This window comes from Carassius auratus, chromosome 28 (assembly GCF_003368295.1).
Source record: "Carassius auratus strain Wakin chromosome 28, ASM336829v1, whole genome shotgun sequence".
In the NCBI taxonomy this organism is placed as follows: domain Eukaryota; kingdom Metazoa; phylum Chordata; class Actinopteri; order Cypriniformes; family Cyprinidae; genus Carassius; species Carassius auratus.
Window position 1 is genome coordinate 2,089,889 of NC_039270.1, and position 65,477 is coordinate 2,155,365.

The 65,477-nt window shown below is 37.3% G+C and overlaps 2 protein-coding genes and 2 long non-coding RNA genes across 7 annotated transcripts in view; 2 read left to right on the forward strand and 2 right to left on the reverse strand.

The window, feature by feature from the left end:
* LOC113047430 (ubiquitin carboxyl-terminal hydrolase 15-like) overlaps window positions 1-16,415 on the reverse strand; it is a 23,525-nt gene extending 7,110 nt beyond the window's left edge. For 2 of the 3 annotated variants that reach the window (XM_026208788.1, XM_026208789.1), the window contains exons 1-6: window positions 16,255-16,415; window positions 15,386-15,513; window positions 11,640-11,770; window positions 8,847-8,973; window positions 4,058-4,203; window positions 2,186-2,247 (exon numbers count right to left, since the gene is read on the reverse strand). In XM_026208788.1, coding sequence (XP_026064573.1) covers window positions 2,186-2,247; window positions 4,058-4,203; window positions 8,847-8,973; window positions 11,640-11,770; window positions 15,386-15,513; window positions 16,255-16,343 — 683 coding nt within the window. In that variant the 5' untranslated portion in view covers window positions 16,344-16,415. Of the gene's footprint in view, window positions 1-2,185; window positions 2,248-4,057; window positions 4,204-8,846; window positions 8,974-8,999; window positions 9,305-11,639; window positions 11,771-15,385; window positions 15,514-16,254 lie in introns of those variants that run through there. The other variant, XM_026208791.1, reaches the window with a different exon arrangement.
* Window positions 16,416-43,323: 26,908 nt separating this feature from the next.
* Window positions 43,324-58,851, forward strand: LOC113047465 (serine/threonine-protein kinase pim-2-like). 2 transcript variants are annotated; one of them, XM_026208851.1, is made up of 8 exons: window positions 43,324-43,782; window positions 44,089-44,301; window positions 44,563-44,657; window positions 57,445-57,495; window positions 57,576-57,957; window positions 58,035-58,214; window positions 58,345-58,518; window positions 58,642-58,851. In XM_026208851.1, the coding sequence occupies exons 1-7, from the start codon at window positions 43,575-43,577 to the stop codon at window positions 58,443-58,445; spliced, it is 1,230 nt and encodes a 409-aa protein (XP_026064636.1). In that variant the 5' UTR covers window positions 43,324-43,574; the 3' UTR covers window positions 58,446-58,518; window positions 58,642-58,851. The 2 variants fall into 2 exon arrangements, with proteins under 2 accessions (XP_026064636.1, XP_026064635.1); XM_026208850.1 differs by lacking the exons at window positions 43,324-43,782; window positions 44,089-44,301; window positions 44,563-44,657 and adding exons at window positions 55,804-56,470; window positions 56,751-56,963; window positions 57,211-57,305.
* Window positions 45,353-46,539, forward strand: LOC113047517 (uncharacterized). The gene is made up of 3 exons (XR_003276273.1): window positions 45,353-45,560; window positions 45,690-45,864; window positions 45,988-46,539. It is a non-coding gene; the product is annotated as an uncharacterized LOC113047517 (long non-coding RNA).
* Window positions 47,606-48,593, reverse strand: LOC113047528 (uncharacterized). The gene is made up of 3 exons (XR_003276287.1): window positions 48,250-48,593; window positions 48,079-48,123; window positions 47,606-47,953 (listed from the first exon to the last, which is right to left on the reverse strand). It is a non-coding gene; the product is annotated as an uncharacterized LOC113047528 (long non-coding RNA).
* Window positions 58,852-65,477: the final 6,626 nt, after the last annotated feature.

Sequence of the window (65,477 nt, forward strand, 5' to 3'; positions counted from 1 at the left end):
AGCTACCTATGTTTGGACTGTAATCTGGAATTATGAAAATCATTAAAGACATTGTTCTAATTGTAAACTGTAGACTATGCAAATAACCCTTACACCACTGGCACTGCACAGCATCTTGTTGTCTTCGGAGCCATCAATATTGTGGTGAAAGATTATGTGTATCTTTAGTCAGATGCATTTAAATGTGACTGTGGCTTATATGCTAGCAACTCAAACTGTATACAAAAGTGTGGCCCAAATGGCCCATGTAATTAGCACATTAGGTCAGCATTAGGTCAATGCATCATGGGCTCTCAATGGGAGGTCCTATCAGGTCATCACAATGTTACACTATCATTGGCTCTCCATGGGGTGTTATTGTATTTTTTGTACCACATTTGTTACCAGGTGTAAAGGTCTGGTCTTACAGACAGTACTTTGGGTGATGATTGTTTGAAGGATGACATGTTAACATCACTGCTGAAGAACTGCTACACTGCTACCTTCAATAAATTCTTCTCCCCACAAGAACTTTGGTCAAGCTTACTTATTTTATGTATTAGAGAGATCTAGTACATTGGCAAGCCACCCGAACTACTGTTCAGCCAAATACGGCAAATTCTAACAATTTGGCGAGCCAGCCAGGAGACACTGACAAGAGTACTCACCAACTGCAATAAGTGAAAAGTTTTGGAGATTCTACAGTTTTTGTGTTGAAGATCAACAGACCACATCTGTGGACATAAGTGATTTGAATCAACTTGATCCTGTCCTAATTTCCTAAGATCCTAATTTTGTGTTTAAAACTATCAGCTTTCTAAAAGAACTTAAAGAACACTTTTTCATAAGCAGATAATTTGATGCATGTTGTGTAACCATAATAACCAGTGTAGCACTGTTTAAGAAATGTTTGGCTTAGGCCTTTCTCTTGAGTTTGTAAGAACCATTTAAGAAAGAGGTTTAGTCCATTCTCATGAGACTGTAGGAGCCATAGATGTGTAATTATAGGCTTAGTCCTGTTCTCTGGAGTTTGTAGGAATTGTTTAAGAAACAATTTAGTCCGTTCATAAAGCAATTGTAGAAGCAGAGGCTTGGTCAGTTCTCTTTTTGTTTGTAGGAATTGTGTAAAAAAATATTTTAGTCCATTTGTCCAGGGACTGTAGGAGCCATAGATAGAATTGTTAATGACGTTGCTGCAAGAAATGTGAATTCTTAACTGGGTGTTAATTCAGTAGACACTTATGTAGATTGAAATAAATTTTCTAACTTAGAAGATGATCGCATAAAGCCATGAATCTATAACTTTGTTTGCTTCTGTGAAACATGCGGAAAGGTATCATGTAAATTGTCTAAGAAACAAATTTGAAAGAAGTAATGCAGCCTTCTGAGCTTGAACTCAATTCAGACATTAAACAAGGAAAAATAGGCTGAATGTAAATGTTTTGTTATAAATGTAAGATTGAAAACTAAGCTGAGCTTTTAAATGAATGATTTGTTTGTGTTTCATGTATTTGCCATGGCTGAGTCTACACAAAACAAATGGCAAAAGTCATGCATTGAGGCCAACAACAGAAACACATGGGACAGAACCTCCAAATGTTGCCATTCACAGGTGTTGGAGAATCTGAATTCATATCGGGACAAAGGCTGGGACTGAGGAAGTGCCATGATGACATCTGCCAGAAGTACAGCATCAAGTACTCAGAGAGTGGACTATGGGCTTTGCCGGACTTGAAAAGGGCTTATGAAAAGATGCAGCGCTTAAGGACAAACACCAACAGAGGTGGCTTGTCTGTAATTTTGCTCAAACAAATTCGACTGCATCTACAGAGATGTGAAACTGACAAATTACAACATGAGAACAAAGCAGAAAAAGCAAAGGTTTAAGCACTGGCTGAACAATTACAGACTGTGAAGAAGGACAAAGAAAGACTGTTACATGACAATGTCAAATTCCTAACTTTGCTCTCCAAACGACTGGAATCAGAATCTTCAAACGGGTCATTTTTATTTTCTTTTTCAGAAAGACTCTGTCTAGTTTAATAATGTGGAACAGCATTTTTAAGTAGGCTTTCCATTTACCTATATAATACCTGGCAATCTATTTAATAAACCTTTCTGAGATTGATACCAGTTATCTAAAAAAGGAAGAAATAAAAATACTTTATAAAAAATAAAAAAAAAAAAACTTAATGTGTTTACTAACTTTGCTTTTGAAGAGTCACGAGGCCACATGTTGTCTTCGTTCTTCGGTTCAATGGCTAACACCTACAAACAGAGAAAAATGTAACCTGAGTGGAGTAGTCCAATGTTGACAGGTTACAGTGTTCACAATGCATGCATGAGCAGGACTGTCCCAGTGTCAAAGTGCAGCTGAAAGTTTCAATGCTACGCCTAATTTTGCCATGTGGCTCCCACTGAACTCATGCTGCTGCAATGTAATAGTAATACAGGCAAATTTCACAAGTTGTGATTTGAAAATCAATGCGTCTTCAAACATCTTGCAGGACAAATTGTGTGACAGATTCTCCTAATTACAGGTATTCTTTCTTTTCCTCCTTTACCAAACTAACAGTGTTTTGGTGACCAATCACACACATACCTGTTGAAGCCATATACATCACATTCATGTAGGCTGTTTATATTACACATCACACAATTTTCTGTTAAATAAAAGGTCTGCCACCTTTAAGCATCATTAAAAAGTGTAAATAAGCTAGTCATTAAAGCTGCAGATTGTGCAGTCCCTCCAGAAAAACGCGATTATGCGATCGCGTGATTTAATGCATAATCAGCCAAGGGCCGCATATTTATGCGGAGGTCGCATTTTTTTAAATACGCCGCACTTTCACGCATAAAATCCCGATTTCAGGAAGCAAAATATGCGGAGGTAGCATGATTTCATAATCATAATAATGTTTGTTGCAAAAAAGTCACATATATCTTAGCAGAAAGTTGAAAAATGTTGCGTTTACTTCACACAAGTAAATCGCCATTATTTCCCAATAGGAACCTTATGAAGTGACGTAATTGGGCGACGTGAACATCATCTGTGAAGTCCGCGGTGAAACCAGGACGAAGGAAGCAAACCATTCTCATCTGCCAACAAAAATAAGCGCAAAAGACCACGCGAAGCAGTTACCCGGTGTGTTACATGACAGTGGGGGCAAATTATTTTGACAGAGGGATGAGGATGGCGAATGATAGGCCAGTGTTAAAGGCTACGCAGTTATTTTTCATTTTCACAGTGGACTGTTGTAGTTTCATTCAGAAGTTGATGCACCTCTACAGTTTTAAGATTGTACTTTTTTGTTACAGAATAGTACCAAAACCTTACAGTTGTAAGTATATTAGTAGTATGTAAAATAATTTACGTTGCAATAAGAGATTGCACTTTGCAATTCCTGTAAAACAGCATTTGTATATTTGTGTGTATATTTTATTTGTATTCATTTTTACAGAAGTAGTTGAATATTCCTTTTGTAAAGCTAGAGAACTTGTTTGACTCAATGTTTTGTAAGTTTGAGCCATGTGTTAATTAAGGTCTGAAATAAAACAGAATGAGAACTTAAATATTATGTGATTTAGTATGCTTGCTTATCATAGGAAGTCATAAGAAATTACTCTTTACAGTAAGGTAGTAGCCTAGTGATAACAGGGTGTTGGGGGGGGGGGGGTCACCTTTTTTTCTCTTTTTCATCAAACCGCAGTTTTTGCAAGTTCCCGCAATTTCATCGCATAAGATTGCAAAAATATCCCGCATATTCCATCGCATTTTTTAAGAAAACCTGCCGCATAATCAAGGATTTTTGCCCGCAACAATCACAAAAAAAATCCACGTTTTTCTGGAGGGACTGATTGTGTTCCAACTTTGCAGCATAATGACTTCTGTTACTAAATTGATACAGCATCAATAAAAGTAAAAAAAAGGAGATGGATGCCCCTGAAAATCAATCCAAGGGGCAAATATTGGCACTTAATGGAAAAGCTTATTTCTGACCTGATCCATTTCTGATTATTCTCAGGTTTATCAAATTAGCATATGGTTCCTGGTTGCAGTAAACACAAACGCTCTTACCTGTCCCTGATAGAGTCCAGCGTCTTGAATGGTGCTGTTCAAATTTTTCAATGGCTCCCAGGTATTGTTCATGTATTTGCCCCACAACCTTGTTTCCTTCTCATCTGGTACACTGAACAATTTCCTCATTTCGCGTTCAATAAGGCCTGCCAGGATAGATGTTTTTTAAAAGGTTATAAAAACACGATTTTAGTGGGAAATTTTTAAACCTGTGTCCTGCAGTTTTCTGGCAAAATAAAAGCTTGAGGGGTTAACTCTTGTAAGTGAGGAAAATAAGACAGTTTTGTAATTTTACTGCCGTGAAGACCATAACTATTCTGCAGTCTAGAATTACAACATGAATATATTTCTGTTATACAGCATCATTTGGCAGCTAGCCAAATTTAGTTTGGAACAAAACACCTAAGTCTCTCTTGTGCAGAGATTATACACGTTTTAATTTTGGTTAGTTTTGAACAAAAACTTGCTTATTAGAACTAAATAAACACTATTAACGTGTTTTTTTATAATTGGAGTAGATGGGAAGCTATGAAAATATCTATAACAAAACTGATCACTGTCGTAACCATAACACTTTATTTGTAGATTTACAGTATTGTTCAAAATAATAGCAGTACAATGTGACTAACCAGAATAATCAAGGTTTTTCGTATATTTTTTTATTGTTACGTGGCAAACAAGTTACCAGTAGGTTCAGTAGAATCTCAGAAAACAAATGAGACCCAGCATTCATGATATGCACGCTCTTAAGGCTGTGCAATTGGGCAATTAGTTGAATTAGTTGAAAGGGGTGTGTTCAAAAAAATAGCAGTGTGGCATTCAATCACTGAGGTCATCAATTTTGTGAAGAAACAGGTGTGAATCAGGTGGCCCCTATTTAAGGATGAAGCCAACACTTGTTGAACATGCATTTGAAAGCTGAGGAAAATGGGTCGTTCAAGACATTGTTCAGAAGAACAGCGTACTTTGATTAAAAAGTTGATTAGAGAGGGGGAAACCTATAAAGAGGTGCAAAAAATGATAGGCTGTTCAGCTAAAATGATCTCCAATGCCTTAAAATGGAGAGCAAAACCAGAGAGACGTGGAAGAAAACGGAAGACAACCATCAAAATGGATAGAAGAATAACCAGAATGGCAAAGGCTCAGCCAATGATCACCTCCAGGATGATCAAAGACAGTCTGGAGTTACCTGTAAGTACTGTGACAGTTAGAAGACGTCTGTGTGAAGCTAATCTATTTTCAAGAATCCCCCGCAAAGTCCCTCTGTTAAAAAAAAGGCAAGTGCAGAAGAGGTTACAATTTGCCAAAGAACACATCAACTGGCCTAAAGAGAAATAGAGGAACATTTTGTGGACTGATGAGAGTAAAATTGTTCTTTTTGGGTCCAAGGGCCACAGGCAGTTTGTGAGACGACCCCCAAACTCTGAATTCAAGCCACAGTACACAGTGAAGACAGTGAAGCATGGAGGTGCAAGCATCATGATATGGGCATGTTTCTCCTACTATGGTGTTGGGCCTATTTATCGCATACCAGGGATCATGGATCAGTTTGCATATGTTAAAATACTTGAAGAGGTCATGTTGCCCTATGCTGAAGAGGACATGCCCTTGAAATGGTTGTTTCAACAAGACAATGACCCAAAACACACTAGTAAACGGGCAAAGTCTTGGTTCCAAACCAACAAAATTAATGTTATGGAGTGGCCAGCCCAATTTCCAGACCTTAATCCAATTGAGAACTTGTGGGGTGATATCAAAAATGCTGTTTCTGAAGCAAAACCAAGAAATGTGAATGAATTGTGGAATGTTGTTAAAGAATCATGGAGTGGAATAACAGCTGAGAGGTGCCACAAGTTGGTTGACTCCATGCCACACAGATGTCAAGCAGTTTTAAAAAACTGTGGTCATACAACTAAATATTAGTTTAGTGATTCACAGGATTGCTAAATCCCAGAAAAAAAAAAATTTGTACAAAATAGTTTTGAGTTTGTACAGTCAAAGGTAGACACTGCTATTTTTTTGAACACACCCCTTTCAACTAATTGCCCAATTGCACAGCCTTAAGAGCGTGCATATCATGAATGCTGGGTCTTGTTTGTTTTCTGACAATCTACTGAACCTACTGGTAACTTGTTTGCCACGTAGCAATAAAAAATATACTAAAAACCTTGATTATTCTGGTTAGTCACATTGTACTGCTATTATTTTGAACAATACTGTAGCATTTGAAGATGGTCAAAAGCAAAAGAGATGTAAAAAATCTTTCAGAGCTCTTTGTACTTAAATCTGAAAAATATATTAGACATTAATATTATACTTTATATATATATATACATACACACACACACACACACACACACACACAGATTGTTAGTAAATAGATTGTTGTAAAATCTATTTGTGGCGGTTAGTTTATTTAGTCGCTACAAATAACTCAATGTATGGGAAACACTGGACACAGCTATAAGTTAAAAGGCCATAGTGATAAAAATAATAAATAAAAGAGTTAACTCATATTACACAGCAAGCTGCTCAAAACTGCATAAGAGTGCACTGGCCACGAGCGATGACATCGTGAAGGATATTGTCGGACACACTTCATGAGGAGAGTTAATGTGCATGTTATAGCAAAGACTATACAATACCCAAGTTATGTCACTTGAATAGTTTCAAATGGGAAAAAATGCAGCACTCAATATGGCTGCTCTATCACAGAAAGCCCCGCCTTCTGGGTCAAAAACCAATCACTAATCTGTAACGTCAGCACATCACTGCAACTGCAATCCCAGTTACTATAGAAGCAGACAGCGTTCTTAGACTGTGCTTGAGACTGTGTCTGCGCACTGGTTGATCTAGCATTAGAAACATGTTTATAATGGTATTTGAGGAAAATAAACATCATATGACAGTTGTTGTCACAACCGGGATACAAGAAAACACGGAGAGAGAACCAATTGCGAGGAAGTCTTCATTTAAGGGGTAATCCAAAAAGCATAAAAAGTCCAGGCAGGGGTCGATACCAAAACATCCATCCAACACATAAACACACATGAACACAGGGCAAGGGCAAGACTGATTGACGGACATGAATTCACAAGGACTCCGTCGCATACTAAGACAGACCGGGTTAAATACACAAGGAGAGGCAAACGCTAATGGGAAACTGACAGAGTGTGATGATTGGTAATTAGTGACAGCTGGGTGCAATAATTAAGCAGGGACGTGAGGAATGTAATTAATGAAGTGACAGACACCGTGGGAAAAGAGGACATCTAGTGGACACCCACGGATCACAACCCAGACACTGTGACAGTTGTTGTCAGATTCCATGGGTGATTTCAAATATGACATTTAATCGTAAGCTTGGTGAACAGTTTTGGAGAATTTGGTGTTCCTTAATCAAAAAGATAGGAGCTGCACTTGCATGCTCGAGAGGTGTTTCAAAGATGGCTGCCGAGTGACAGGATTCATCTTAAAAGAAGAGTCCACTATTTACTATTTACCCCCTAGAGTTAAACAGTTGAGTTTTACCAATTTCTAAATTCAGCTGATTTCTGGGGGTAACACTTTTAGCTAAGCTTAGCATAGATCATTGAATCTGATTAGAACGTTAGCATCTCGCTCAAAAGTGACCAAAGAGTTTTTATATTTTTCCTATTTACCGTATTTTCGGCACACTTAAAAGCCTTTAATTTTCTCAAAAAAAGACAGTGCGTTTTATAATCCGGAGCGCCTTGTATATGGATCAAGGTGCTCTGTCAAAATGTTGACATTCCCTTTAGCACAGCTCCATCTAGTGGATGCATAACACAATCACAGTCAAACGTTTGACTGCAGTATCTTCTATTCTATGCGCCTTATAATCTGGTGCGCCCTATATATGAAAACAGTTCTTAAATAGGCCATTCATTGAAGGTGTACCTTATAATCCGGTGTGCCTTATAGTGTGGAAAATATAGTAAAACTTGACCCTTCTGTAGTTACATCGTGTACTAAGACCAACAGAAAATGAAAAGTTGCGAATTTCTTGACCGATATGGCTAGGAACTTTACTCTCATTCCAGTGTAATAATCAAATAATTTTGCTGCCATACCATGGGTGCCGCAGGAACACTGATATTACGCAGCGGCAATTTTCAGGCTGCAACTCTGCGAATTGTTGCTGGTCATGTTACCTAGCTGTGGACTATTTTCAGGCCCTGGGTAATATCATACCTGTTCATTCTAATGCCTAATCTGTGATCAATGATTTCTGACATGTAATGACGATTCTTGTAGAACCAGGTGTTCTTAGTCTCAAAATAATTGGTGTTCATGTGTTCAATCAAGCCAGGGACTAAATGTTCAACTTCACATTGTTCCTCTTAATCTGTTATTTAACTTTTGATTAAATTCCCTATAGAAAGCGATTAAAGAACCCTACCTTTATAATTGCTGGAGCTGTCAATCACACAGTGCAAGTTTCTAATCAATTACGCTGTCTACAGTGCACAATTAATCTTTTATTTACAACATGTTTTCAACTAGATATGATGAAAGCATTCAAGAGAGTGCTGAAAATTTAGATATCTCTGCATTAATGCACTCAATCTGTCATCCTTCAATGCTTCTTGTTTATATACATTTGCCATGTGAAATCCCACAATATCCAAGTGAGCCATTTTGTCCAAAAACTTTTTCAGTAGTCTACAAGTACAGCATGCCACCCTGGAAGACGGGACATTTCTGCTCAACTATCAACTATTGATAACCCTTAGCTAAAGGGAAAAAAATTAATAAAAACTCGTACCTATGGTGTCTGCTTTGCTGAACCTCCTGGGGACAATGTTGTCCATGTTGTTGTCTTCACATAGCATGAGTTTAGTGAGATATACTTCCACCTTATAGTGTTTCACAAACATGCCCACTTCTACCACCTGAAGACAAACAATAAAGAAGAACAGTGAAACAACAGTGAAAGACCCCACGTTTGACACTCTGCAGTTAATCACAACTGGACTATCAAAGAAAAAAAAAATGAAATTGTGAAATGAAATGTGGGTTGAAGTCAAACAAAAGAAGTCATGTATTATCAGATCACTTCTGATGGCTCTGCTTCTCATTTCTGACATTCTCGTCTTGGAACAAATCCAACTGACCCACTGAGGACAATGTAAATGGGAATGCAAATAAAAATGATTTGTAGTACTCCGTCATTCACTGCTCCAGAAGTTTACCCAACTACGATGACTTCTGCTGTTGAGAAACCTGGAAATTAGAAAAAGGTCTATCACACAAAATCAACAAACATTGTGATTTTGTAGAAAAGTAAACAAACAGGGTGCACTTTCTGTCATTAATTTCTCCATACACTACTTTCTGAGACATGTCACAAAAATTAACTAAAACTAAAACATGAAAAATGTCTATAGAAAGCTTGAAATGCCTACTTTTAAATTAAGTTAGTCATGTCAAAATATTCTCTGAAAGTAATCCACATGTAACCAATAAGAGGTACATTTTTCCCTGTCTAAACTCATCGTTTCTAAATGTGATCCCGTCCATGAGTTGACATCAGCTCTATGAATAAAAATTAAAAGTTCATCTAGGCTATTTTTTGTTTTTTGAAGACGACGCACAGAGAGGAATAACCCGGACTTTATCTCAGAAGAACACAATGTGACGTGTGGCTTGATCCAGTGGAAAACAGGTTTAAATTTTTTTTAGGACTAGGATAGTGGACGGTGTACGCTGTGATTGAGATGCTGCATGTTAATCAATAATTTATGGCTCATAAAAAGCCTCAGCTTCATTGTCATCAGTGGGTCAGTTGCATTTGTTCCAAGATGAGAATATATCCGTTGAAGACAAAATTAATAGCCCCTTATGAAATTTCAATTATTTTTCAAATAACTATTTTTTCAACAAAGCAAGGGAATTTTAACACCGTATTTCTTTTTTTTTTTTTTTTCATCAGGAGAACATTTTATTTCAATTTGCCTGGAATAGAATAGTTAAACTATAGTTAATAGTTAAAAAAAAAACGTCTGACGTCAATATTATTATTTTAATTTAACAATTGGATGTTCAATTGTCAGTTTTTTATTTATTTTTTTTATTCTTAAGCAACTATTAAGAATTTTGCTTTTAATTACTTGAGTAATTATTTCCAGAAGTACTTGTACTTTAACTTGGAGTACAGTTTTTGGATATTCTACCCACCTCTATCAAAAATCAGCCAATAAATATTGGCAGCTGATATATCGGTGCATCTTTAGTTTAAAATGTAGATGTCTGTCAGTGTTGAAAAATACATCAGACAAGAGCAGTGTGATGTATTATGTAACAATAGTAGGAATGTAATGACTCACTCAACTCACAATTCGATTTACGGTTTTGGTTTCACGATTCGATTCACGATTTTATTTTTTAAACAAAATTTATTATTGCTGTGACAAAATGCTGCACATTTCTTTGTGTAATTGAAATACAGCTATATCAATTGATGCAAAAACAGAATGGTTTGACTATACATAAAAATATCTACATGAAACAGCAGACGAGCAGAATGAGATGCAGATCCACTCTCTTCCAACAGGTGGCGCTTAAAGCCTTTCCTTGGTTTTCACTGTAAACAAAACAGCACTGCCCTTGTTGGGGATTTTTTATTTTATTTTTACGACGCTGCACATATGCATTTAATATGCATTATACAAAGACTAGATGAAAAGAAAAGATACAATCTAACGAGAGTTCTCCTCGTTCATGCATTCATATAAACTCTTACTACTAAATGAATAAAGATTTGTTTAGCATCTCAACCGATTTGAATCATCACAAATTTGAATACATTTTCAACCGGCTGGCAGTTAATGGTTACATCTATAAGCAATAGCTATATTTCCATTCTCCTATTTTTATATACATTTTAGATTATTGCATAAAAAAAAAGAAAAACACTGGATGGAAACGCCAAGATGCGCATAAAGTTTTAAAAATGCACATACAAACTTATGCGCACAACTGAGTAGGATACACTTTTTATAAGAAAAAATGAGCATAAACTAAGATTGAAACACTTAGCAAATAAATTCCACAATGCACATTGAAAAAGTCATGTGACTTTGCACATGAGACAGAGAAAGGATGAATTGGCTAATCAGCTGACCGATCTCGTTCATAGCATCTATATGTTGTTTTGGTCATTCTGAAATGCCTGAGGAAAGTCTGTCATAAGTATTTCTATATAATTACTGTCTTACATGACTGCGTTCCACCTCTAAAAGCAATGACATCATTAGGCTATGTCTGCTCTCTTTGAAGTGCAAGTAATTTGTAACATATGAAAATTATTTTATTCAGTGGCTTTTCCTAGTTTTCTTGGAGATATTAAGTGCCAGTTGAACAGGAAGTTATGTTTTTTTTTGTTCTCTTTGACTCGTTGGATAGTAATGGTGCTTTATTCGCAAATGTTTTATGCCATATTCCAGTTTTGCACACAAGATAAAATTCACATGTTTGGATGGAATCATAGCTCATCAGTCAGTAATGATGTCTACAGTGGATATGGACAGCTCAGCTTCCCTTCCACAGACAGCTTTACCTTTCGAGCTATAGGCTCCTGTCCATCTTTCAGGCCGTACCAGCTCACAAGCTTCTTCCAGCCCTCTTTGGGAACCAGGTAATAGTCCAGCTCATCAATGAGGTGTTCCTTAATGTCCAACATGTGCCAATCTACAAACGGGACACACATACATCACTGATGTGCAGCAGAAGAGAAATACTTTAAACTTGTGTCATTTTAATTGGAGCAAACACGTCAATCTCATTTCCAGACATCATTAATAAAGATGACTTAATACTTTCCCTCTTGGGTAGCGTAAGGTTAGCATAAAAACAGACACACAATGTGCATAAATAGTGCTGAGAGAGCCGAAACAATTAGTTAACATTATCAACAATGTTGACAACATTTTTTCACTTTTTGCATCTTTAACATTGTCAGAACGCACAAATATAGAAATAAAGTGCAGAATTTACAAGGTTTCTTTGATTCGATTGAAAAGTAGAGCTGTCTCTGGAACAATGCATAGACATAATATGTGACTTTAAAATATTAATTTAAAATTGCAGTATGTATATTGTCAATTCCCTATAACGTATAATGATCTGGAAGTCTCACCCATTGACCAAATCACTTAGAAATGGTCTGGTCTACATATAAATATAATACAAAACTCTATAAAAATATAATTTCTTCTACTTATGAAGCTAAAAATGTTGCCTTTAACCATCTTTGACTCGTTTAAATTATTAAGAGTTACATTTCTATTATCTATCCAGTCAAGGTAAGTATTTACATGGTAAAGTACTTTAATTACAACATTGATGATGTCATTAATAATCAGCAATTATTTACTTTTTTGAAGTAACTTACCTAACACTAATTACCTGTTTGTTTTACCAGTTACAAGAAATAAATCTGATAAATATCTCAAAATACAAGTAGCTATAAAATTGTATTTCAAAATTATATATACAATTATAAAATAAAACACAAACTATAAGGGCACATTGCAAATAACATAGACCTGTAAACAGGGAAGCACATAAGACCAAAATAAAAATGCGCTATTAGAAGTTGTAGAAGTATATTGCCAACTTTTAATAAACAATTACAATTTTAGATCAACAAACTGTGCTATATAAGATTTCTTTCAAACTGAAAGCATAAATCTAAGCTATCTGTTTTCAAAGCACAATGCAAAACTGTGACATTCATCCTCAGACGCTCTTTAATCAGCATCAGGGCTAAATCAGGAATTGCGTATACTTACTTGCTGACAACCAACCAAAATATAAGTCTGCTGATTTTAAGTTTGAAAAAGATGAAAATGCTGCTTTATTTATTTTTAGACACTTATCTAAAGTTAATTACAATTGCATAATACATTAAGCGATTCTTCTTATAGAGGCAAACAAATAAAGTAGTAGTAAATATTAGCATTTTATTTAAGTTTACTATAAAATACTTGTAATTCTATTTAATACTAGACCTACATTTTATTTTTTATAATATTATAACACATTATCATTTAGTTTATTATTTTATTTTTAAAAACTAAAATAAAGTGCAATAATATTGTAACTATAATTATTATTAGTTATATTTATTGGGTTTATATATAGAGTTATATTTATACGCAGTTTGAGGACCAAACCAAATCTCCAGGTTCTCTAATGAGAACGAGGCTGAAAAATTATGTGCACCCCTGCCTATTAACATCTAACAATGCTATAAATTATATGCTGGGTATGCGTAAGAGGCTCCAGTGTGATCATTTTCCTTACCACAGTGGGAAAACTAGAATATTCTCTCATTTTTGGCCATAAAGACAGGAGTAAGACACAATAAGAAAAACTATGCATTTGTGTTATCTTTCTTGGAGAGGTGAGGTGTCCAAGTCTCAACATCTAACTACTGGGGTGCCTCAGGGATCAGTTCTTGGACCACTTCTCCTCTGTCTATAAGGCATCATTAGGTTCTGTCATTCAGAAACATGGCTTTTCATACCACTGCTATGCTGATGACACTCAACTCTACCTCTCATTCCATCCTGATGATCCGACGGTAGCTATTCGCATCTCAGCTTGTCTAACAGACATTTCTTCCTGGATGATGGACCATCACCTTCAACTCAACCTGGCCAAGACAGAACTGCTTGTGATTCCAGCAAACCCATCGTTCCATCACAATTTCACCATCAAGTTAGGCACATCAACCATAACTCCTTCAAAAACAGCTAGAAGACTTGGAGTTATGATTGATGATCAGATGACTTTCTCAGACCACATTGCTAAAACTGTCCGATCCTGCAGATTTGCTTTATTCAACATCAAGAAGATCAAGCCCTTTCTTTCGGAACCTGCTGCACAACTCCTTGTTCAAGATCTTGTTCTGTCCAGGCTGGACTATTGCAATGCCCTTTTGGCAGGTCTTCCAGGCAATTCTATCAAACCTTCACAATTAATCCAGAAAGCGGCAGCAAGATTAATTTTTAATTAGCCAAAAATAATACACATAACAGCTCTGTTTATCAATTTGCACTGGCTACCAATAGCTGCTCACATAAAATTCAAGTTATTGATGTTTGCCTACAAAACTACCACTGGCTCTGCACCCCTTTACCTAAATTTGTTACTTCAGACTTATGTGCCCTCTAGAAGCTTGCGTTCTGCAAGTGAACGTCGCTTGATTGTGCCATCCCAAAGAAGCACAAAGTCACTTTTACGGACTTTTAAATTAAATGTTTCCTTCTGGTGGAATGAACTCCCCAACTCAATCCGAGCAGCTGAGTCCTTAGCCATCTTCAAGAATCGCCTTAAAACACATCTCTTCCATCTTTATTTGACCCTCTAACTCTAGCACTCTCTTTTCTAATTATATTCTTTAAAAAACAAAAATCTAACTAGCTTTCTAATCTTTTTGTATTCTACCGGTTTTCTTTTGATTTATTATACAATGAAAAAAGCAAGAAAAAAAGATCTCTAACACTAGCTTGTGCTATTCTTTTTCTATTCTATTTATTTTATTATATTATTTAAAAGCCCTTGCTTACATGTACTGCGTTAAGCAAACAGACACTAAGTCACTTTGGATAAAAGCTTCTGCTAAATGACTAAATGTAAATGTGTAATAAAGAAAACAAACAGGATGCACTTTCAGTCATCTCTTTCCTTGAAGTGCAGCCATAAGAATGCAACAAAACAGACTTATATTATTTATTTAAAAGAAACATTTTGTTAAGGCCCAATTATTATATTCCTATCATATGTAATTTTATTCTGTTTCTCTGAGTTTTCTTTCTCCTGATGTTTATGCACATGAAAAACTAAACCACTGAAAAGAAAGACATTTATTTTTAACGGGTCACGTACACTGATCTACTGATTCTAATGCATTCTAGTTATTTGGTGTGTGGTTGTCTTGAAGTCGAACACAACTCATATAGTATTAGGAGGCCGTGATAAGTGGCTCCAGTGCATCATAGAGACATGTTTTCAAAATCCTGAACACAAAAATGGTCTCATCTTTCTATAAAATGCTTTCTGTTGACATAACATAAAAATATCTCCGTTTTGAAAACATGAAATATAGTTGGATTAAAGTGTAAATGTACTATAGGTCACACCTCATATATGCTGGATAAGGATGGTGATTTTCTTCACATCTCTATTAATGCACATTAATGAAGTAAAATGCAGACCTAAGTGCACAACTTGGTTTTGTTCTTTTAAAAAAAACATACTTTTTCACGTTAAGGTTAACATTTGCATGGGATTTCTCACCTCTGAACAGACCCGAGTTGTCCACTGGTCCAGGAAACACAATTTGGCTGCCCTTCACATTCATGTCCCAGCTGTCAAAACCCACATATTTCTTCCACTTCTTGAACCAGCTACTGTCCACCAAATACCTGCAGAAAACAACTCTAGATTAGGGCTGTCATGAAAGACTTCTCACTACACTATTATAGTGTTATAGTGGATCACTTCTTTTGTGGGGGTTTGGTTTTTGATAGGTTTCTCTCATTCTGAAAGCTCTTCATTTCAATGACACTAACGTTACAGGCTATTCAGTGTATTCATAAGTTGCAAGTGCTATCCAAATTAATGTAAATATTAGTTTTCTAATCAGGAATTGGACATGAACAGCCTCTCAAGTCGTATTTACAACTGGGAAACTACATTTAATTGTAAATTCTCATCCCTGAGATTACTTGCACTCAATCTTGTGCATTCAGCCAATATATTATTATTAACTAAACAATTTGTTTCGGGAAAACACAACTTTGCTACTCTGATATGCCTCCTCAGATTTGATGGTGCACTTCAGAAGCCAGACATTTACCTGATGAAAGTCATAAATGAAGTACAAATGTGTGTGTGCCTTGATGCCTGAAAACAATGAAAACAAACCCAACACCTCAACCGCATCCTGCCCCCCACTGTCCTCTGTCGAAAGCTAAAACGCGGTCACACTACGTAATTAATCTTCCTTAGTGGGAAATATAATGTATCACGTGAAGTCAGCATTGGGAGAACGCGGAAGTAGGTGCAATCCTCTTTTTCCCACGCAAGGATCACGTGTCCTCCTAGAGTTGTTATATTATGAGTGTGTGTGTGTGTGTGTGTGTGTGTTATCTATTTTGTCTCACCAGGTCTCTGCTTTGCGCAGCGGCGTTTTCAAGAGCGCCTCCATCTCTGTTTTCTGCGTCTCCACATCTGTCTTGCCGCCTTCTGCCATCTTCACTCACTCGCACAGACTCACTCCAACACTACCAAAGCCGCTTGAAGAGCAATGAGACAACCACTGATACTCTGAGCAATGGCGTCATCACGCACGCCGCCGCGTGGCGTCACTTTGTAGGCGGGTCGACTGTTAAGCGTCACACTGTTTCACTTGACAAAATCCTTTTTATTTATTTTTTATTTATTATACATAGGTCATGACCACTGATCTATAATATAGAACTGGATTGCTCATGACGTCATTAAAGTGAAGCCGCTGCGCCACCATATTGATAATCCCTAGTGTGCGAAAACATTCCATTGAATTAATAGGAATTTGTATGATTTTAATGAGAAAACATCACCTAACAAGACAGTGTTTATAAATATGAAGTATCACTGTACAGTATTACAATGCGAACACCCTAGGCATGTAAACGCTTATTTTTTAAATGTCGGGAATTTCCCCTACTTATTAAAAAGCTACGTTCATTACAGTAGTGAGCATCATGAACATGATAAACATCAGACGGACACGACCTCAACATATATAACAAACTACAAAGTGTTCGTTCTGAAATCTGAATTTATTCAGAGAAATATCTGACTATATACAGTACGGATTTAAGAAATAAATACAAAGCTTTATTTCCCAGATAGTAAATTTAAACATTTTATTTCATTGTAGAGAAATATTAACAACATAATTGTATAATTAATTATAATATATTAAAATCCATTTCTGATACTAATACGTTCGTTTAATAATTCCTGAATAATTTTGTTCATAAAGAAATAAGCCATGTGTTTGATCAGTTACCTGTGTCGTCAGCGCGCAGCAGACACACCCACCAACACGATTTAAATATATCGCTTATCCTGTCCCAAAAGACTGTAAACACTGCAGATAACATCTGAAGTAAACATTACTTCATTACACATAACATAAAACGAGTCCCGTTTGACTGATCAGCTTCAAATCGAGTTATTTTAGGACAGCGGTTTGAATGTAACTCAATGGTGCTCTCTGCTGGTAGGGATTAGTAAAATGGCGGATCGAACACTTCCGGTGGCTTCACTGCCTGTTGGCAGTTTAGAACATAAGCTGTGTCTCATTTAGAAGGTTGCGCCCTCCGAAGGTCGCATTCGAAGGCTGCATACGTCATCGTGGTTGTCTCATTTCAGAAAAGCAAGTAGCACACTCCGAATGAGACCTTCGAATGCGACCTTTTTTCACAGGAATTCGAAGCATACATGAGGTGTATCCTTCGCTGCTACAAATAACCCACAATCCCTTGCGTCGCCATAAATAACCGTTGTTTATTTGAAAAAATGGCGGCGGCAGATCTACACACAAGCGATGTGGTGTTTAAATGTAAGTACTTTAAAGTTCTTCATTTTTTAAAAGTTGAATTACAAGTGTGGTAAACATGATTACAAGTGTTTAGTGATTTTTTTTTTTTTTTTTTTTTTTACAGTTTAACAGTACTTTGCTAGCAGGGCGAGAAATAATTATTATTTAACCCTTGTATTACATTTCGAGGCCACTTTTATATTGTTCACTGTAGAAACTGACTGGAAACAATTCCATAAATTCATTTCTGCTTTTAGTTTTATGAAATTAATGTTCAATATTTTAGTTCACTGACATTTTGTTTCTTTAAATAGACAACATTCAAATTAATTATTCACCTTTTTCTATATCAAGTATACAAAGTAACATTATAATTTTATTATAAAACTATTTTAAAATGGGTAGGTTTGGGGGAATAGAATATGTTTGTATAGTGTAAAAATATTATGCCTATGGAATGTGCTCATAATGATAGGAATAAGTGTGTGTGTATTCATCTAGTATAAGACTTTTTTTTGTAAAATAAGCCAAGGAGAAAAAAAAGGAAAAAAAATCTATCTAAAATGACCAAACACTACAAGAGGGTAAAATCAACAATAAAATACATGTAGAAATAAGTCCTGTTATTTTTTTTAATAGGGAGCAAGGAAAATACAAAGACGTTTATAAGATTAAGGCAGGAACATTCTGATCTCTTCACTGGAGCTAAAAATACAGCCTTATATGGTTGGAGGTAAGATCTTAAGTGTTAAAAAGTAAGCTGTCAGTCTTTCTTCTTTTTGAGCAGAATTAATCTCATTCTTACCTGAAAGGCCTGAAAGGAAAAATGTAAGTTCTGTCAAGGAGAACATATTAGACCAGGGCTAGACCAGTCCTGCAGAGTTTCGCTCCAACCCTTATTCAAACTCACCTGCCTGCTGCTTTCCAGTAACCGTTGGAACCATGATTAGCTTGTTCAGGTGTTTGATTTAGATTGGTGCTAAACTCTCCAGGTCCATCGTGTGCAACCCCTATGTTAGGCAGAAGGGCAGTCTTATTTCTAAGGATGTGTAAGGAGTTTTCACTCTGAATTATGATGTTATGCTATGTTATTTTTATGATTATAGATTTATTCTGGAGAAAATGGACCTTTCCAGTAAAATAACACCAGTGCAAGCTAAGAAAAAGTGGGACAATTTAAAAAAAAAGTATAAGGTAAGCTAAGATGTATACATTGTACAGTCCCATGTTCAAGTTGACTCAACTCTATAAAAATGAACTTTCTAAGTTTCAGTTCATATAGAATACATTGTTGATAATTGGCACAGTAAAATGATTCAGAAGCACCTTCTAATCAATAAAAAAAAAAATTCTGATAAAAAATCAGCCTTTCCAGTACAAGGTGATATTTGACTCCTTAAAATGATTTACAGGGGTATTTTTCTAATTTTATTAAAAGTATGTATGTGTATATATATATATATATAAAGCTTTTTACTCTAATTAAACAATAGAATAAGTTACCAATAATATAAAATCAATATTAGCTAAATTAATTTTTAATACACAAAAGTGTATTCTTCTGCTTATAGGTATATTTTCAGACATTTAATGAGGCTCAGAGGTAACATGAGTGAGTATTTATGCCACCACCATTACCATTTTTTTTTTGTCTTAGGAATGCAAACATCCAGGGTCAGGTGAGGGCATGAACAACGGAAAGCCAACTGCTGAAACCTGGCCGTGGTTTGTCCTGATGGATGAGATGTTGGGTCAGAGGCCTTCCATTTCTTCCATTTGTTCTCATTTCTTCACTGCCTGATGACGAACCACAGCCAGGTTGCAGTTTTGTTGAGCCTACCCAGGATGCAGAACAGCAGGAGAGGGCAGGGATAGAGCAGTCACAAACGAAAAAGAGAAAAAATAAATCATATCCTCTTCTTGAGCTCCTGAAGGAAGACATGGCACGGCAGAAGGAGTGGGAAGAAAGGAGAGATGCAGAAGACAGGGCGAGGAGTGATAGGCTCTTTAATTTACTTGAAAAGTTCATTGATAAAATGTAATAAAACTATTTACAATATTTACTTACTATTGTTAATTACAATTATTAAAAAGGTAATTCTGTAGACAACATTTCACTAAATCTTTAAAGTAATACATTCTAAATGGCTTAAAAAATCTTTAATGAATAAACTGTATTTGGTTACAATTTAACAAAAATAAAAGATATATTATGAAAAAGATGTCATGTGTTGTGTGAGCTCTCATGCTGACTTCTTGGTAAGCCTAAGAACAAAAGAAGAAGAAAATATGCTGGCTTAAGGATTTTAAAATTCCATGATAAGGTAATCAGTTATGCATTAATAATTCTGTATAAACTATATTAAACTAAAGTATAGGTAATTATACATTTTAATTTTAAAATCAGTATTTGTAGCCAAATTAAATGAAATTGTATTAATTAAGATTAATTCCTTAATTGTATTAAGTGTGTACAACTTACATTTTTAATTAGGATGAATTATGTAGTCGTGGTCCTGGTTGACATCCTGTAAGGCAGACACTTGGTTGCACAATCTCAAACGCCATGCTGCTCCAGATACTGCCTCTACTTGATTGCATGCCTCCACATCATCTTCCTCTTCTTCTTGGCTGTCGTCTGGTTGTATAATGTCGCCAACACCAAGGCAGATGTTGTGCAGCATGGTGCATGATGCTATTACCTGTATATACACAAATATGAAAACAAATTGTTACACTAAATTGTAAATTGTTTTATCTTACATTAAAGTTGTGTGTTAAGTAAAGGTCAAATATAGAGAAAAATAATGCAATCTTTGGGGCAAATGTTGGATGCACTTCAAGTGCTTGAAGGAAGATGGCTCTAAATCGCGTCTTCATCATTCCAAAAGCATGCTCAATAATTGAGCGGCCTTTGGAAAGACGTGCATTGAAGCGCTGAGTAGATGGTGAGGCTGGATTCTTAAACGGTGTCATGATTGCGATTGGCTTCTCTGTGCAGGGGTACCCACCATCGCCGAGGAGGAAAAAGCCCTGAGGTGGATACTTTGCCTGGTTGTAAATGGGGCTGTTCTTAAGCACCCGTGAGTCATGGACACTCCCAGGGTACCCTACAAAAATGTCTAAAAATGCTCCTTGATGGTCGCATATACCTTGAAGCAGGATAGAGGCAAACAGCTTTCTGTTTTTATAGCACTGTCCATCAGGGCCAGCTGGTGGTTTTATTCTCACATGGCATCCATCAATTGCTCCAACAGCTCTACCAAATGCCTGGTGATTGGTGAGAGAAGCAAAGCCTGCACCAACCTGGATCAGGTGTTCTTCTGTCTTTGGTAGGGCCACAACCTTTGGCAAAATTGCTATGACTTCATCAGCCACTCGATGTATAATTCTGTGAATGGTTGGCCGTGGCATCCCAAAAGCCTGCGACACAACCCTGTAAGATGCACCACAGGCCAACCAATACAAAAACACCAGTGTCTGGAGTGTTGTACCCCAGCCATGTCTCCGTTGCTGATGAAGTAGCTCCAAAAGTTTATTGAGGCTCTCTCTCGTCAGACGAAAGTCTGCTTTTGTATCCCCTCCATCAAAAAACTTCTCAAGAACAGGGACATGGAGATTGAGCCTGCAATACTTGATGTCTGCCTATATAATACAAAATAATAACAATAATATATATAAATACATATTCGTGTGTATAATCATGTATATATAATAAAGTTTTTCAGTTCATTCTTGATGTTCAGTATTGTGTTTAATCATGTAACAGATCTACAGCATTACATTAAGTATTGTTTAATCATGTATTTGTAATCTAATTATACAGCATTAAATTTCATTCGTGTATATTTAATATGTAGTTTAATAGACACAGATTTAGTTATTTTTGTTTGTTTTTTGCATTTTGCTTTATTTACTAAAATTAACGTTACCTTAAAATTGCGAACACTGGGTTAAATTATGTAATTCGTAGCACTTTTAAAGACAGTGGGATCACAATAATAATAAAATTGTATATAATGTATATAGTAAAATGGGTAGTAAGATAAATGCAGTTATATAATTATTGCATCAATGCCCTACAACCAAAGGCTTTTTATATATGGACTTATATTAAATATAATTATATTAAAGGAACTATGCTACAACTTACCTCAAACCTCCGCCGGTAAAAACGGATAAACTTTGTTCTTAACATCCTCCTCTTTTTTCTCTCTAACAGATGTCTGTTGTGCGTACGCTGTAGCTCCTCAAACATTGAATAAAATAAAACAAATAAAAACATTTTCTTTTCAAATTACTTTCCAGATTTAGAAATAATTTCCTTAAAAATTTTTCTTAAACAAGTGTGAGAGCGCAACGACGTTATGTGTTGGCATAGCAACGTGATACTTCCTGTTTCGTTTTCCGTCTGTCCTAGGAAGGCCGTCTCGTTTAATCCCAGGGTGAAGGACACTCCGTATACGCATCCTAGAGAGGATTCGACCTCCAGAGGATGCGACCTCCGGAGGACGTGGCCTTCTAAATGAGACACAGCTATAGACATATAAATAACTAGACGCCTCATTGGCCGCTCGACCGCACGTCAACGTCGCCGCCATATTGGAGCGGGCAACTCTCATAACTCTCACATCAGGACAGAAGAAAACATACCAGACTCATCGACAGATTGGACACCTACAAACCGTCACACGATAATAAAAACATAATTCGGGGTGTTATCTTTCAGAGGTAAGACTCAGCTGTTCTTTCTCGATGTTTTTTTGGTCATTTTTAACATTATGTTAACATCTTAATTAATCCCCAATGTCAGACGATTAATAATATCGCTAGCGTAGTTAGCAGTGAAAGCTGAGACTTTATAAGAATTCAAAGTTTAAATTAATTCTTATTACGTTTTAACTTATATTGCCATTTATATAATAAACTAAATGGTGTTATGAGCACAATATACAGAGTGAGCCCGTTGACTTGTCTAGATTAATGATGGAGCTAAAGCTTCTCTCTTTAATTTCACTAACGTTACCGTTATTTGTTTACAAAGATTAAGTGATTACACTTTAGAATACTAGTCCTTTAGTTAATGTTAGTTAATTCATTAACGAACATGAACAAACAATAAACAATACATTTATTACTGTATTTATTCATCTTTGTTCATGTTAGTTAATTAAATTACAGTTTTTAATTGTTAGTTCATGCTAATTCAGTGTGCATTAACTAATGTTAACAAGCACAGCTTTTGATTTAAATCATGCATTAAGTAAATGTTGAAATGAACATCAACTAACATTAATAAATGCTGTAGAAGGATTATTCTTGCTTAGATCATGTTAACTAAAGTAGTTAACTAATATTAACTAATGGACAGTTATTCAAAAGTGTTACCGATTAAGTTTATCATCACTTGATTTAAGGATTTCATGGCTTTTCATAAAACTGTGAACTTATTCTATGTATTCTTTTTTCTTCCCTTTTAGCCATTTGCAAACAGGACAAGGACAGCCTTAAGGAAAGCTGAGGAAAGCTGTTCTCTTCATTTCCAAGAGACAAGACTAGACTAGTGTTGTGTTTGTACTAAACCCAGAGCAGCCCTGAATGAATCGACGGAATGACCAGCTCATATTCTGATACTATAGACTGCATTTAAAAAGCTTTGCACAGGCTGTTTAATGCTGATAATGTACTGCGTGTGTCTTTACACAAAAACTACATGATGTTAATAGCCTAGAAATGAAAAACACAGGAACTCCTAGTGAGTCCAGCTGCAATATCATGATAAACTCAATGTGATGTTGTTATAATGATTATTAATTTTGATTAATATCAAGTTTTTTGAGGGGCGCATCTCATATTCTGGTCTGTGATAAAAATAAGTATATTTTGAGATTTTGTTGTGCAAGGTAAACCTCACACACTCACACCCAAACATTCATATGTGTTAACACTCATGGAAAAATAAATCACTCTTTCAAAATGTGTGTGTTTTCTGCATGAGTGTGTGTAATGTGCATTATAGAACATTATATGAACATTATATATATATATATATATATATATATATGTGTGTGTGTGTGTGTGTGTGTGTGTGTGTGTGTGTGTGTGTGTGTGCGTGTGTGTACATGTATATATTATACTTAAGGAGCTCATCAATTAAACACCATTTGGAACTTATGTCCACAATTTTTTTGTATTGTGTCTTAATTTGATTAATAATTATTACACAAATAGTATTTTAAAATTACATTTCAAAATTTTTTATTTTACTCTTTAATTTACTATTAATTCTTCATTTTTGTCTATTCTGTATTATTCCACCCTTGATATTACATATTATTCTTGCTATTGTTAACCTATTGTTGTTCAGTTATGTATTATGGTATTATTCATATTATACATATAATTTTATGCTATTATAAATCTATTATATCACATATGTTATTGTACCGTTGTACTTGCTTTTCATATTATTCACTTTAAGTTGTACTACATATACATTTTAATATAACATATCACTTTTACTATATTTCTACTGTGCACTGTATCAGTGCATATTTTCATTTTTACTGGATCCATATCCTCTTCAGTTACATGTTATTTGTTGTGGAGTTCATCCGTAGGCTATAGTGTGTCACTTTTTGATTTGTATTTACTTGTTTTATTAAATTTTCTCAACAATAGTAAATTATTAGAGTTTAAAGATGTATTACTTAGATTTTATCACAGAATTTCAAAGGGAGTGAGCTGTGTTCTGACCTGAGACACGAAAGAGAGAAAAAAAGAAAGAAAAATGTTGGGATTGAACACAGAGAAAGCAATAAAACAACTACATGTCATTTATTGTATATTCAAATTACTTTACATGCATATGTCACAGTTATACTAAATTGACATTAGAATTGTAAACCGAAAATAATCAACAAGTGAGACAAATGTGAGCTTGCACAATTCCTTACGAAAATTTATAATTTTCCAAACCTAACTAAATAACTGAAAAAAAACGAAAAAACATTTTTTTAAACATTTTATTTAAAGTTTATCCCTTGTATCCTGACACATATGCTGATGTTGTGTCTCTATCTCACTTTTTTTTGTCTCTGTCTCTCAGTTTTCTTTTCTTCTCCAATCAGGCCTGACTGGCTACACTCGTCCTGGTAGAACAGGGATAAGAAGCAAACATTAAGCAGTGCACTGACATACTCTTACTCTACAAAGATATAATATCTCCATAAGTTTCAGTTGTTTTGTAGCTCTTCCAGCATGTCATGGAAGCCTTATGAAGGCTACTTTGTTCATGCTCTCTGAATGATTCTAAAGCCCTTTTCCAGTTGGAGAAACCTGCACTTGTTAATGTGTCTTTGCTGTTTCGGATATGATGCTTGCCAAAGAGACGACAAGAAAAGCAGAATGCAGAATTTCTGGATACGGAATACTCAAGCCACTGAAATGCATCTAGCCAGTTCTTATTAAAAGCTCTCTGCTGTGTTCCAGATTGGGTAAAGGGATACTGCTGAAGCTTCACGTGTTTTGGGCTGTCTGGAGTGTTCCTAGATCATCCCTTTCACCTTCTAAAGCCTCTTCTTTCCTTGCTGACTCATCTAAGACATGGTAAAATAGCAAGCTCAACTCTATTATCGTTTTAATAGTCTTAACTTAACAGCGTGATTTTTGTGAGAATAGATAAAAAAAAGGTGAATAAAGAATCTATAACAATAAAAAAATAACTTCACCCATTCTTCCTTCACATATTACATTTTATAGTTTACCTTATTCTTACTTTATACAGACACTCACATAAAACACACGCAAACACTTAAAGCCAAGTATAATTATAAATGCAGGGCTCTATACACTTATATTTTTGAAGGACAAATATGCAATTTGTAAGTTTTATGCAACTTACAAATTGAATAAATAATCTTATGAGGCTAATGTATCAAATATAAAATTTGGAATACAGAAATATGAAATGATGAAAAAAATGTGAATGGTACTTTGCCACTAGGTGGCGGTATGCCACTGCCTTAATGAGTGAGTCAGTCAGTCAGTCATTTAATAAATGGAATCGTTCGAAACAGATAATTCATTCAGAAAAAAAGAAAGCAACTGTTTTTATGAATGGGTCAGTGAATCATTTACTCAAGAAAATTTAATCAGTAAACATCGCTGTGTGTTGCTGCAGAGCACAACAACATGCTTTGTTTGGAACCATTTCCTTTGCAAAATATGTCTTGTTTTATTACTTATCTTATTTATTGAATTGTTGCCCTGACACGAAAAGTCAATGCCAATGCTGAATGAAGTCGTCTTTTTTTGGACCAAAATGTATTTTCGATGCTTCAAAATATTTTAACTGACCCTCTGATGTCACATGGACTACTTTGATTATGTTTTTCTTACCTTTCTGGACATGGACAGTAGACCGTACACACAGCTTCAATGGAGGGACTGAGAGCTCTCGGACTACATCTAAAATATCTTAAACTGTGGTAGATAAAAAAGATAGAAGGAGGTCTTACATGTTTGGAACAGCATAAGGATAGTCCAGATTTGATAGTCCAGATTTGACAGTAAGTTGTGACACATACAAACGTGTCATTATTAAAAACTACTGGACAGCTGTCCAAAATGTGTATGTAATTTATTGAAAGTGTATTGAATAATTGTGTACAAAATTACTACAATACCAAACAAATACAATATATAATGATTTTAATTTAAATGGACGGTTTAAAGCCTGTGTACTCCCCATCTTCATCCAGGTACTCCTGATGAATACGGAGCACAACACAAGAGGGTATGACAACCTGTTGTGCTTTCCCAAGTATCCCCAGCACCAGGAAACAAAACACATGTAAGCCAGGCAGTAAGCACGACTGTATAAAATAAAATAAACAAATCACAAAAAAGCCTTAGTCTTATTTATCCTCTAGTTTTTGTTCAGGTCTAACAGAATGGGACCCCAGAAGGGGACAGTTTGATTTATCAACTTGCAGTCTGCATCAAGTCATTTGTGTTTACATTAAAGGTCCTATGGCATGAAAATTTCACTTTCTGGTGTTTTTAACATTAATATGAGTTTTCCCCTAGCCTGTAGTTTCTAGAAATTTTAATTGGTGTAAATCAAGATTTTGCTATCCTGCTCTGCCTTTGAGAAAATGGAAGCTCATCTGGGCTGATCTTTAATCTCCTCCTTGTGACGTTGTAAGGAGAATTGTTACCTCGCCTTTCTCTGCTTTGCCCACCCAAATATTTACATATAATTCAGTCGCAATGTCAGCACAGGCGTTACAAACAGACTTTTATGATATGGATTCGACAGCACCGCCACAAACAGTGAGTAACAATGTTCATTAATGCCTGATCTGTGATCATTGATTTCTGATGGGTAGCTAATCATTCAAGTTCACACAGACTTTCTTTCTAAATCGTTTAATACTGTTTATGCATCAGTGAATCAAGCCAGTGACTAAACGATCAACTTCACGTTGTTTCTCTTAGTAGCATGAAACAAATCTGTTATTTAAATTGTGATTTAACTACAGAGAGCGAACAAAGAACTCTCCCTTTATTTTTTCGGAGCTGTTACACATCGCGAGTATATCTGCACACTTGCCCAAACTGCCGTTACAATGAATGACGCTGTTATGCTGCACAACATATATATATATATATATATATATATATATATATATATATATATATATATATATATATTTGAGAGGGGTTCCACATGTAATACATTTCGAATGGAAAGATGTCAGCCAATCACAACAGTTGTCATTTACTCGGAGTCTCCCAGCAGACACGCCCCTTCAAACAGAGCATTCAAGCCAGAGGGCTAATGTCAGGATATAAAAATGCTTTTTATTTCTAAATTTTAAATGTAAAAATCATACTAACAATATGAGCACACCTAAGGAAACATTAAAAAGCATTTAAAGAAAAGGAAATAATCCATGTCATGGGACTTGATTTGATTGCATAAACAGTGTGACTTGGTTCTTGTGTCCTAAACCATACCATTCTTTTAAAGACAGGCATGCAATTTAATCATGTGATTTCTAAAAATTCTAAATTAATACAAATCATTTTATTGTCTATCTTACACAGCTCTTTCCTTTACCTGCAGTGGTCCATGGTCTGCTGGGTAGCTGTTAAGGGCGTTCTGCAGGGTGTAGGGGTTCAGGCAGACAGGCTCAATTCATGCACCGTGGCTCTTCAGGAAGTTCTCCACATCTATTCTGAACCTGTTGGAGTATGTTATAAGGTGCTTTAGTGCCAGAAATCTAATAATCTACTAGCTGTGTATTCATCGAGTGCAGCGTTAGTTCAGTCAGGCCACGTAGGCAAGGCTGTGAACAGCTGATGCTCAAATCACTACCACACTATATACGTATATAAGCCCCCCCAAAAAATTCCCTGCTAAGTTAAACTACATTCTAAGACTGAATGCATACAATTTAATGTAGGGTTCCCCAGCATCAGGGTAGGTATTATTAGCATTACACACGGTGTTGAATGCTACAGTCATGTCAAATCATGCGTCACTGGACTGGACGCTCTCAAACATCGTCATCACAAACAGTGGAACGACGTAAACAAGAATTAATTTATGGCGTAGTCCGCGAGATGCAGTTGAATCGTCAGTCATCAATCAGGGATATTATTCCAAGTTTTGTAAATTAAATCCCGAATGGATTAACCATCTGTTATGCTGCTAGAATTACCTATTGAAGGATCTATGAACATGATGTGTCTTTCCCCCACAAACATTAATTGTTATTGTGACAAAATCTAAGGACATCACATATTGTAAGGACATTCATATATAAGGACATTTCTAGAGTAGTCTACAGCATGAGCTACAGCTAATATAGAAGCGTTGGTTAAAACCAGTGGATATTTCATGCTACAAACTTTTAATAATAAATAAAATAAGACACTGACCGCAAGGGAAGGAGGAGATTGAACAGGAGGATTAGAAGAAGGAAATGGAGAAGGAGATGGAGGATGAGAAGAAGGAGATGGAGAATGAGCAGGAGGATGAGAAGGAAATGGAGAAGGAGATGGAGGATGAGAAGAATGAGGAGGAGGATGAGAAGAAGGAAATGGAGAAGGAGATGGAGGATGAGAAAAATGAGGAGGAGGATGAGAAGGAAATGGAGAAGGAGATGGAGGATGAGAAGAAGGAGATGGAGAATGATAAGAATGAGCAGGAGGATGAGAAGAAGGAGATGGAGAATGAGAAGAATGATGAGGAGGATGAAAAAAGGAAAGGGACTGCTGTTTTCTCCAGTTGGAGAGATACCGTCTGTTAAGCTCACGTAGTAAATCCAATCCTACAGATCCTCTTTTCATCACAGACAAAGGAGAAGCCATTTCCAAGCCTTGGTTTGACTCACGTCTCCGAACCCGCATGCCTACATTGTCCAGGTCTGACAGACACAGCGGCTCGTTATCATCACGGATCCGGCCTGACAGACACAGCGGCTCAGTATCTTCACAGTCCAGGTCTGACAGATACAGCGGCTCAGTATCTTCACAGTCCAGGTCTGACAGACACAGCGGCTCGTTATCATCACGGATCCGGCCTGACAGACACAGCGGCTCAGTATCTTCACAGTCCAGGTCTGACAGACACAGCGGCTCAGACCAGGTCTGACAGACACAGCGGCTCAGTATCATCACGGATCCGGCCTGACAGACACAGCGGCTCAATATCTTCACGGATCCGGCCTGACCTACACAGCGGCTCAGTATCTTCACAGTCCAGGTCTGACAGACACAGCGGCTCAGACCAGGTCTGACAGACACAGCGGCTCAGTATCTTCACAGTCCAGGTCTGACAGACACAGCGGCTCAGTATCTTCACAGACCAGGTCTGACAGACACAGCGGCTCAGTATCTTCACAGTCCATGTCTGACAGACACAGCGGCTCGTTATCATCACGGATCCGGCCTGACAGACACAGCGGCTCGTTACCATCACGGATCCGGCCTGACAGACACAGCGGCTCAGTATCTTCACAGACCAGGTCTGACAGAAACAGCGGCTCAGTATCTTCACAGTCCAGGTCTGACAGACACAGTGGCTCGTTATCATCACGGATCCGGCCTGACAGACACAGCGGCTCAGTATCTTCACAGACCAGGTCTGACAGACACAGCGGCTCAGTATCTTCACAGACCATGTCTGACAGACACAGTGGCTCAGTATCTTCACAGTCCAGGTCTGACAGACACAGTGGCTCAGTATCTTCACAGTCCAGGTCTGACAGACACAGTGGCTCAGACCAGGTCTGACAGACACAGCGGCTCAGTATCTTCACAGTCCAGGTCTGACAGACACAGCGGCTCAGTATCTTCACAGACCAGGCCTGACAGACACAGCAGCTCAGTATCTTCACATTCCAGGTCTGACAGACACAGCGGCTCGTTACCATCACGGATCCGGCCTGACAGACACAGCGGCTCGTTATCATCACGGATCCGGCCTGACAGACACAGCGGCTCAGTATCTTTACAGTCCAGGTCTGACAGACACAGCGGCTCAGTATCTTCACAGACCAGGTCTGACAGACACAGCGGCTCAGTATCTTCACAGTCCAGGTCTGACAGACACAGCGGCTCAGTATCTTCACAGTCCAGGTCTGACAGACACAGCGGCTCAGTATCTTCACAGTCCAGGTCTGACAGACACAGCGGCTCAGTATCTTCACAGTCCAGGTCTGACAGACACAGCGGCTCAGACCAGGTCTGACAGACACAGCGGCTCAGTATCTTCACAGTCCAGGTCTGACAGACACAGCGGCTCAGTATCTTCACAGATCAGGTCTGACAGACACAGCGGCTCAGTATCTTCACAGTCCAGGTCTGCCAGACACAGCGGCTCAGTATCTTCAGAGACCTCACATCAGAGGTTTAGCCATTTACCCAAATCTAGGGCCTTGTAGAATCTCAATAGACATGCAGTACAAACTTTGGTTCAGTTATACTAAGAACATGTTTGTCTTCCATCCTGCAAAGTTCGGTGAGGCTATGAATAACACTTTAAGATATTAATGCCCAAACATGGTTCTCTGATAGTGTTTTTGATGCTATAAAAATGACAATCTCAAGGACTGACAAAAAATATGAATATTTTTACAGGCCTTGGTTTTGGGACCCAAATATAATATAGAAAAACTCTTCATCTGAGATGTTGCTGCAACCACTTTCCTGGATTCTGACTGATTTGACATGGAATAAAGCCTCTATATTCTATTAGACACTAGCAGGAGAAGACCAGGGTTGATTTGGAGGTCTAGACACACCCTTGCCATGAAAAACATACCGTTGATATGGACGCGGAACGGACTATTTTCTTTAGCGGAAGCAATACAATAAATACATTTTGTCAAATTATTTATTTATTTTGTAGGTAGCAATGTAATAAGTGGGATCATGTATAGCGAGGCGGTTGTTATAGCGAATAACAACCCCTTCATGCTGATTTTTCACCAGCAATGACTGGAAACTCACATGTTGGGCACTCATCGTGTTCAAAATCAAAACGTCCCTCACGCTAGCGTTTCTTCTTCTCTCCTGTTTCCATGTCGGTGGCGGCGCCAAGCAAGTCGCTAACAGCGCCACCCGCTGTTGTGGAGTGCGAATTACATGACAGTTTACTAGCATGTGTGTGGATCTGAAGGCATTTGCGTGGAAAGTGAAAGTGAAGTGACATTCAGCCAAGTATGGTGACCCATACTCATAATTTGTGCTCTGCATTTAACCCATCCGAAATGCACACACACAGAGCAGTGAACACACACACACACACACTGTGAGCACACACCCGGAGCAGTGGGCAGCCATTTATGCGGAGCAGTTGGGGGTTCGATGCCTTGCTCAAGGGCACCTAAGTCATGGTATTGAAGGTGGAGAGAGAACTGTACATGCACTCCCCCCACCCACAATTCCGTCTGGCCCGAGACTAGAACCCACAACCCTTCGATTGGGAGTCCAACCCTCTAACCATTAGGCCACGACTTCCCCCCCAAAAATCAGCAAGGCGGAAAATTTGTGCCCAAAGTCACGTGACAGTTTTTCGTACTTGTAGAATTTTGTTTTGTACTTGAAGGATTTTGTTTTGTACTTGAAAGATTTTAGTTTGTACTTGGAAGATATTTTTGTCATTGAAGACATACATTTCTTTGTATATGTAAAACGTACTGTATTTGTTTGATAGATACGTTTTTTATTTGCAGAACAAAATGCATTAGTTTGTGAGTGATGTTTTGTATTTGCAAAAAGTTTGTTTGTGAATTGTTGGGTGTGAGTAAAACACATTTTGTGTGTGTGTGTGTGAGGTTTTGGCATGATTCTCACTCCATATTAAATTGGTTAGTCAGTTAAACAGCAACCAGGGAATTAGGGCTGTGAAGTCACATACCATGTGAATGATTGAACAAAATAATATATGTTGTTTCCTTTTGACTGGTGCGCTTTGGCATAATTCATAATTCAAATTCGAGTTCAGCCATGGATCTCATTGGAAAACCAAATGTTACATCGCCGATCTGGGAATATTTTGGATTTGTGCTGAACGAAAAAGGGGCACCAAACAATTTAGATAATGCCATTTGTAGATTTTGTGAGAAAAAAAGTGTTAAAAGGGCAAATACTTTGAATCTCCAGAGCCATCTCCGGTCATGTCACCCAGCCGCATATACCCAATTTATGTCTTCTGAACCCAAACACCCGGCTAGTCAGCTGGGTATCGCAGAGGCCTCCTCAAACACGGCCAGATACAAAAGAGAAAGCGATAAATGGAAGACATTAATGAGAATTAGAGATGAACATTTTTGGTAGCCACTCCGGACTGTAGAGAAACCTGCTTTAAAAAATGCTTCAGTTGTTTGATAAACAATAAAAACTTCCGAGCAAAAAATACTTTTTAAATACTGTCATTCCTCAAATATTCAACAAAACTAAGGAGAAAATAATTTCGAAACTAGACAACCTTGATTTATTTTCCGTCTAGACCTAAATATGGTCCAGCGTTAATATGACTCCATTTATGAGTCTGACTGTAGCCTACATTTCATCAACAAAAATTGGGAGCTGAGGAGCAGGTGCTTGCAGACTGCATTCACACCAGAGATTAAATGAAAAAAAATTGCATGCATCATAACAGATAAAAGGGCCAAAATCGTGGCTGCTGTTAGAAATACGGAAATAAGATCATGAATACAAGTGTTTGAGCTTGTATTAAATTTTTATGATCGAAGCAGTTAGACCTATCTCCTTTTTTATTTTATTGGACTGTTCATACAGTATCTGTGACTGGACAAACGACCCAATGGAATGGCCAGAGGTGTCGTTTCCCAGCATTTCAACCTAATTGAGCAATAGACTGCTTATTACAAGCCTATACGAGAACCAGATAGCTTTTGAAAGTTAACATTTGTCAGTTTGTTTTGCTTCTGTAATGTCTGTTTTTTCTTGTTCATTGTTTTCATGTCTTTTATTTTGTAGTTTGATTTATGCTGTTTGTGTCACGCTTCCCTTGCCCTCATGTATCTCTGCCTTGTGTATGTGTGATGTTCTGATTGATTTATTGTCTTGTCATTTATCAGTTCTGTTTACTAATTGGTTGTCTTAGTCATGTGCCTTGTTCCCCATTGGTTTATGCATGTTATGTGTCCATCTTTGTCTGTTATAAGTAGTAAGGTTTTTGCCTTTTGAGGACTCTGTTACTATGTGGATTTTAATGATGTGGCCCTTAAGAACATATTTCAGCTGGGTCTTAATGAGCCCATTTGCTCTCTGCTTCTGGGGGGAAAAGTTCACTGGTCCCTTGCTGAATATATAGAGCATGCTCTTTTGCTGGCGGGTTTACTACTTACTGTGGGGGTTGCTGAGGAGGAACACCGCTATCCTACATTACCCACCACATCAGAAAATTTCCATGTCCCAACCGTCATGTCAGGAGTTGTTCACGTCACACCATCCAAGCCAAGGTCAACTCACATCATGACTGCCAAGCCAGCACCTGTTCAAGTCATCCCTGCTATGCCAGAGCCTACTCACATCATGCCAGTCTCTCAAGAGAATCTCCACAACATGGCCGCTATTGAAGAGCTCCATTGCAAAATGGCTGCCACTCGAGTCTTTTCAGAAACTGGCTGTCCGAGTCTTCCAGAGTCTCGTCACGTCGCGGCTGAACTTCCAGAGTCTCGTCACGACATGGCCGCCACTCCAGAGTCTCGTCACGACATGGCAACCACTACTGAGCTTTGTCACGACATGACTACCACTCCATAGCTTCGTCACGACATGGCTCTGATTTCTGAGTTTAAATACGTCATGCCTACCATGCCAGAGTCCCCGGCCGAGATGGCCACTACGCCAGAGTCCCCGGCCAAGATGGCCGCCACGTCAGAGTCCCCGGCCAAGATGGCTGCCACGCCAGAGTCTCCGGCCAAGATGGCCGCCACACCAGAGTCCTCAGCCAAGATGGCTGCCACGTCTGAGCCCCCGGCCAAGCCTAAGTCTCGCCATGTCATGGCTGTCACAGAGACTGTTCCATTGACCTCAGTACTTCCGGTAGTGGCAGTCCCCATGTTGAGCATGAGGGCTGCACACTGTGCTCCAGGGACCTCTCCTTTCCACAAGTCTGCTCCTGAGGCTTCTCCTGACTGTGAATCCACTGCAGTGCCTCCAGAGGTGTTGGCTTCTGCTGCAGAACCTCCTGAGGTGGTGGCACCCACCTTTGAACTCTCTGCTTGTCCTGTCACAGCCACTGAGGCCGCTCAAAAACTCACTGTCTGTCCTGTCATGACCAAGTGGTCTGTCCATGGTTCTGCTCCACCATGGCTTCCTGCTCTGCGAGCACCTCCTGGCCACCCCGCTAGGCCCGCACCACCATGGCTCCCCGATAGGACTGCTCTACGGCCCAGGTTTCCCTCTGCTTCAATCTCTGTCTCTGCTTCACGGCCCTGGTCCCCCTCTGTTTCTTTATGTGTCACTGCTCCATGGCTCAGGTCCCTCTCTGTTCCATTGTCTATCTCTGCTCCATGGTCTGTTCCTCCTCCACTCCACCATCCTCCTGGGCTTTTTGGGTTTTGTTTGAGTGTCTGGAGCCGCTCTTAGGAGGGGGGGGGGGGGGGTATGTAATGTCTGTTTTTGGGTTTTGAGTATTCTGTTCATGCCACGTCAAGTCTGTTTCTGTCAAGTCTATTCAAGTCAAGTCTCTGTTTGGATTTCACTTCTGTAAATAAACTGCACTTGGGTTCATCTACACTCACCTTCAGTGGACTAATTGTTGCAGCTTGATTTTAATAAAGTGATAAAGACTGGAGTAAAAGCCTGTCATACTTTCTGTACTGTATAGAAAATACCAAAAACATTTTTTATCATTTACTATAGTTAAACCATGGTAAAAAAAAAAAAAAAAGACATGTTTTGCTACACTTACCATGGTATTTGTAGTCAAACTGCAGGCTACAATTAGTAATAAGAATGGCAAAAAAACAGCCATGGTTAGCTTACTATACTATTACTACCTACTTTTTTTTTACTATAGTAATACCATTGAAGCTAATTTCAAAAGGGACTGTGTAAAATATTATGAAATAAAATGTTTTTATTGAATATGACATCACAAAATATCAGGGAGTGAGATTTCCTTGATTGTGATTAAGGTTACTGTAAACTGTGCAAGGGGACGGGACTAACGACAGATCATCATTGCAGAGTAGTGTAGCCTGTCTGTGCTACCTCTGGTAGTCCATCTGTTTATCAGTCATATACATCTTTGGATCAGGTTTTTTTTTTTTTTTACTTATTAGAGGTACAGGACGCCACACAGCAACTTTTCGGCACTGCACTAAGCAAAAATCAAAGAAATCATCACAAAAAGTGATATTAACACACACTTAACATGGTCTCTGTGCATTAATTTGAATATTTATTTATTTATTTATTTAAAGTTTATTTAACAGGGACCATACAAGCAAACATAGTTACAATACAAAGCCTGTAACTGATGTGCAGCATATAGAGATTATAGCTAGTGCTAATTTTCAACTCCTGTCCCTGGTTGGGCATTTCTAAGAACATTATAAAACAAATACATACATAAAAACAAGAAATACTACAAAACTATGTATATATAGATATACACATATACACATACACATACACACATACATACATACCTAATCATACACAATTATAACAACAATTAAAAATGTATACAATTTTGATTTGTCTTTAGCCAGAGCTTAATCCTGGAAGTGAACTTTTTGAAGTCAGATATGGCCTTAATATCAGATGGTAATGCATTCCATAGCCTACAGCTCTTAACAGAAAAGGCAGTCTGTGCAAAGCTTGTCCTACAGTATGGTATTGTACAGTTATGATTTGTACTAGTTCTAGTAACTCTTTGGTTGTTCTGTATTTCAATAAATTTACTAAGAGGCTCAGGTGCTAAATTATTAATACACTTGAAGATTAACTTTAGGAAACATAAATTACTAAAGCTTTCAAAGCTTAATATTTTATATTTCTCCAGTATGTAACAGTGATGATAGCGGATTGGCTTTTTATCCATAATTTTTATTGCTCGATTGTAAAGTGAACCAATGTGTTTTGTTGCAGACGGAGCTGCTTGCCCCCAAACTGTCATGCAGTATGAAATATGTGAAAACACCATAGCATGCATGTACAGTAGGGCAGCCTGATTTGGTACATAGTGTCTGATTAATTTAAAACAGTTGAGATTTCTTTGTATTGTTTTAGAGATTTTCTTGATATGTTTAGTAAAATTAAGTTGAGGATCTATAACCAATCCAAGGTATGTGAATTCTGTTACAGATTGAATTTTTTCATTTTGCAAGTTAATTTTAAATCTTTTATTTAGATCAAGTTTCTTAATAGAAAAACACATAGAGACTGTCTTTGTAAAATTTAGCACCAACTGATTTTGATTGAGCCACTGTCCGACATCAGCCATACATGCAGAGAGAACATCAGCAGCCAACTCTGGTGACTTAGCGGGTGCATAAAGAACTGCATCATCTGCATAGAGCTGGAAGCTGGCGCCTGAACAGTGTAATGGTAGGTCATTAATAAAAAGACTGAACAACAAAGGACCAAGTACGGAGCCCTGTGGTATGCCCCTTTTGATGTTCAAGAGTGAGGATTTTTCCTGGTCAACTTTAACACACTGTACTCTAGCCTGAAGATAAGATGCAAACCACTGTACTGCCTTAGTAGAAAAATTAAAAGATGACATTTTAGTTAAAAGTAAACTATGGTTGATTGTATCAAATGCCTTTTTAAGGTCAAGGAAAACAGCTCCCACCACATCACCCCTATCCAGTGATTTCTTTACATTTTCAATAAAACAGCAGTTTGCAATTTCAGTGGAATAACCTGATCTAAAACCAAACTGCTGTGGGTGGAGGAACTGATTGGCTTCTAAGTGATCAACCATTTGTGCTGCTACAACTTTCTCAATAACTTTAGATAAAATAGGTAAAATAGATATGGGACGATAGTTACACATAGAGTCCTGACTTCCTGATTTAAATACTGGCACAATTACTGCTTTTTTCCATCCTAAAGGAAATGTACAGGTTCTTATAGAAAGATTTACAAGATATGTAAGAGGTTTAACTAACACTGTTACATATTTTTTTAAAAACCAACTATTCATCATATATAAATCATTTGTTTTGGAATTAGACAATTTATTAATAATTTCTAAGATGTTTGTCTCCGGAACCTCTGTAATATGAAATGAATCTACAGAAGTCACTCCAGTTGTATAATTGAGGTCTTTAGATTCAAAATCTTTTATTAGTTCTTCTACTGATTGCACAAAATATGAATTTAATTCATTAGCCATAACGGCGTTATTATTTATGTTCTTTCCATTTATGTTAAGTTCCTTGATCCCCTGTTTATTTGGTTTATTAGTCAGATTGTTTAAGTGTCTCCAGATGGAATTATTATTGCCTTTAGAATTACCTATAAGTTGAGTATAATATGAAACTTTTGCTTTACGTAGTTCTAACACCACTTTATTTCTTAGACTTTTGTAGGTTAACAAATCAGTATTCATTTTTGAGCATAATGATTTTTTCAGAGCCAGATCTCTCTTCTTCATAAGCTTTCTGATTTCATTACTTATCCATGGTACAGTGTCTTTCTTTCTACATCTTTTTTTTATTAGAAATTTGTCTATTAATCCTGAAATAGCTGTAGTCATAGAATTACAGCACTCATCTACATCATCCACAGCCATGATCTGCTCCCAATTTAAGTTATTAAGTTCTCTTTCGAACTGCACAGTTTTAGCTTCAGGAATGATAAATGATAATTTATCACAACCAGATTTGCCAAAATACTGTAGCCGCTTTCTGGTCAGTTTTCTAACTGTCAGAATCATGTTGTGGTCTGAGAGACCTGTTATCAGATTGTACGTCCTCGTTATATGTTCTGGTTTATTGGTAAACGCCATATCAATCAGGGTCTTGGTCTGCCTTGTTATCCTAGTGGGCCCTTTAATCATTTGTAGATAATTAAATTTTGTCATAATTGTTTTTAATTTTTGTTTACCACTTTTTCCCAACCAATTAATATTAAAATCACCATACCATACAGTTTCTCTATAAGAATCAAATTGCTTAGCAACAAGACTTAATTCATCATAAAAACCAGTGTTATATGAAGGTGGGTTATAAATAACAACAATATTAAAATTCATTGTAGGTGATAAAATAACATTCAAAGCTAGACATTCCAGAGTTGTTTTCAATTCAACTAAGTGACATTTAAATTTATCTTTTATGTATATCAAAACTCCTCCCCCCTTGCCTGTATTTCTGTCCTTTCTGAAACATTGATATCCAGCAATGTCTATCATATTATTTGGTATATTACTGTGAAGCCAGGATTCTGTTAAACAAAGATAATCCAAATTTGAGTCCAAGAGGAGTACAGAGATCTGATCCCTTTTGGAAATTAGGCTGCGAATGTTTAAATGTCCGCCTAATATTCCTTTCGGTTTACACTTAACGTCCCAGAGTACTCTAGCGTGATTCACAGTTTGGAAAAATAGATATTGTTTTTGTTTTTGTACAGCACTAAAGCCAGAGCCATTCAAGTGCATTCCCGGTTCAATCCCCGAACATGGATCCATCAGACGGGGTGACTCACCGGACTTGTTGCGGTCGGTTGTACACAGGCAGCTAAGACTAGGTGAACTCCATTTTTCGGCTTGCCGCTGATCCAGTGGTTCCTGGCTCTGAGCCAACAGCTATTTGAGCAAATGGGAATGCAAAAAAACATATTTGCAGTACTCTCCCATTCACTGCTCTTCAAATTGAAACCAATTATGACGACTTTAGCTGCTGAGAAACACGGAAATGTGGAAAAAGGTCCATTATAGGAAGCGCACACACACAAAACACGTAATTTACCCCATTTGTTAGTTTTCCTGTGTTATAACTGCAGATTTTTGACTACACACATAAACCCACCATTCATATCTACATTAACAATTAAATTATGAAGAAAGATTTATTCTTTGTATACCTTAATTTGCCTTGTACTGTTCATTGTTTATATAATTTTGTTATAGTTATTTTATTCATAATTCAGAATTCAATAAGTGCAAATGTTTCAACAATGATTTTGTTTACAGCATTCATAGCTAACAGGTTCATGTTTATTAATCCATGAATAATTATGTTCATAAAGACATAGTCTATATTTTGTGTTGGATCAGTTACCGTGCGCAGCAGACACACCCACCTTAATGGTTTGAATATATCTCTTATCCTGCCCCAAAATACCATAAACATTACCGATAACATCTGAAGTAAAAATGAATTTACATCCCATTTGACTGATTAGCTTAAAATCGGGTGATTTTTGGTCAGCAGTTTGCCTGTGACTCAATGGTGCCCTCTGTTGGTAGGGATTAGTAAGATGGTGGATCGAACACTTCCGGTGACTTCACTGCCTGTTGGCAGTCTAGAACCAATGAGCGATACAGTCATATATAGATCAGTGGCAACAACCAAGAAAAAGTCGTGAAAACACTATAATGGAGTTTTCCTTTTGCTATTCGAGCAAATGGGAATGCAAAAAATATATTTACAGTACTCTCCCATTCACTGCTCTTCAAACTGAAACCAATTATGATGACTTTAGCTGCTGAGAAACACGGAAATGTGGAAAAGGTCCATTATAGGAGACACACACACACAAAACACATAATTTACCCCGTTTGTTCGTTTTCCTGTGTTATTACTGCAGATCTTACAATTGACTACAGACCCTTTTATCCAAAGCAACTTACAGGGCATACAGGCTAACAGTTTTTACCTAACATGTGTTCTCTGGGAATCAAACCCACAACCTTGCTCTGCTAATGCAATACTCTACCACTTGAGTCACAGGAACACTACTTATATATGAGAATGTCTTACATACATAGCATGTGGGTATCGGGTGATAAATACCTGTGATAAAACTTAAAAACAAACAAAAACAATTAAAATAAAAAAATCTTAACTGTTTTAGCACAACAGGTCATTCATATGTAAGCTTGTTTGTATGTATTTTGAACATGCTTCATTACGCTCTCAGGTGATTTATTCAAAGAGAAATAAAATAGTATTTTTAGCTTCCACATTCTTATTTTTGTAAATGCAGTTGCAATAAGCAGGTATTGTTTTCCTCCCATATTTAGTATGTACTTACGAGTGTAGAGTTGTTAAAGTGTGTGTAAGGTCAATGTTTCCAAAAAACTATTTTAAATATTTTTTTATGATGAGTAAGTTCAAGTAAAATGTCTGCATTTATAATTTCGCCATATTATTTTCTGAAGTAACTGTGGGGAATATTTACTGAAGAGACCTGATCACCAGCAAGCTTCGGATCTACTGAATGTGTATTTTTCAATTATTTTATTGTGGGGTTAACCGTTATTTATCTGAATAGCGATGACTGGGGAAAAGTGTTTTGGGTGAACTCTTTAATTTGCATGCTACACTTTAAATATTAATCACGCCGCCATATTGGTAATCCCTAGTGTGCGTAAACATTCTATTGAATAAATAGAAGACTGTATGATTTTAATGAGAGAACATCACATAACAAGTCAACATTTATAAATCTGAAGTATCTTTACATTATTACAATGCGAACCCCCTAGGCATGTAAATATTTATTTATTTTTTATGTTGGGAATTTTCTCAACATATATATAACAAATGACAAAGTGCTCATTCTGAAATCTGAAGAAAGATTTATTCTTTGTATAACTTAATTTGCCTTTTGTACAGTTATTCATTGATTATATAACTTTGTTATAGTTATTTTATTCATAATTTGGCGCTAAGTGCAAATGTTTCAACGATGATTTTGTTTACAGCATTCATACTAACAGGTTCATGTTTAATAATCTCTGAATAATTATGTTCATAAAGACATAGTCTATATTTTGTGTTGGATCAGTTACCGTGCGCAGCAGACACACCCACCTTAACGGTTTGAATATATCTCTTATCCTGCCCCAAAATACCATAAATATTACCGATAACATCTGAAGTAAAAATGAGTTTACATCCCATTTGACTGATTAGCTTAAAATCGGGTGATTTTTGGTCAGCGGTTTGCCTTTGACTCAATGGTGCCCTCTGTTGGTAGGGATTAGTAAGATGGTGGATCGAACACTTCCGGTGACTTCACTGCCTGTTGGCAGTCTAGAACCAATGAGCGATACAGTCATATATAGATCAGTGGCAACAACCAAGAAAAAGTACTCATTGTTTCACTCAGAAATTATCCATGGTAATAGTTGTAAATAATTAGATAAATAAACAACAGTACAAATGTTTTAAGTTTTGGTGTATCTTTACAATAAGGTATCATTAGTTAACATAAGTAAAATGCTGAAATTAAGAATAACAATGAGCAATACATTTGTTACAATATGAATTAATCTTTGAAACTGTTAAAAAAAAAGAAAAAACTGATCTCTGTTAGTTCATGTTAGCTCTGATCCATTAAATAATGTTAACAGGCACAAATTTTGTTCATAATGTATTTGTAAGTGTTGAAATTAACTAGGTTAATAATATTAACTACAGTTAATTAAGTATTTGCCATGTTAAGTAATGTTAACAAATGAAACCTTATTGTAAATTTTAAAGTGTCACCTGAGTGTTTATTCTTTATACTTGTTAAATTTTAGTTTCCAAGTATAAATAAATGCAAGGGTAATTTCGCTAAATGTTAAGTTTCATATATATATATATATATATATATATATATATATATATATAAACAGTACAGACCAAAAGTTTGGAAACATTACTATTTTTAATGTTTTTGAAAGAAGTTTCTTCTGCTCATCAAGCCTGCATTTATTTGATCAAAAATACAGAAAAAAATTTAATATTGCGATATATTATTACAATTTAAAATAAGTTTTTACATTTATTATACTTTAAAGCTGCAGTTGGTAACTTTTGAGTCTCTAGCGGTTAATAAACCGAACTGCTTGCTTCTTGCGGAAGAACATTGTCGCCGGAACTACTTCTCTCTGTTTATGTCTATGAAGAATCACAAAGGTACTGGGTTACTCCGCCGCGGTATCCCCGAAGCAATCTAAAATAGTCCGAATATAAACACTTATTATAGGTGCACCCTAGTGATTCAGGACAAGCTAAAAACACGGTTTGGAAAATGGATTCATGGTGTACTCACTTATTATATAAATTTTTCTACATTTTGAACATAAACAAAGTTACAGACCACAGATCTGATTGGTTGTTTCTTAATGGGAGCGATGGAGCTTCTGCAAATGGCAATAGGACACTGGGAGGAGCCAGAGGAGCTTGATTTTTACACAGATTATCTGTCTCATGTCAGGACATAATGACAGGTTTAACAAATATGTAAAAAATATATATTTACAAAAGTTACCTACTGCAGCTTTAAATTATCATTTATTTCTGTGATGCAAAGCTGAATTTTTAGGATCATTATCACATGATCCTTTAGAAATCATTCTAATATGATGATTAATTATCAAAGTTGGAAACAGTTCTGCCATCTTTTTAAAATATAAAAAAGCCATCTTTTTAAAATATAAATATTTTGTAAAAACAATCTACACTACTGGTCAGTAATTTGGGGTCAGTAATTTTATTTTCTTAAATAAAATCAATATTTTTATTCAGCAAGGATGTGTTAAATTGATAAGTGATAGTATAGAAAATATATTATATATTATTAGAATTGTTTTTTTATTTTGAATAAATGCAGTTCTTTTTAACATTTTATTCATCAAATATATTAGACAGCAGAATTGTTTCCAACACTCATAATAAATCAGAATATTAGAATGATTTCTAAATGATCATGTGATAGACTGGATGTTACATGTGACACTGAAGGCTGGAGTTATGATGCTGAAAATTGAGCTTTGCATCACAGGAATAATAATAATAATAATAAAAGTATATTCAAATAGAAGAGTCACCTGCAGGCGAGAATCTGACTTGAAATAAACAGGCATATATTTAGGAACTTTGATTTATAAGATTTTTACGTTGATAAAATGAAACTAAGGTTTTTAAAAAATGCGCTGGAGACTCGCGCTCTGCTGCATTCCATTTTGGAACGTTCGTGCATTGTGACATCACTGGACAGTCCCTTATAACCGCGCGCTCGCAGACTGTCTTCAGTCAGAGACAGTGAGAATCTGAGCGAGTCTGAGTGCTAGAGAAGATCTACATACGAAAGTCTGCAGACACAACACACACAGTGTACAGACTAAAGTCTACTAAACACTCGAGAGTTTGTCCACTCACTCTCAGCGTCACGATGTGTTCAGCATCTGAGTCCGTGTCTAATGAGACAGAAGCGGCTGCGTGGCTGGATAACATCAGCTTCTGCAGCGGCTTCTGTCAGTGGATCGACGAAGAGTTGATCGATTCACTGCCAGCTGACTCCCAGCAGCCTGTCGAGTCAACAAGGGCTTCAGAAGCAGAAGCAGTGAGTGCACAGCCTTCTGCTGAGAAAAGCCCCACAGGTCAGATTATTTAAAAAAATAAACCCTTTCATCTCATTATAAAATAACACACTTTATATAGTCAGCAAATAAATAAATTATATTTATTTTTGTGACAAATATTGTAGTAAAAAATTTGTCTTACAGTTTTTATTGGTTTTTGAAAGGGGTCGTTCACACAGAAATAGTGTTTGAAATCCACTTCACTACTTTTTCATTGTTTTCTAAGCAAACATTTGCTACACAGACATCTTTAATAATCACTGATGTTTAATTTGTGGTCAGACATGTTTCTAATATGTTTCTTGTTGTTTTTCTTCAATGAAGAGATTCGTACTGGAGGCAACAGGAGGAGCAGAATCCATGCGTTCTTCAAGAGAGCCTGGAAGGCCGTGAAGAAGCCGTTCCTCCGCTGCAGACGGACACGAGTGGAGTCTGATCCTGAACCGGCGTCTGTCCCGGGACCCTCTGAGCTCCAGAACGAGCCTGACACCGAGCCCACATCTGCTCCAGATCTCCCCGACTGGAGGCCAACTACCAGTGAGTCTGCTGTCAGATGCACACTTACTTTATCAGTTTTGAAGTGTTCTTACTTTGTCATCCTAGTATCACCTACTTTAACACACTTATAAACCTTTGCTTGTTTAACAAATATTAATAACACATTTCATTTTTAAAGAAACATTTGTCACATGGATCTTATTTAGTCTGTTTTTGACACAGACAGCAGTACTATTATATCAGACATGTAATTTAATATAAAATAACTGAGCATATTCTGTAACCTCTTGTGTTTTTCAGAATCTTTGCACAAATTGTACACAATGCAAGATTTGATAGGAACAGGAAGCTTCGGCAAGGTGTATAAGGCAATCCGAAAATCTGACGGCCGAGAGGTAATACACTTTTACTGAACATTTGGCTCCTTGTGTAGAGATCCATGTCCACTTGATCTGAACGTGTTTAAAATAAAAGACAGATTGGAGAATGTGAGAAATATTAATAACGTATTTTTGTCTCTCTTTGCAGGTTGCCATCAAAACAACGCGGAAATGGAACAACTGCTGTTCTCTTCAAATAGTGAGTTGGCAGAGAGTAAAGAACACATGTTTAGTTGTTGAAAGCTCTCTAACGGTTGGTGGTCTTGTGCTGTTCTCTAGCCTGGTTGTTCCAGACGTCTGGCTACAGAAGTGGGGCTGATGCTGATGTTGAGACGTCCTCCAGTGTGCCCCTACATCATAGAAATGTACGAGTGGTTCGATCGGCCCCTGGTCTTCTCGCTCGTTCTGGAGTTCCCTCAACCCTGCGTGACCTTGCGAGAGTTCATCATGGATTCGTCAGGACTGAGTGAAGCGGTCGCGCGTGGCTTCATGCGTCAGTTAGTCCTGGCGGTGCAGCACTGCATAAACCACGGCGTGTTTCATAATGACGTCCATGCTGACAACGTCCTGGTGAACACCGACACTCTGGAGCTGAAGCTGATTGACTTCGGCTCCGGTCACCTGCTTGACAGCGCTGGCTATGACAGCGTCACATATATAGGTCAGCTGCCTTTTCTATTGCACTGTGATTTACTTTGTTTTCTGAAAAATATTAATCATACAATGTCTTTCTTCCAGGAGCATTCCTGTTCTGCCCACCAGAGGTCTTCTCCAAACCCAAATACTACGCCGTCCCAACAAACGTCTGGACTCTAGGTGTGACGCTGTACATGATGGTCAACATAAAGCTGCCTTTTTCAAGTGTCAAGCAAATATTGAAAGCCTGTCCTTTCCCTTGGAAAGCTGAGCTATCCAGCGGTGAGAAACTGATAAACATTTACCTCTCACTCTAGCTTTTATCAGATATTTGAGAAGGTGTTTACACACGTCAGCTCTGGTGTGTTACGTGCTCTTGACTAACCGTCTCTCTCCTCCAAACTTTTACAGCATGCAGTGATCTGATCCACCAGTGTCTGGAGCGCAGTCCAGCGAAGCGGCCCACGTTAGAGCAGATCTTACAGCACCAATGGTTTGAAAGTCAGCTCTAGGATGAAGACAGGCGTTGGATCCTTCTGTCCTCTGGGTCAGACGAAGAGAAGATCTGCAATTGTTCTCATTAGAGGTCAAGTACTGTTGTATTTTTCATTTCTGAATTATGGTCAGAAAACGAAGCAGTTATTGAACAGTACTGAACTGACTGGAAGACATTTTAATTTTCTGGTCCTCTTCTAAATAACATGATCAGATGATGAAACAGAGACTGGATGAAGACAGGGTCAAGAATACAGTTCCTCAGAGGACACACAACATCCAGTCGGCTGAAGAACCCAGGACTAGACAGAAAACACAAAGCAGAGACGGAAACAATGTCTCATTCTCTGGAGACCATGAGCCATAGACCTTTCACATGAATTGGTTATGATTTCTGATTTCACATGAATGCAGTGCTTCCCGGTGTTTTTGATGATACTCTTAACCAGCGCTGCAGCTCTAATGATCGGTTCAGCTTTATAATATATAATGCATAATAATTCATTATTATAGGTTTATTATTAAAAATTTTAAATTAAATTTGTTAAAGTTATTTCTTTTGGAAGAAATAAAAGTAGGTTCTTTTTAAACTTGTGACAAGTTGTTAAATACACAGTATTTAAAACAATGCTTCTAAATCCTGAAAAAAAAACAAAAAAACAAAAACCTGACTTTCAAAGTAATATGCCCAACAAGGAATTTTGTCAATTTATTTATTGGTTAAAAACACTTATCAGTCCCTCCAGAAAAACGTGATAATGCGATCGGCGGATTTAATGCATAATCAGCCAAAGGCTGCATATTTATGCGGGGTTGCATTTTTTCAAATACGCCGCTCTTTTGCTGCATAAATTGCCGATTTCAGAAAGCAAAATATGCGGGGCTAGCATGATTTCATAATCCCTGTATTTTCGTTGCAAAAAACTCACATTAACAGAATATATTAACAGAAAGTTGAAAAATGTTGCGTTTACTTCACACAAATAAAGCGCCATTTTCCCCCTTTTGCCATGGGAACCTTATGAAGTGACGTAATAACGTGACGTGAACATCATCATCAAGCGCGCAAATCATTCTTATTTGCCAACAAAAATAAGCGCAAAAAAAATGCGCGAAGCAGTTTCCCGATTTGTTACATGACAGTGGAGCCAAATTATATTGCGAAAACTGCGGTTTGATGAAATGGAGAAAAAAAGGTGATTCCCCCCAACACCCCCTTCTCACTAGGCTACGAACGCTGTTGTAGTTTCATTCAGAGGTTAATGCAACTTTACAGTTGTAAGATTGCACTTTTTTTTTCTTACAGAACAGTACCAAAAACTTACAGTTGTAATTATATTAGTAGTATGTATAATATTGAAATTGCAACTTAAATATTCTGTTTATTATGCTCGCTTATCATAGGAAGTAGAATAAGAAATTACTCTTTACATTAAGGTAGTAGCCTAGTGAGAAAAAGGTGTTGGGGGAATCACATTTTTTTTCTCTTTTTCATCAAACCACATTTTTTGCAAGTTCATGCAATTTCATCGCATAAAATTGCAAAAATATCCCGCATAATTCCATCGTATTTTTTAAGAAAACGTGCCGCAAAATCAAGGATTTTTGCCCGCAACAATCACAAAAAAAATCAGCGTTTTTCTGGAGGGACTGACTTATGTTACACTGCTCATTTATATCACATTCTGCTCCTTACTATCCATATGCATCTTTGCTCTTTCATGTTTTTTTACCTTCTCCGAGAGATGATGCATTTCGGTGGCACCTGAAGTTGTCCATGCGATGTCCGTCACTCTCTCGCGATGAAACAAAATGCAGAGGTAAATTAGCAGAATAAAATGTCAGCTACTTCACAGCCTGCTAGCCTTTTTCTCTGCTCATACCATGTCCTCGAAAATCCTCATTTATATGACTTTGAGCCCTTTGTAGATACTAGTTTGATGTTTAAAATTAGTCTTGGTTGTCTTAATTCTTTAATTGTCAATTTATCCTCATTGCTACACAACGAATGAATGGTATTTCTTTCAATGACAGGGAAGGGACCAGACTCAAGATGAGGAGCTCATCCTCTGGAGACGGTGGTGGAGATACAGGACGGGTCCAGAGAGCTTCTTGGAGCTGACGCTTTACCTCCGATGGCTGCTCCCTACGCCTTCTCTGAGCTCTTCTTCTTGATGGTGCTATATCAATAATGATAGCACATTTTGTACAATGAGAAGGCAGAAAAGGATTAAACTGATTCACAAACCATCAGTGTGAGGCTATGAGTGGTTACTGTAGATATAATATTATTGCCTGTACACACCCGTGGGTCAGCAGCAGATGTTGAAGGATGTTGAACCAGTCGGCTCTGTCATGACAATATTAAATATTAATACAACATTACACACATTGTACATTACACCGGTAAGATAAATATTAATTTAGACTTTTCATCATAAAACACAACAACATATATGCCCTGTTGTGAACACACCTCCTGTCTCTGAGTGCTGCTGCTGCTTCTGTCTCGCCCTGGTCCTCGGGGTGCTCGTACCCTGCGGCCTGGTTCTCCTCATCCCCCTCTCCATATCCCCTTCTCTCTGCACACTTCCTCTGAATAAACACATCAACTCAATATGTATATATAGCTCAAATTGAGTAAAGAGCATTTTTTACAACTTACCAGATTGTCCGACCTCCTTACTTACTTTCTTCCTAGCAAGATCTGTTTTATTTCCGTTTCTATAAAAGTATGAAGAAGTAATAATACAGCTCCACATATAGCGATGATAAATTTGTCCTCCCTTGTTGTTTCAGATTTTCCCTCCACTCCCTACGGCGTAATCATGTCACTAATAGAACCAAAGTTCAGAATTTTACATTTTCATTGATCTAACAAGTAAATCGATAAAAAGGTCCTGCAGCGCGAATGGGGCATAGAGAAAGTGCACAGTTGTATTTTCCTGTGTTTACTGGGTAAGTGTTTTAACTTATACCGTTTATTGGTAACTGTAGAGATACTTAGCCCCAGCCATGTTAACTTTTGTGGCACAAACACCCAAAATACTGCTTTGCCAGGAAACTGCATTATTGTTTTAAGTTGTTTCGTACATTTTGAGTAAGTTTAACCTTTTAGAAAAGACAAAGGGTCACTTAATCTACAAAATGTGTTTTTAAATGGTACTTAGCTGACAGACAGAAGAGTTTCACTTGAAAGGCTTATAATTTAACGTTGACATATAGTCTAGTTTTTAATTATTAATTTATGTTCTTGCTCTTTGTTGTTGCAGATGGACACTAAACTCACATTCTGTACATGTCATGTGGAGTCAGCTCTTTCACTGTGGGCTCACGTTTGTGTGGTGAGTAATATTTACAGTTTTTGAGAAAGTGCCAGTAGTTTTTCTTGTGCAACCTACAAATTTGACTACCTGTTGTTGTTGTTGTTGTTTATTTTGTTTATTTAAGTTTAATAGAACTCACTTTCGCAGCAGCTCTGTTAAAGTTTTTAAACAATTTACTCATGTACCAAGCACAGCAATCAGTGATTTTTTTTGTCTGAGCTTAACCACTTAACTAGTTCCCTCTCAAGTTCCCACACTGATGGACCGTGTGGAAGTTCCCACCACTGCTTTATGCACAGGGAATCCTATAAATAAAGCCATAGCTAAGGGTGAGTTCTGCATATCAACGTAAGCAGTAACATAAGAATCTTTAATGTAATAGAACCAGTTGAATATATTTTGGATGCCAAAGAGAACAAAACCTTTCAGTATGTCCCTATTCTTGAATCAACTTGAGTAACTTTCCTCTTGGGTGTAATTTGTCTTTGATTAGATGATTAGATACATAACATAACATGAACTAGGGGTGTGTGCATGGATAGTCGAACATTCAAATATTCGTTCTGCTCTAATTATTCGATAAATAAAAATGATATTCGAATTTCGAAAAAAAAAAAAGAGTTCACAATAAAACCTAATTTGGTCACTTTCTGTGATTATCCACATTTGAAGATGTATGGAAGCAAAAAATAATTAATTAATATATAAGGGGCTGTTCACATATCACGTCTAAAAACACGTAGAAAACGCTAGGCGTGCCGCTTTCTCCTTTCCAAAGTGATCGGCAGAAGCACTCCTGAGGCGTCTGCCGTTGCTAAGCAACAATGACACGCTCTCTCCATGAAGACGTGGAAATTTCAGCAGAGGATAAATGGATTTGCTGCACACAAAAAAAATCGCTTTCAGTAGCTCTGCTACTAAATTTATTTCAAACTGGCAATCCATTTACAGCTATGATTAGCTGTACCTTCATCTTGGCAGAGCTTTCAACGTTGTTACAGGAATGGATGAAGCTGAATGTTTAGGTCTTGTCACATGACATGCGGTGCGCTTGCGGCATTCAAAAAAGTTTATATGTTTTTAACTCGATGCGGTGCAGACTCACCTGGAAAAAACAAGCGTGTCGCACCACGTGCGCATCGCGACCACATCGCTTCCATTATGAGCGCGCATACCGCGCACCTACATTGGAAATAACGAACTTGAGCGTGCAAAAGACGCGATATGTGAACGGCCCCTTAAGAACTGTGGTCTTCTACAGTACTTCAAATATGCAGTGGAGAATCACAGAAAGTGACCGAAATCAAGAACATTGTTGCGGCATCGCTCAAGCATCGCTCACTTGGAGAATGCAGTGAAAACTCCTCTTCTCGCATCCGCTCTAGAGCCTCGGCACAAACATCTCAGGTTTCTCGATGAAAACATGAGAGAAGTAAGAAAAAAAACTTTTTTGAACATTATCAGAACATTTTCCTTGATGTGAGTGGTGCGGATGCAGCCGCTGCCACCAACGATAAAGAGGATGCAATGCCCACTCGTCGGAAAAGGCGGAGCCAGTTCTTCAGCGATGATTACAAAGAGTCCAGCTGAGACGAGTGGGAACAGTTCTTGCTGGAGCCATGTATTCGACCAGATGAGGATCCCATTCAGTGGTAAAACGAAAACACGAAGCGCTTCACAAAACTTATTCGCTTAGTACACAATTATTTGTGAGTCCCGCCAACGTCTGTACCGTCAGAGCACGTTTTCTCCGCGGCCGCCCTGATTGTTAACAGACTAAGGAGCCGACTTTCCCCCCATCATGTGTTTCTTAACAAGAACATGTAAAACAATAGAAAAAAAAAGCAAAAAAGATTTGCTGACAGTTTAAAAGTTTCAAAGTGTAGGCTACGTTCTACAATAGCCTAATTGCTGCAGGTTGCTTTAAGTTTTTCTTTGTTCAATTTTTTTTTTTTTTATCTGTACTTTTGTTTGTTTGCACGCATTGTTAAAGGCGCAATAGGTAAATTTTCTGTTTAAAAAATAGCAGAAACCACTATATCTATGTTATATATTTTTTTATTGTTGTGTATTTACACTATCCCGACAGTTTCCACGAACTTTCAAATCCGGAGAAAATAATAGTTTAATTAGAAGACACGTTTCTTTATTTCCGTTTTGTCGCCCGTCTATGGCGTCATATAAACTTTGACCCCTCTAGTTTATCTAACTTCTTGCAGAACCGCCAAATACAAAGGTGAACAGAAGCAAAGACGAGACGAAGAAGAAAAAGTAGTAGCTAGCCTTGATCGAGACTATTATATTTTATATTTATATTGTTTATATTCGTATTTAAACCTCAATCAATAACTTAGTTATGGATCAAGATTATGCTTTGCCTGCACGTTCTGTGAAGCACAAATGTACGGGTGAAATAAATGACCCAAAAAGGTTTTGGGACAAGATAAGAAACAAGACACGGGTAAATATTGGATTTGCATTTCCAAGATAGAGTTTCGTGACAAGCTGAAACTACAGAGAGATGCCGAACTCGCTTGCATCCTGATAAACAGGTATGCATCCATTCAGCTAACTTTATCTATCCGTATATTTTGTGAAACAATGATGTCTTGTGTAAAACTTGTGGACTAGCTCTCATGTATAGTATAATGTAAATCTACATTTGTTCTATATCTAGCTGGATAAAGTAGCTTCAAATGCAGTTCACTATCTTGTTCGATATCATAGTATAAACGTAATAATAATTATTAACGAATGGCGACCGTGTTTTTTTAACATATATTACTACTAGCTAGATGGAATATTGATTTGATAGGGGTCTCATAATTAATTTATCTCTCTGTTCAAAAAGACGTGATTGTCAAAATACTAAGTTAGAATGAGTGAGGAATGATAGGGAGCGACAGAGCACGTGTTCCAATGAACAACAACTCCCATGAGCCTACGCTCTTTCCCGGCGTCATCAAAGTACGTCTTACGTTATTATTATGATTGAGTGACCCCTGGTGGCCAAAAATCCCATACTGTATGTTTAAAGGTTTTCAGCTACAAAGCTTTTACTCACCGCCGGCGGTTCCAACACACGATCGTGACCCTTTTTCGTTGGGATTGCGTCATCCTTAAGAAATAAACGATACGCAAATCCCTCATCAAACTGGGCCTTGTTTGTAAAACAAGCATCTTCGAAATGCAGGGAACAAACACAAACACTTGCATAACTCCGTTGATGCTCTGTAAAAATAAACTCCATCCACTGGTCCCTTAATGCTGTTTTTTCTTTGGTAATCTGTGCAGGGTTGTCTTGCCCTGGCAACCAAAAACACTCCTTTTGTGACACTCCTTTCACAGACATTGTCTGTGCACAGCCTCTCTCTGCTCTGCTGTATGGTAGCGCGCGCTCTTCCAGCAGAAGTGCCTCAGGACCCATATAAGGAAATTCCACTCCATCTAACGTCACACAGAGCCATACTCGAAAAAAACTTTCCGAAACTTGTGACAAACCGGAAGAAAAACGTTCAAACGTACAACTTAATTTTTTAAACTTTGTCCATGTTTAGCATGGGAATCCAACTTTAACAGTGTAAAAAACTCAGTATGCATGAAATAGCATTTCACCCCCCCTTTAAACTTAATTTAAATAAACGAATATTCTAATATTCGTATTCGTATATTTTTGTGAGCTTAAATATTCGAATGTGATATTTGCGAAAACGCCCATCCCTAACATGAACTTGAGGGCACACTCTTAAATTTGTCTATGTCAAGGTTATTAAAGTTAATGAAAACTAACCAAATAATGATAACTAGGTTTGTGAAAAAATTATAGTTAACTGAATTCAAAATGAGTCCTTACAAACAAAAAGGTAATTGTAACTGCTTGCTTGCAAAACGAACAAAATTAAACTAAAATTATGAAGTAATGTCTTCAGTTTTCGTTTTTTTGCCAATTGATTTTATAGGGCGTACATTAGATTAATATTTTGGGTGGAAAAGTAATCTCTTCAAATTTCTTGGCTGTCCCCATTTTAGTCCACGCCTGTCGCCTGGCATCTTGGCGGCGAAAATGGGGAGAAAGCTACAGAGTCCCATAATACATAGAAAGATTAAACCAAGACTGAAACTAATAAAATGTAACTAAAACCAAGTATTTCAAAAAATTAAATAAACAACCAAACTAATTTTAAAACATTTTAAAACTAATAAAAATGCTAAACTATAATAACGTTGGTGTATATGTTTTTTTGTCTTGGATGTCTTTCCTCCTTAGCATGGTGTTTGACAAACTTGCATACTTGCACATTTGATCTCAAAAGTTCAGATGACAAACGTATTATTGTTCTTTTTCTTAACAGTGCAGTTAGACCATGACAGCGATTCTCAGAGTAATCTTTGGGCCGTCTGGTCTACCTTCAACTTTAAATGATCTAGAGACTGAGATAAAGACTCAATGTAAAATAAAACAATCCTTTCGACTGCAATTTATGGATGAACTTTTTGGCAACGACTTCATAAACCTCACTTCTGTGGAAGAAGTACAAGACAAAAGCTACAGTCAATGTCGTATACACACACATCCTGCAGACCTCTCGATGGAGATCACTGTGCTGATGTTGACTCACCAACCACTCACAATGATGACTCCTTATGTTCTTCTAATGATAGCACCATAATTCTCTCATCGTCCCAGTCCACCTTTTCAAGGTCTTCATGGCCAGATTTTCATATGATGCAGAGTTAACGATTGAACAAGCCAACGCAGCTTTCAGAGAAAACGGGACCCTGCTCATTCCTGATCCAAAGCTGAAGTCCGATATACTAGAGGGGTTAATACAAGTGATAGTCCAGCACAAAGTCTATGTCACAGACAGGGAGTTTGACCAAGTTGTTGAGCCGCTCATCAAGAGGCATCCATGTTTACAAGAGAGAGGCTCAGCTACTGGCTATGGAGGATGGAAGACCAGCCTCAAATACAAGTTGTCCAACTACCGCACACATCTCCGGAAAGTAGGATGTCCTGAAGTTTGTGTAAATGCTTTGAAACATAAACCTGATGATAAACATAGTCCTGCCTTTGACGTTAAGAAAACAAAGAAGGGTGAAGTGGCCTACTATCCCTAAAATTTCTATAAGGAAAAGAAGCATGAAAAAATAAAGATGGTATTTGACAAATAATGACATCATAACTTTACATTTGTTTCATTGAATTCAGTTGAACCACATTTAAATGATATTTCTTACCAACCTCAGTTTTAGATCTAACTAATATCTTGTATGCATTTCCCTGTACTGATGTTTCAGATAAATGAGTTTAAACAGATCACCACCATGCCTCTACAGTCCAGGTCCCTCTCACAAATTTGCTGAAGGTGTTTGAGAAAAGATCGGGGCAGCAGGGAAAGAAGATGAGAGACATGTCTGCCATGGTGACGGTAAGAATTCTAACTATTTCACTTTCAGTCGCATTTTTTCCCATGTTGGGATTAGGTTGGCAGAGGAGTTTAGAGTAGGCAAAACCTGTATTCAATTAAATCTGGTCATCAAAATAATTATTTGAGTTAAGTTTAATTTATACTCCTGCATCAAGTCGGTCGGACTAAAAAGGGAAAAAAATAATTATTTGGGTCGGTCGGGTTATTGTGAAATGAATATTTTTAAGGATGGCCTAGTAGTTATTTGAAACTTGTGAAGCTTGTGAACATATTAGCAACACAGCTAGTAATGACAGCGTTTGGTTTTATTGTTGTCATCAATTAATACACTTCTTAATTACATAACATATTTTTACATTATGTTGTCAATAAATTACCTTTATCAGTTCGTTTTGGCCACTGCCTGACATCATCTATCCAATATTCCCTTTCACCAGACATTTTCTTTAATGAGCAGGATCCGGTTTCATTGAAATGTCAATAGAGGGCACGGGCAAGTGTCACACCGTCACACTTCATAGGCACGCAGTAATGTCGGCAGGCAAGATGGCGGCGCCCATAGTGTTTGCGGCAGATTTGTGTATAACTAGGGGAGTAACAAAACTTCAGTTGTGACTGAATGGTAGTTGTTCAGTCAGAACTAAATAAGCCTGTCATATGAGAAACAAAACCCCTTCAAGAAACCTTAACCAGTCCAGTTGTCCTTGATTTCCACTTTCCTTGTTTAACTGTTATTTATTTTATGAATATGTAGATTTAGAACATAGAAATTACAATTGAACTTTACGTAAAAGAATATTTACATTAATTACATTCCATTAACCTTATATCAAAATTAAGTACTTGTGTTGATTGAACATGAATAGTCTGTGTTGTTTAAATGTGAATAATTTGTAGATAGAACACAACTGTGTAAGTGGCTACCAAAGCAAACAATTTGTGTGCAACCAATGTCCACTATTCAACTGAGTAAATCCAACTAATCTTTAAAAGTGTAATAAAATTCTAATTTGTATTATCATCTGTTTTTAAGGTGAGTTTGTAACATCTGTCCAGGAGCTACAGATTAAAACAAAAATCATCCGTTTATTGGAAAGACAGTCTGATGAGATATTTTGCACTGTAAAATCATCTTACGTGTTTATTTAATTTTTGTAGGACAGTCTGATGATGTTAATGGCATTGTAAATAGCCTAAACCATTGCCTAATAAGAATCTTCGGCAAAGTTACTTTACAGTCACAGGAGTGAAGCAGTAAGTAGGATTTATCGATGAGGAAGGATAGATTGATAGATATAGCTCAAAATTTTCCCTACGGTAGGAAAATCTGACACATCGACAGAACAGCGACAGGCGAGAATCTAACGTGAACTGGGTCGAGTGTATTTTGCTATCTGGGAACATTCTGGCTTTAAATAAACAGGCGTATGTTTAGGAAGTTTGAGTTATGAGATTTTTATGGTGTTAAAAATGAAACTAAGGTTTTTAAAAAATGCGCTCGAGACTCGCGCTCTGCTGTGTTCTATTTTGGAACGTTCGTGCATTGTGACATCACTCGACAGTCCCTTATAACCGCGCGCTCGCAGACTGTCTTCAGTCAGAGACAGTGAGATTCTGAGCGAGTTTGAGTGCTAGAGAAGATCTACATACGAAAGTCTGCACACAACACACACAGTGTACAGACTAAAGTCTACTAAACACTCGAGAGTTTGTCCACTCACTCTCAGCGTCACGATGTGTTCAGCATCTGAGTCCGTGTCTAATGAGACAGAAGCGGCTGCGTGGCTGGATAACATCAGCTTCTGCAGCGGCTTCTGTCAGTGGATCGACGAAGAGTTGATCGATTCACTGCCAGCTGACTCCCAGCAGCCTGTCGAGTCAACAAGGGCTTCAGAAGCAGAAGCAGTGAGTGCACAGCCTTCTGCTGAGAAAAGCCCCACAGGTCAGATTATGAAAAAATAAACCCTTTCATCTCATTATAAAATAACACACTTTATATAGTCAGGAAATACTTGCATAACTTTTTTTTGTGAGAAATATTGTAGTAAAAAAAAGTTTTTATTAGTGGTTTTTGTAAGAGGTCGTTCACACAGAAATAGATTTAGAAATCCACTGCTCTACTTGTTCATTGTTTTCTAAGCAAGACATCTTTTATAATCATTGATGTTTAATTTGTGGTCAGACATGTTTCTAATGTTTCTTGTTGTTTTTCTTCAATGAAGAGATTCGTACTGGAGGCAACAGGAGGAGCAGAATCCATGCGTTCTTCAAGAGAGCCTGGAAGGCCGTGAAGAAACCGTTCCTCCGCTGCAGACGGACACGAGTGGAGTCTGATCCTGAACCGGCGTCTGTCCCGGGACCCTCTGAGCTCCAGAACGAGCCTGACACCGAGCCCACATCTGCTCCAGATCTCCCCGACTGGAGGCCAACTACCAGTGAGTCTGCCGTCAGATGCACACTTACTTTATCAGTTTTGAAGTGTTCTTACTTTGTCATCCTAGTATCACCTACTTTAACACACTTATAAACCTTTGCTTGTTTAACAAATATTAATAACACATTTCATTTTTAAAGAAACATTTGTCACATGGATCTTATTTAGTCAGACAGCAGTACTATTATATCAGACATGTCATTTAATATAAAATAACTAAACATATTCAACAACCTCCTGTTTTTCAGAATCTTTGCACAAATTGTACACAATGCAAGATTTGATTGGAACAGGAAGCTTCGGCAAGGTGTATAAGGCAATCCGAAAATCCGACGGTCGAGAGGTAACACACTTTTACTGAACATTTGGCTCCTTGTGTAGAGATCCATGTCCACTTGATCTGAACGTGTGTTTAAAATAAAAGACATATTGGAGAATGTGAGAAATATTAATAATATATGTGTTTTTGTCTCTCTTTGCAGGTTGCCATCAAAACAACGCGGAAATGGAACAACAGCTGTTCTCTTCAAATAGTGAGTTGTCAAAGAGTAAAGAACAGATGTTTAGTTGTTGAAAGCTCTCTAACGGTTGGTGGTCTTGTGCTGTTCTCTAGCCTGGTTGTTCCAGACGTCTGGCTACAGAAGTGGGGCTGATGCTGATGTTGAGACGTCCTCCAGTGTGCCCCTACATCATAGAAATGTACGAGTGGTTCGATCGGCCCCTGGTCTTCTCGCTCGTTCTGGAGTTCCCTCAACCCTGCGTGACCTTGCGAGAGTTCATCATGGATTCGTCAGGACTGAGTGAAGCGGTCGCGCGTGGCTTCATGCGTCAGTTAGTCCTGGCGGTGCAGCACTGCATAAACCACGGCGTGTTTCATAATGACGTCCATGCTGACAACGTCCTGGTGAACACCGACACTCTGGAGCTGAAGCTGATTGACTTCGGCTCCGGTCACCTGCTTGACAGCGCTGGCTATGACAGCGTCAAATATATAGGTGAACTGCCTTTTCTATTGCACTGTGATTTACTTTGTTTTCTGAAAAATATTAATCATACAATGTCTTTCTTCCAGGAGCATTCCTGTTCTGCCCACCAGAGGTCTTCTCCAAACCCAAATACTACGCCGTCCCAACAAACGTCTGGACTCTAGGTGTGACGCTGTACATGATGGTCAACATAAAGCTGCCTTTTTCAAGTGTCAAGCAAATATTGAAAGCCTGTCCTTTCCCTTGGAAAGCTGAGCTATCCAGCGGTGAGAAAACTGATGAACATTTACCTCTCACTCTAGCTTTTATCAGATATTTGAGAAGGTGTTTACACACATCAGCTCTGGTGTGTTACGTGCTCTTGACTGACCGTCTCTCTCCTCCAAACTTTTACAGCATGCAGTGATCTGATCCACCAGTGTCTGGAGCGCAGTCCAGCGAAGCGGCCCACGTTAGAGCAGATCTTACAGCACCAATGGTTTGAAAGTCAGCTCTAGGATGAAGGCAGGCGTGGATCCTTCTGTCCTCTGGGTCAGACGAAGAGAAGATCTGCAATTGTTCTCATTAGAGGTCAAGTACTGTTGTATTTTTAATTTCTGAATTATGGTCAGAAAACGAAGCAGTTATTGAACAGTACTGAACTGACTGGAAGACATTTTAATTTTCTGGTCCTCTTCTAAATAACATGATCAGATGATGAAACAGAGACTGGATGAAGACAGGGTCAAGAATACAGTTCCTCAGAGGACACACAACATCCAGTCGACTGAAGAACCCAGGACTAGACAGAAAACACAAGACAGAGACGGAAACAATGTCTCATTCTCTGGAAAATATGAGCCATAGACCTCTAAAGGACCAATGTGTGATGTTTGAAATGCAAACACATTTTCCAGTCTTGGTCTGGCCTGATAGACATATATATATATATATATATATATATATATATATATATATATAGTTCCTGTAGCTCAATTGGTAGAGCACTGTGCTATCAAGCGCAAGATTGGGGATTAGATTCCCCGGGAACACATGATAGGTAAAAAATTGATAGCCTGAATGCACTGTAAGTCGCTTTGGATAAAAGCGTCTGCTAAATGCATAAATTAAATTTAATATCATTTACCGTGACTGGTTCTGAATTGGTCATGATTTCTGATTTCACTTGAATGCAGTGCTTCCAGGCGCTTTTAATGATACACTTAACCAGCGCTGCAGCTAATAAACGGGTCAGCTTTATAATATATATTGCATAATAGTTCATTATAGTAGTTTATTATTATAAATTGCTAATAAAATGTGTTAAATTAAAGTGATTTCTATGTTGCTGTTTTCTTTTGGAAGAAATAAAAGTAGGTTCTTTTTAAACTTGTGACACGTTATCGCACTTCTAAATCCTGACAAAAAAAAAAAAAAAAGACTTAAAATGCCCAACAAGGAATTTGCCACTTTATTATTGGTTAAAAACACTTCACCACACAAATAATGAGACATAACTAGAATTGAACAGGTTTTGATTGTAGAAGTTATTTAGCAGTATTTTATTTATTACACATGTTGTTAAATTACAAATGGTTTTAATTGCTGGCATGATGCGTTATGTCTTGGGGCTGGCCATTAAAGCCTGATGAGTTAACAAACTACAATCCAATCCATTTCCTGATGGGCAAATAAAGTCTGAAGTGGCTAAATAGCTTGTTGGAAACATTATATATTGCCATCCATGAATAGCTTGTAGGAAAACTTGACTAGTTATTTTCCCTAAATTCTGTTTAGTGGATTCTGTGTTTTGTGTTTCAATCAGTGGTGTAACTTTGCTTTAAAATGTTGTGGGGACAACACATAAACCATTCTGCTAGTTTTTATTTAATAACCTAATTTATTTTGGGACTGGGTTTAGAATTGAAAAATTGCACTTTTTGAAAAACTGTTTGAGTAAATGAATTACTCTGGGATATTGGTTTGTTTGATCTCTGAGGGAGTGTCAGCCACATTAAAAAAGTTAACAGCTTAAGTCATTTGTGGATTAATGCGTATTGGAGACGTGAACCGTTTCAAACAATTCAGTTCGCTTTGGTGAACTGGTTCAAAAAGATCCAGTTACATCATATGATTCGTTCGCGAAACGGACATCAGTACACTGCCGTAAACGCTCACAAGAGACACGGAAGAGAGTTTTGCTATTTTTGGACCAAAATGTATTTTCAATGCTTCAACAAATTCTATCTGACCCTCTGATGTCACATGGACTACTTTGATGATGTGTTTCTGACCTTTCTGGACATGGACAGTAGACCGTACACACAGCTTCAATGGAGGGACTGAGAGCTCTCGGACTAAATCTAAAATATCTTAAACTGTGTTCAGAAGATAAACGAAGGTCTCACGGGTTTGAAACGACTTGAGGGTGAGTTATTAATGACATAATTTAGATTTTTGGGTGAACTATCCTTTTAAAGTACATGGTTCTTGACACGGGATATATATTACATATACTTTTAAACCTTATTCTATGAAAGAGGTTGTCAGTTACTTGAAACAATGCATTATGATTTGATCCTGAATTAGTAAGAAAAAAAAAGTGTCTGAAGGGTGAAAAAAAACAACAACAACAATTAATAGCCCTCATGAATGCATGTCAACATGGCAGCTTCAATCAAAACTAGGTGGCATGCTTGAACAAGAAAACATCAATAGCAATCCTTGAATGGAAATGAGAATATCAAAACAAAACCCATTACAAACATCTTCTCTGGATATCTAAGGTAACACGGATTATAACCGTACACAGTGAGCATCACTGTGAGTAAGTTCAATGGAAATTAAAGTGCACCTAAGCCACAGTTGGCATGTGTTAGTTCAGTGGTTCTCAAACCTGTCCTAGAGTACTCCCAACATTGCACGTTTTCTTTGTCTCTCTAATCAAACACACCTGATTCAACTCATCAGCTCATTATCACATGGGTTAATCATCTGATGAGTTCTATCAAACAAAGTCAATAAATAAATGAATTAAAGTCAATGTGGATCCGTTTTCGCCCAACTCTAGTCTCCACCTCAACAGACTTCTGAGGGCAGTTTCTGACATGTCTCCATAGACAATCTCTTGCGTAGAGTCCTTGACAAAACTTGCAGTGACTATAGTCATTAGATTGTTTGACTCTAGTGGGTCTTCGATCTCCATCACCACTGCTTGCCACAGTGACATTGCGGTTAAAGTTTCCCCTTTTCATAAGAGACCATAACAAATCTTTTCTTTTGTGAGATCTCTTATTAAAACTGAAAGCCTTTGCAACATCAGGCGGTGTACTGTGAGCGGATTCGAGGTGTCTTCCCAATTTAGAAATGGCCCTATTACAATAAAGACAATATTGTTTCTTGTTGTACTTGCTTCGTTTTGCTGTGTTTGGCAACGAAGTGACATTTATGGAGCTGTGCGATGTCTTCCCTGATGAACTGTCACTGCAACTTATCACTGAACTACAATGGCCGCTGCTCATCTTTGAGAAACTAAAACTTCTCTGCTCCATGAAACTGTTGGTACTATCTGAACTGTGGGCTGTAGCGATCCCCAATGATAGTTCCTCAAACACTTTGTGGGGAAGATGATTGTCTATGATTTTTTGATCTCTACTATTAGAACTTTTGTCAGATGAGTTGCAACTTGGATCTGGAACATAGTTGGCATCTTCATAGTTCGTAGCATCTGGAGATTCATCAGTCATGTCATTAGAGATCTAAAGGAAATGGAGAGAAAAGCATCTCATTCCATCAATAAGTTAAACATTTAATAATAGCTAGAATATTGTTCTCCTAGAACAATCACATAACACCACATTTAAACATATTAATAAAAACAAAATTATAAGTAACAATTTTGCGCTTCTTAATATGATTTGTTTTACTATTTCATTATTGTTGTCTATTGGTATTTATTAATCAATTAATGTGTTTGAAGTAAATAAAAACATTTAATTTTGTGATTTTTGTGAGACTTTTAGACTATTATGGCTGTTGATGGCGCAGTGGATAAGGCCTAACCTGATTTTACCAAGTGAGACATGTTCCTGGGACAACATCGTTGTTGACCCTGGAACAACATTGTGATTAACCAATCAGATTTGAAGAACCAGTTTATAGATTTTGTGAAGTTTATGCTTAAAATCAGTGTTTGGTGCTTGTACATCAGTGTCATTCATCTATCATTTCCTCTGATTTTAGGGATTACTCATGGTTAAGGTTAGGTTTAGGTGTAGGGATATGGTTAAGAATATATTTTTGGAGTAAAATGTTGTTCCAGGGTCAACATAATATGTTGACCTAGGAACACATCGGACTTGGCAAAATCAGGACGTGCGTGGATAAGACACATGCCTCTGGTGTGAGAGACCTGGGTTTGAATCCACTGTGAGACACCAATGTGTCCCTGAGCAAGACACTTAACCCCTAGTTGCTCCAGAGGCGTGTGACCTCTGACATACATAGCAATTGTAAGTCGCTTTGGATAAAAGCGTAAGCTAAATGAAAAATTAATAATGTAACCTGTTGGAAGGATGAACTGGATCTCTTGCTTACTTCTGGCTCTCCTGAATGTTGAGTCTGGATCATGCCGCTTGGTGTCTGCAATGAAGTATAACAACAATTATCAGTTAGAAATATTCAGAACTGTAACAAGCTAATGATCCTACTAATTAAATCCTAACCCCAATCTATCATTATCACCTTTTGGCTAAGACTCAAAAACACCAACAGATTTTGAAAAAAGGGTTGAAAACCTCTGATGAATGGGAGGTTTATGAAAATACGAGACATATTGCGTCCCATATTGATTTAAAATGGGTGCAAACTTCCGTATTTTAAAGGACAGGTGGCAACCCTAGATGATATAATTTAAATATTTAAGTTTCGACCACATATCTTTAAAGTCATTGATCCACTTGACCTTAAAACAAGGTTATTCACGTCCAGATAAAATAAACTGAATAGCCTCAGCCTGAGGACTAAGTCTGGTTCTCCTTTTGGACATGCTCTTTGGCCATGTGCTCCTCAATTAGCAAAGATCTACAGAGATATTAAAGACAAAAAGTCAGCAAGACTAGTACCAAAAAAACCCATACTTGAATAAAATAGGGTGTATACATGGCCTATAGAAATAATGTAACTTTAGCTTAACATTACTTATTTTCTCATCAATGCATGTCATTAACTTTAGCTAATTAGGCTAAATGATTGATGCTAACACTGTGTTACTGCAGCTACAACAATGTAATGCAAAGCATTTCTGTTAAAGAATGGTCAAATTGAACATATACTCAATGAATAACTGTCGTTGTGGTTGAAAATGAAGAAAAGTAAGTTTAATTACTTACCAGGCCACACCTGAGGAGACAGCAGCAGCAGAGATGGTCGGTGGCTCTGGGTCTGCGGGAAAAACCCACACTTGTCCAAACAGACAACCGGACAATGGGAGGAAAGTCTCACTTACTGCTGTTATTTGGCTGGTCATTTGGCCATTTAGACTCCCAATTATATGTTAAACATTATTGATAGTTCAGATTTTAACATAATCAAGGTTTTCAACTCAAAGACCAGGAGAGACTCCACCCTGTGTGGCAGCTCCGACCGTGTTTTTATGCTGGCCCACCGTGGCGGTATTATGCTGTTTTTTAAATTAAGTTCTTAATATTAATTACATTTATTTTATTTAATATGCATGTTCAGTCTGGATGTGGCTCTTATAATCAGAGTTTTGCAGAGTTTATAGTAGCCTGGTAGTAAATTGATGATATTATTTTACTCTGGTGACGTGGAATATGTGAATTACAGTAGGCTAATTCTAATCTTAAAAATCTTTAAAAAGTTGGTGTGTATGAAAAGTTTTTTTTTATTATTTTTATTATTGAAACCAATGACTCAAATCATACAACAATCATCACAACAGCATACTATAAGAACGCTTCACGGGATAGATATCACATATCTTTCAAATTAACAAGTCATAAATAAAGAACAACAATCATAAATTTGTTACATGGTTGTTATGAAAATGTACAATATGAGGACTCATCAATGTGTGTTAAAAGTGTTAAGTGCGTGGACTCCGAAGTGCGGATCTGAAGTGCGATTGCGTCACAGCGTCATGACGTAAGCTGTCCCAAAGTCAGAATGAGCACTTTGAAGGGTGCATTTGAAGTGTGAATGCGTCACCGCGGCGCGACGAAGGATGACGAATTTCGACTTCAAAAGCGCCTCTTCAATTCCCATGAAAATGAAGTGTACGTCTATGGACACTTCACACCCTACCATATCCCAGAATCACTTGCGCGCATATGATGACGGTGGCAGGTGAGAGTTCTGTGGAGGACTTCACATTGATATGTAAGTATTGTATTTTCATTCACTCAAATACCTAGCAAAAGTGCTAAAAGCCAGGTTTTTTTTTTACATAAAGCCCACAAACAATAAGACAGCTGATATATAAGGCAATGGTCTGTCTCTTTGTTGTGTTTTTCAAATGCTGTCATACAAGATATGTCTACAAATGTTTTAACTAAACTTTAGCAATGAAGTATTTTGTATGCATGGCCTGCTGTGTCATATTTTCTATTGGTAAGATTACAGAGCTGTCTTTATATTTTTCATAAGTGTTTCCATTTTCTCTTGTTTTATTACTGTTCTGGAGAGAGTGAGACTGCTGGGAAAGACTTAAAAATAGAAAGTTAACAGACAATTCTTTTGCTGAAATTCATTGTGCTGTTGTTGTTAACAGGCATGGCAGAGGGCTGCACGGGTCCAATTTTGTAAAACCGCATCCGCCCCGTTTTCCGACAACAGCACTAATTAAAACCCAACCCGACACCCGACCCGCAATCAAATCAGTTAAGCAAATCACTTTAGACTCTTTTTTCAAATTTTATTGCCAGGTCATACAGAGGTTATTTATGGAAAACTCTTTTTAAAAGCTATTCATTTTTTATACATTTTATCTTAATTTTGATCAATGTTTTATCAATCAATTGCCCGTATTTAATAATTAAGAAGCAAATATTTTTTCAAATATTTTGCTACCTAAAAGTGAAATATTTTTTGTGTCACGCATGCATTCATGTCTATTTCCCTCATATTAAATATAAAACGCATGTGGACTGATATTTTTCAAATGTCTGGACTCCTTTATTAATGGAGTATATAAACAGACGTTTCAATATATTGGTATTAAATGCATTTTCTGAGAATTTATATTTCACGTTTTTACTGCAAATTTCAAAATACGTGATCTTTGGTCCATCAGTGCTTGAGTCACTGATCACATTAGAATAAAATATCTCATAATAAAATTGACAACAAAATTGACTGATTTATAAATGTATATGCATAGTTCTCATCAGTCGGAAATACAGATAAACGCTTTCATTTGTTGTATTTTTGATCCTGAAAGAAAACAGAACAACAAAAGAGCGAATCATATCACCGTCGGTTGTGCTTCAAGTCGAACGCACCCATTTTTAAATCGTTCACAGCTGAGCATC

Bases quoted from the DNA above. Each gene is read 5' to 3' on its own strand.
- LOC113047465 (XM_026208851.1), top strand. From the start codon at position 43,575: ATGTGTTCAGCATCTGAGTCCGTGTCTAATGAGACAGAAGCGGCTGCG. The intron at 43,783-44,088 runs GTCAGATTATTT...TCTTCAATGAAG, and splicing joins TGCTGAGAAAAGCCCCACAG to AGATTCGTACTGGAGGCAAC. The intron at 44,302-44,562 runs GTGAGTCTGCTG...TGTGTTTTTCAG, and splicing joins CGACTGGAGGCCAACTACCA to AATCTTTGCACAAATTGTAC.